General features: G+C 45.7%; 4 protein-coding genes across 4 annotated transcripts; 2 read left to right on the top strand and 2 right to left on the bottom strand.

The window, feature by feature from the left end:
• Positions 1–5151: 5151 nt before the first annotated feature.
• On the top strand, positions 5152–7588 carry LOC133930246 (pentatricopeptide repeat-containing protein At2g03380, mitochondrial). The gene is made up of 2 exons (XM_062376898.1): positions 5152–5176; positions 5296–7588. Exons 1-2 carry the CDS (start codon positions 5152–5154, stop codon positions 7362–7364), a joined length of 2094 nt encoding a protein of 697 aa, XP_062232882.1. The 3' UTR covers positions 7365–7588.
• Positions 7589–14455: 6867 nt separating this feature from the next.
• Positions 14456–18700, top strand: LOC133930728 (putative glutathione peroxidase 7, chloroplastic). The gene is made up of 6 exons (XM_062377449.1): positions 14456–14881; positions 16283–16359; positions 16455–16516; positions 17516–17634; positions 17760–17927; positions 18477–18700. The coding sequence occupies exons 1-6, from the start codon at positions 14678–14680 to the stop codon at positions 18504–18506; spliced, it is 660 nt and encodes a 219-aa protein (XP_062233433.1). The 5' UTR covers positions 14456–14677; the 3' UTR covers positions 18507–18700.
• A 7320-nt stretch (positions 18701–26020) lies between these two features.
• LOC133931226 (putative leucine-rich repeat receptor-like serine/threonine-protein kinase At2g24130) lies at positions 26021–29882 on the bottom strand. The gene is made up of 2 exons (XM_062378064.1): positions 27010–29882; positions 26021–26897 (listed from the first exon to the last, which is right to left on the bottom strand). Exons 1-2 carry the CDS (start codon positions 29696–29698, stop codon positions 26455–26457), a joined length of 3132 nt encoding a protein of 1043 aa, XP_062234048.1. The 5' UTR covers positions 29699–29882; the 3' UTR covers positions 26021–26454.
• A 15877-nt stretch (positions 29883–45759) lies between these two features.
• On the bottom strand, positions 45760–49683 carry LOC133931391 (putative leucine-rich repeat receptor-like serine/threonine-protein kinase At2g24130). The gene is made up of 2 exons (XM_062378264.1): positions 46793–49683; positions 45760–46584 (listed from the first exon to the last, which is right to left on the bottom strand). The coding sequence occupies exons 1-2, from the start codon at positions 49356–49358 to the stop codon at positions 46199–46201; spliced, it is 2952 nt and encodes a 983-aa protein (XP_062234248.1). The 5' UTR covers positions 49359–49683; the 3' UTR covers positions 45760–46198.
• Positions 49684–53636: the final 3953 nt, after the last annotated feature.

Below are 53636 nucleotides of genomic sequence, written 5' to 3'. Positions count from 1 at the left end.
TAAGTCCGTCATATGCCCGTCTCTGTCACAACCCACACACCATGGCCAGATCTAGATCCACCGACCACCGCCTTTAGCTGGCCTCCTCCTTGTGACCCCGCTGCCCCGAGCCATGCTCGCCTGCTCCGTTGTCCTGAGCCGGCCTCCTCCCCACCTCCCCGAGCCGCGTTCGGCCAGTTAGGGCCGAACCTCCCTCTACCGGATCTGCTCCACCCTCGCCGCCGTCTTTGGATCCACGCTAAGGCGACAAGCAAGGCTGAGGCGAGCAGTGGGCGCTAGAGGGCGAGGTTGAGGCGGGCAGGTGGCGCTGGAGGGTGAAGCGAGGCTAAGGCGTGCGGGCGACGCCAGAGAGCGAGGACAAGGCAGAGCCAGTGTTGCAGTGAAGGACCTAGGCCGTGAAGGAGTTGGGTTTTGGGCCCTATCAGCGAAATGGGATCGGGGGGTCCCCGAGTCCCGGGGTCAGGACAGCGCAGGTGCCACATGGCACCTTTCCTCAAGGCCCACTTCCCCGAGGGCCTGAGGGAAGCCAGGTCCGGGAGGGGGTGCTCGGGGCCAAGAACAGTTGGCCCCCGAGTACCCTGAGGACCCGAGAAGAGCCAGATCCGGGAGTGGATGCTCATGGCCAAGAACAGTCGGTCCCCGAGTACCCAGAGTACCCCGAGGACCCGAGAAGAGCCAGATCCGGGAGTGGGCGCTCGGGGCCATGAGCAGTTGGTCCCCGAGTACCCAGAGTTCCCCGAGGACCCGAGAAGAGCCAGGTCCGGGAGGGGGTGCTCGGGGCCATGAACAGTTGGTCCCCGAGTACCCAGAGTTCCCTGAGGACCCGAGAAGCCCCTTGCCGGTGGACCCCGCAAGGACTCCACGACGAGGTGTCGATCGGTGGGAGACCCGATGCTGCATTTAAGGGGGAGCGTGGCCGGTCACATCCAACCACTCCCCCCACGCCTATCGTACTAAGTACGTTAGTCCCTGCCACTGCCTAGCAGGAAGGTGTGGGGACAATTAATGTGGCGAGTCCCATCGCATGTCCCTTCGCGGGGTCCATGGAGACAGACGGCTTGAAGACATCTTCGATGGGCTTGAGGCTTATCGCCTATTGTCCTGTTGCCTCAGACCATGTCAGATCTACTCTGACTAGACGAGCATGAGAGGGTACTCAGAGGCTGGCCAGTGGGCCCCCCTGCACCTGCTAAAGTTGGGACGTGAAGACCGACGGGACTGTCCAAGGGGCGCATTTTCAACCTCCTGTAACATCAACTGTAGATCCATGATGGTTGCTTTCCATTTATTATTTACAGAAATTTATGCCCCCCGTTCTAGACACTCCCTGGAGGGCCTCCCCCCGTTTGATAAAAGGGGGGAGCACTTCGTAGAAATCTCCGGAAGGAAAAAGGCGAAAAGCCCGACGGAAAAGCCGATGAGAGAAGAGAGAGGATAGGCACTTGATAGATTTAGACGACCGAAGAACACAGCTGATAGAACAGCAACACCTTGTAACACATATAGCTAGAGATCCAGAGAAAGGCATTTGAAGAGCCTTGATAATACACTAGTCACACAGGAGTAGGGTATTACGCCTTCGTGCGGCCCGAACCTGTCTAAATCCTTGGAGCATTCTTACTACTAGCCAACGACGACCGTTCATCCCACCTAAGTCCCATACACACGCATTAAACCCACGTACGAGGTAGATCCAGAATCAGCCCCCCGGCCGAATCTCAAAAGGGGGTCTCTTAGGGGTTAATTTTGCACCGGTTGTAATTTCGGGGCCGGGTCGGGTTTGGGGATTCGGGTTTTGGGTTGGATGCATGATTACTCCACCCAGCCTTGACTTGATCCGTTGCCACCTCTAATGATGCCGCCACCCTTGCCGGATTCCAATGAAATCAAAGAACACAAGAGCACCGACAGAAAAGATACTTAAATACATCTCTAACAATATATTCCCTCCGTTCAAGAATGTAAGGCATATTTTATTTCACAAAAGCCAAACTTCATAAATTTCTACCGATAATTAGTTAAATTATATACATGTTTAGTATGCAAAATTTGTTTCAATAGAATTTTTTCAAAGTAATTTTAATATGACGTTGATTTTATAGCAATTCACAACATATTATAAGAGAAGTTAAAGATAAAAGTTTACTTTTGATGACTTTTTTCAAAATAAAATACGCTTTACATTCTTAAACATTGGGATAGTCAACTACTACCTATAAGAAATATCCATATCTATAGATAGCACAAAGATAAGCCGTCCAATGGACTAGCTATTGTTAGAATATATGGGCTTGACCCTTATATTGTGTAAATCCAAATAAATCTCAAAGGCTTAACTATGTAAAGGCTGGAGTGTATCTTTTAGTCCCACATTGCTAGTGAAGGTGGAGGGAGACCAATTTAAAAGAGATTCTTTCATTCCGTCACTTAACATGTATGGATGAAAGGACTAGAAGAACACACATACGCGCTCGCTCACCTCGATGGGCTATGGCTAGGGCGCAAGCGCGACACTTGCATGAATGATCCACCGAAATCGGGTCCAGTTGCGGTTTTTTTTTGTAATTTTATTCTTTTTGCTGCGTGGGCAAACAGATAAAATATATGAAAATCATGTTGGTTAAAAGTCCAATTGTGATACGTAACAGAGTTCGATTGTGGTGCATCTCAAACGCACTATTCTTTCCCTATATATATTTGTCAGTCGCCGTCACAAAGCATATACACAATTATGGTTTTACCATCTCTCTGTTGTGCCGTCGCACATAGTCTACTACATCCCGCTGCATCGGCGTGCACCGACGAACGGGAGAGTAGATCTCTGAAACTCGTCGCTCTTGGGATCCTGCATCGGCAGGGGGCGAATAAGGTTTTTGGAAGCGCTCGTCACGACTGCTCACGACCTGCTTCCTTTATATTATTGTGATCTACTTTGACTACTTCATCATCTTTGTCATCGTCTACTACTTCGACATCACGAGAGCCTCTGCATCTCACGTCGCCATCAGATACGCATATTGCAATCTGTATTAGATACCTAGTCAAAATCATGCTCGAGTATCTAGTTGAGCCTCTTTGTGGCTAGTCGAAATCCTACTCGAGTATATAATCGAGGCTCGTTGGAGCTAGTCGAGCCATATTCGAGTGATAGTCAAATCTAGTCAAGACTCGTCGAAACTAGTCGATACCTAGTTAATATTGATTATCTGCATCTGTTCTTGTTTATGTCATATCAAGAATTGAATTAAATTAAATAAGAAAGTGTTTTTTTTTCCAACAGCTATACCCCGCTCTCTAAATTTAATACGAGTTCATATGTAATGGAATATTAAAAGTTTGCATGCATCTTAAAGAGCTATAAACTATCTATTGATTAGTAGCTAAATTTTCTCTCTCCTTGTATTAACTCCCTCGGATATTTTTATAGCTAGCTGGCGTGTATTGTTGGAGACGTCATAACTGATCACACGTTTAGACCATCCCCAACCGATTTCCGTCAGGGTCCAGAATCTTTTCATGAAGGGATTTTCGTTCCCTTCAGTGCTCCAACGATTCCTTTACGATTCCCGTCACGAAGGAATTTCCAAAGCCATTTCCTTCAAGACAGTACTCTCTCTACTTTTTCTTCACGAATCACTTCGAAAGTAAACTGTCGCAGATGAGAGAAAATAAAAAGAATGAGAATAGGGAGAAGAATCAGAAAGAGAATGAAATGAAAAAAAATATAATTGGGATGATCTTAGAACCTAAATACAGTCAAAGATATACCGTACTCCTTTCTAGAACCTTGTTTATTTTTTCGGATTTGGATGGAGTTTCGTAATACGCTTGTGGTACCAGAACTATGGGTGAAGCCCCAACAGGCAAACGCTTGTATTCACGTCTGTCTGGCCATGGTGCTCAACCGAGAAAGATGCGCCAAATCAAAGATGCTAGACCGACCATACGTCCAAGATATCATAGAAACGGCACACTGGGTTGGCGACTTGGCGTATGGTGATCCTCTGCGAGGAGTCATGCAGTGCAGACGCCATAAGATATCATAGAAATCAGAGTTGTTGCCAGATTGATGTAACCCTAACTAGCTACGGCGAATTCTTCTTCATGCTGCATTCGATTTGTCAGCTCACCCTTTCGGTACAAAAGATGCTGGTCCAGTGCTTTTACAAAAGAGTGCACCGAGACGGAAACACGAAATTACACATCACGCATTTCATAGTGCGATCCATCTAATGCTCTGGTCATCTAATGCTCTGGTCATGATCTTATCCTCTCGAACACCGAGAGGGACGGTAGTGATTTTTGGGTCTTGGGACCCTAGTCTCCTGATTGGTTCATGTCTAACTTTATCATATTTAAAATTAGTTAAATGTGATTTGCTATATGAAGTATAGCTAATAATTTTTTAATCATAAGTGTGTCAAAAGTTACTTAAAAAATACAGTGTATAACCTGTTAGTCGGAGGACTAAGAAAATATAATTTACTATAATTGTAATAGTAAATCAAATAGTTACCTAAAAACCTATAACGTGACAAACGTTAGATATAACAAATTTAGACGCGAACTAAACATGCCTCTAATTCTTTTCAACTTTTTAGGTGTCTGTATCTTTTTATATATAATTCCATCTAGTTTCTACTAGATTGGTCAGGTTGAGTGCACTTGTTGAGTGCAGATGCCATAACTTTTCAATTGATAAATAAACACATAATTTCTGCTAGGTTGGTTAGGCTGCATATAATTGCTTAGGGTATGCTTGGTTGTCCGAATCTTCTATAGTTTGACTCGGTGGATGCGTATAATATCAGGAAAAAAATATGTTTAGTTACCAGCATCTACTGTTATATCTTGATCCGACGTATACAAATATACGATCTCATCCTAGCCCGGCGGATACAGACGGATCTACTTATCTGTGTCATAAAATTATCTTTATACAAGTAACTAATCATAATCTTTACTCTTGCATATGCTCATATGACCTCAGATTCGGTCAATAAAACATAAATCAATTTAGATTGTCCAGACATATATAATCAACCGAATACTCTTTTTTCAATAAACATAAATCCATTCAATTTATTTACTCTTAACCTACTTATACGACGCAACTTTAAAACCTTGTTCGAGAATCCAAACACAACCTTAATGCATATGCCAGAACTTTGCTTCAGTAGGTGCAATGAGCACCTTGTACCGATCAGGCGACGTCAAATGGGCCGTAGAAAAGCGACGTCAAATGGGCCGTAGAAAACGCCGCACGCTGAGTACATCTGCCGATCTGCCAAACAGGCGGCCCAAACGCGGAAAAGGGTACCCAATCCACACACCGTTTCGTCTCCTCCACCACCTCCCGACGCGCGCATTCCGTCGAACACCTGGCGCGCGCCCCCTCCTCCCTCGACCTCCTCCGTCTCCTCCCCGCATGCGGCGCCCTCCCCAACCTGCGCGCCCTCCACGCGCGCCTCCTCGCGGGAGGCCTCCTCGGAGGCCTTCGCGCCCGCACCAAGCTGCTCAGCTGCTACGCGGCGCTCGGCGACCTCGCCTCCGCGTGCAGGGTGTTCGACGGGACCCCCCGCCCGGACGCGTACTCCTACCGGGTCATGCTCGGGTGGCTCGTCGACGCGGGGAGCCACGCGTCCGCCGTCTCGGTCCACCGGGACATGCGGCGGCGGTGCCCCTGCCCCGCGGCGGCGCAGGGGGACGGGGTCGTGCTCTCGCTCGCGCTCAAGGCTTGCGTCAGGTCCGCGGACTTCGGCTACGGCAGGAGGCTGCACTGCGACGCCGTCAAGGCCGGCGGTGCCGATGACTTCGTGATGAACAGCTTGGTTGACATGTACGCGAAAGCTGGGGACTTGGAGTGCGCCCGGAAGGTGTTTGAGAGAATTCCTGGCCGAAATGTAGTGTCGTGGACGTCGATGCTGAGTGGTCACGTGCAAAATGGTTTTGCTGTAGAAGCGTTGTTGCTGTTCAATGACATGAGGAAGGAAAATGTGCATCCAAGTGAGTACACGATGACAAGCATTCTCGCTGCTTGCGCCTCACTCAGCGGTTTGCACCAAGGGAGGTGGATGCATGGATCAGTGATCAAACATGGCTTAATTTTTAATTCTTTTGTCAGTGCGGCTTTGCTGGATATGTATGTCAAGTGCGGGGAGGTAGAGAATGCTCGGCGCGTGCTTGATGAGCTCAGCTGTGTCGACCTTGTTCTGTGGACGACGATGATCATGGGGTACACACAGAATGGGAACCCTCTTGATGCATTGCGGCTGTTTCTTGACAAGAAGTTTGGAACCATTGTTCCGAATTCAATTACCATATCAACTGTTCTTTCCGCTTCTGCTCAGTTACGTAACTTATGTTTGGGAAGGTCGATTCATGGGATAGCTATTAAGTTAGGAGTAGTTCAGGATGATGTGGTGATGAATGCATTTGTCGATATGTATGCAAAGTGTCAAGCAGTTTCTGAGGCCAACAGCATATTTGGAAGAATTTTGAACAAGGATGTTGTCACATGGAATTCGATGATCTCAGGCTACGCTGAGAATGGCATGGGCAATGATGCACTGATGTTATTTAAACAGATGAGGCTACAGGGTGCTTTGCCTGATGCTGTCTCTGTGGTGAATGTTTTGTCAGCTTGTGTTTGTTTGGGGGACCTACTTATTGGTAAATGCTTTCATACTTATGCTGTTAAACATGCATTCATGTCCAATATTTATGTCAACACTGCTCTCCTGAACCTGTACAACAAGTGTGCCGATCTCCCATCTGCTCGGAGGGTGTTTGATGAGATGAGTGACCGTAATTCTGTGACTTGGTGTGCTATGATTGGCGGTTATGGAATGCAGGGCGATTCTGCTGGTTCTATTGATCTTTTCAGTGAAATGCTGAAAGATTGTATCCACCCAAATGATGTAGTGTTCACTAGCATTCTTTCCACTTGCAGCCACACTGGGATGGTTACTGCAGGGAAGAAGTACTTTGATAGCATGGCACAACATTTCAACATCACACCTTCCATGAAACATTATGCATGTATGGTTGATGTGCTGGCCCGTGCAGGAAATCTGGAGGAAGCATTGGAGTTCATAGAGAAGATGCCAATGCAAGCAGACAGTAGTGTCTGGGGAGCATTTCTGCATGGGTGCAGGCTCCATTCCAGGTTAGAGTTTGGAGAAGAAGCTATCAAGAGGATGATGGTTCTTCATCCTGAAAGACCAGATTATTACGTGATGATATCCAACTTGTATACTTCATATGGGATGTGGGATAAGTCTCTAGCTATCAGGAGATGGATGCAGAACAGAGGACTAGTCAAGGTACCTGGGTGCAGCTCCATAGGACTTGAAAATGGATGACTGAGAGGTGCTTTTGGAGCTCAGAACAGAAAAGGCCACGGGCTGTTATCTTTTTATGCTTGTTCACATTCTCTTCAAATCAAATTTTGGTGTGCAGATATGTAATGGTGATGACAAGTGAAAGCAGCCAAAGAAGCAGAGTAAGCTTAAGACATTAAAGTAGTAACACTATCTGTGGAGTGTTTTTATCCAGTTTCAGTAATCAGATGGTTCATTTTCTAGCACGATTTTTTGGGACAATGCAGCTAACAGATAAAAGCTATGCTAAGGGCGGGCTTCCAGTTGCCACAACATTTCAGTCTTCACTTTGCAAGTGTTAACACCCTACTCTACAGTAAAATATAATTTAGCCGAAAATTCAAAATTTCGGTAGCACCTCTTTGTATTTTGAGGTGTAACTGGCTCATCAACATAAACATTGTGTGATTTGGTAGGAGCTACAAAGGACACTGAAATGTCCCAGTTATATAGAATTTTTTTAATAATATTATTTTATTGAAAAATTACAAAAATAATAATCAAATTCAAAAAATTACAAGAATAGGTATCTGTCGGCACGTGAAGTGCTGACATCCTACGTGGCAGTGGGCTTGAGGACCCGTCGGCACGCATGTGGGGCCAGAAAGGCCTGTCGGCACTCCGCGTGCTGACAGGTCCTCAGGTGGACACCGATATGGCTATCGGGATAGGCAATAGCCGATTGGCTTGTCAGCAAACGGCGTGTCGACATGTGGCATTTTAGTATCGGCAAATGGCGTCCCTGACCCTTCCGCATCATCCTGCAAGACAAAGTTACCATTATGGAACAGAAAACATGATTAGTAAAACACCTGTAACAAGAAATACTTACAATACAATCGGTCGACGTTGCAGGGGAAAGTGTTGGTGATACCCGAACTACCTGTACACTCTGTTCGGGTAGTGTGGCTCAACAGTGACGTTGAAGACTAGCTACCGTCTCGTAAGCCAAAGAGCCTGGTTGTCGGAGGGTTAACTCCTGTCGCAGGGATCCTGAGGGACCCTTTTTTAGAGATTCAGCCGAGGGGGGGGGGTGATCCTGAATATGTTCGCCGGAGAAATAAATGGGTATGAATACGATGGCCGGTGGGGTGGAATGATCTAATACGGAACGGAGTAAATGCGCTGGTGTTTAGACAGGTTCGGGCCGCACGGAGGCGTAACACCCTACTCCTGTATGGATACTATAAATGTCTTGAGGATGTCCCTCAAGGATGTTGCTGGTTACAAGAATGTTTATCTATCTTAGAGCCTGGGGCTCCTTGTTCTTCGGTCTAACTTGTCGAGCTTGCTCAGAGATTTCAAAGCTTCAAGGAAAAACTTCTTCTTCTGTCCGCGCTGCCGGCGACCTTAAATACCCGCCGGCAGTAGCGTGCCCCGAACGGGAGGGGGGGCACGAGTTCCGAGACACCATAAATGGAAAGGGCATCATCATAGCCTCTGTGCGAAGTGACCGGGGGGTGGAAAATGCGTCCCACGCCCGGTCATCCGTCACCATAAATGCACTGGCAACGGGCGCCGTGGAGAGGGCCCACTGGGCAGCCGCGGAGCGACCCGGCGTGCCCGCCCTGTCTTGTTCTCCTGCCATAGCAGCGCGGCAAACGGAACGCCTTGACCCTTACGATGTTATCCTGAGACGGGCCGGATGGCACGGGATGAGACCCATGCATTCAATGACCCCATGCCCTTTCTGCTAGAATGTGGCAGGAACTGACACCGAGCGTGACGCGAGCAGTTGGGGGTGACAGGCCACGCGCGCTCTTTAAATGCGGCCTTGGGCCTTTGACTGGCTGACACCTCATCAGTGGGCCCTTCGGGGGCCACTGTTGGCGGGCTCTCTGAGTCGTCGGGGAACCGAGTGCTCGGGGGTCACTGCTCACCTCCCCGAGCACTCTCTCCAGAGAATGCCCTTTCTTGATCCTCGGGGAACCGAGTGCTCTGGGATACTGTTCACCTCCCCGAGCACTCTCTCCCGGGCACGCTTGTACGGATCCTCGGGGGACCGAGTGCTCGGGGGCTGCTGCACGCAGCCCCGAGCACTCTCTCCCGGAACTTCCTTCAGTGGGTCTTCGGGATACTTGGGTGCCCAGGGGGCCACCACTCGTGGCCCCGGGCATATTTCTCCCGATACTTAGCTTTCCTGATCGTCGGGGGACTCGGGTGCTCGGGGGCCACCGTACACCTTCCCGAGCACTTTCTTCCTGGCACTTAGACTTCGTAGATCATCGGGGAACTTGGGTACTCGGGGACCACTGATTGTGGCCCCGAGCTCCCTCTCCTGAGATTTAATATTTTTTACCTCGCGGAGGAGACTCCGCGGGATGGCGCCACGTGGCGGATTGCTGGCCTGGCCTCGGGATTTGGGGACCCCCGGTTCCTGATTCACCGACACTGATCCTTGTGGCATAAGTCAGAGAGGCCAAGAGGAGCGTAAGTCGTGACTACCTCATGGTCGTACAATGTCCACTGCACCCTGTCTGTCTGTAGCTGGTCGAATACGGCAACAAACTGAGGGTACGAAGCTCGTGTTGTCGCCGTCGCCCACCTCAGCTGCATGAAAAAGTAAAGTGTTAGGCATATAAACGTAATGAAAGAACGTTACTTAAAGAAATATGTTAATTTATATTACTTATGTCACGCTTGCACAAGAGCGAACCCATCATAGGGCCGTCCACTACATCCTGCAGGTCAAACTCGTCGAGGAAGTAGAAAGAACCATCATACTTGTCATACGACCTCAGCTATGGACGCCCTATGTTGAAGTGCTCGTACGACTACTAGTTCAGGAGCAACAGACAACCTGTGATCGATGCGGAGACATTGCTCCTACAACAGGCCTCGCACAATGCCCGGTACATCTATGCTGTTAGTACAAACACTGGACCATTCAGTGTGTACAACATCAGGAGCTAGCTGTTAGAACCCACTCAAAACCACTTCTGAACACCATATTGTCCAATATATACCTCATCTCTATCATCGGTCTATCCAATATGTATACTTAAGGCTGATTGAGCCAACTTCTTCACTGTTCAACTGTCCGGTGTATTGATCTTCTGATCACCAGACCTTCCGGTGTGTATAGCTTCATCTTCTCAGGATTTTTCACACACTCTGTTAAATGCTCCAGTGTGAGTCTCCGGTGCTCACAACATTGATCACTAGACCATCCGGTGAGGTATTCTTTGATCTTCAACTCTTGAAAATGCTTATGTAGGAAATACTCCGGTGTGAAGCATCCGGTGTGTTCAACATAGGCACCGGATCTTCCGGTGAATTGATCTTCATTCTTCTGTACTTGGATTGTTCTCCGCAAGAGTTAGTCTGGCGTGATCCTCCGGTGATCAATAGACTATCCGATGAAGCCATCTACATTCTCCCCTTTGTCAACAATGCTCCGCTACTTCTGCCCATTTGACATCGGATCATCCAGTGAGGTAAAGCTACCTCTGGACACAAAGCTCCGATGCGTCCAATTCTTCTAGCACTGGACCATCCGATGAGTACATTATTCTTAGGACTTCTCTAATTCAACCAAACTTTATCCTAGCTACGGTGGCTTCTTGATGTATTGCATCCATGAGATCTACTAACATATATTCTTGACAAACATGTTAGTCCTAATAACTATGTTATCATTAATCGACAAAATCATAATCATGACCTAATAGGGTTATTTTCGCTACAGGATGGACCTTGTCATGAAATATCTAGCATTTGTCACCACGATGGAATCATATTGCCATGATGACTCGTGTCCAATGTGCGGAAATTCATCAATTCCTCCAGAATTCCAGCACCTGAGTCCATTCCTTTCGGAATTACAGCACCTGAGTCCACAAATGTGCAGAACTCATCGTCATCTGCCTCCATCTGGTCCACAAGTGCCTCGTCCTGCTCCCTCTGATCAGCAAGCATCGTTGCCTGATTATCATCGATGTGGTTACATTCTTCTTTTGTTGCCTCTTCCTCACCTAGTGCACTAGTTCTTAGGGGAACCTCTGGAACCACACTCTCCTGCTCCTCCTCATCGATAGCATTATTGCCAATAGCTTATATGGTAATAGGCCTGGCTTTTGTTGAACCCAAATCACTCGCTTCTACAAGGATGCAGTAGTAGAAACCCCTTCTCAACCCCAATAACACAAATTGCTGACATTGCTTCGAACATGTAAGCTCTTAGAGCTCCCACATCTACCCGATTTTGTGGCGTCTAGAAATAAGAACCTTCACCGTCAGTCGCTGATGTGATGGACTAACTTGCATTATTTTATGTAGCCAACCTAACACGTGGGCCCACCTCATCTCTCCCAAAGTATTCAATTCTGTGTCCACATACTAGAAGTTATTCAAATCCACCGTACTATCACAATACATGACATATCCAGGGCCATAAAAAACCTTGAACCCTAATATGGTCGACATCCCTAATTCAACAATCATACTATACCCTATCAATTTAAATAATGATAATCACCATACAACATCTACGACAACAAAATCTATTCAACCTCAATATTTGTATTCTACGTAACCATCAAATGTCACCACTACTATAACATTTTTGTTGACATTATACCATTCTAAATGTAATATTGCCAAGAAAACTACTCCATTTCTATTCCAAATATCCTACGAAATATTTCTACTACATATTCATAACAATTCAACTTCAAACTATGATAGATTGTCTAACTATTATAAATATTTTTTTAACTACATACATTGTCCAAATATTCTTGATTCAAAATATACCTTAAACTATTATAATCAAAATTGTCTACCTACCTATACTACTTTTCTGACTATTGAAAAATTCCGAACTAGATATACTCTATGCTAAATTATCTATTCTACTCTGATTTAAATTTTTCTGCTCAAAATTCCTAATGAATGTAATTACCCCCTACCATTCTAAATACAATACTGCAAAAATCCATAACAATTCAATTGTACAATTCCAACATCGACAAAAAAATGTGTACATCTAATAATATCAAAATTTTTAAGAACATTAAATAACCTATTTTAACTATAAATTACCAAAATATTTGAACTTTTCCAACTATTCTACATTTTCTAACTAACTATACAATATTTTCTACATATAGCTAATTTTCGAACCATACCTACTCTATTCTAAATTTCATATCCTTATTTTTCTAAATTATCTACTCTACTCTAATTTCTCTAATGTTCTCTAACTATTTTCCTAACTATTCCTATTTTCTTAGTAATTTCCAACTCTTTTTCTAAGTATTTCTATTTTTTTCTAACTATTCCTAATTTCTAATTATCTCTTACTATTTTTCTAAGTATATCTATTTTTTTTTAACAATTCCTAATTTCTAACTATTTCCTACTATTTTCCTAAGTATTTCTATTTTTCCCTAAATATTCCTATTTTCTAACTACTCCTAAATTTATAACTATTCCTAATTTCTAACTATTTCTAAAAAAAAAGAAGGAAAAAACTCAACGGTGTCGCCGCCGCCCCGGTGGTCGCCGCCCCACTACTGGTCGTCGGCCCACAGCGCCTCACCACCCGTCGCTTCTCGCCCGCGCGTCGTCTACCTCTATGTTGCAACAGTCGCACGTGGAAGAGTAATCAACGACCGGAGAATAAATAAGGTCATGTCCATACGCAGAGTGCCGATAGACCTAACATATCACCTATCGGCACTCTGCGTGCCAACATGCCTAACATGGCACCTGTTAGCACGTGGAGTACCAACAGGTCCCTTCGGTCCACCAACATGCTATGTGGCAGCCCTGTTTCGCCGGACCCACTGTCACGTAGTATGTCAGCACGTGGCGTACCGACAGATCCCTAGTTGGCATTCCGTTCGATGATAGTACCTATTCTTGCAATTTTATAAATTTACCTATTATGTTAACAATTTTCTAATAAAATAATATTATTAAAAAAAATTCGTTATATGTTGAAGGGCAGTTAGCAGCCATACATTGTGTGCTTAGGTAGGAGCAACTGGGCATGTGGTTCAAATTTATTTCTCTTGTCTACTTAACAAGTTACCATTTTTGTCACACATTTCTCTTAATGCTTCATCACAAAGTATCATAGGTCGGTGGAGCTTTGTGTGAATTAGTGAGAAGGTGGAAGTCCGAGCGCCCAAGGGTGTGGCCGGCGTCAGCGGCAGGGGCAGGGCGAGGTGAGGGGCAGACATGCATGTCGGTGCCATGCGGCGGCGTGGGTGGCCGTATTTGGCCGTGTGGTTCAAACGGCTGATGGACTACCGTCTGATTGAAGTTGGACGGTCGATATGAATGCTGGAGAACGGTCTCACGGTGTGGCGTCGATCATTCTGGGCTTTGATATATGAGAACTTTGGCAAATATTTGGGCCTCGATTGCACTAAGCCGTAGAATAACTTAGCCCATTGGGCTAGACGTAGGCTGAGATTAAATCGTTCTTTTGACCCAACCCATGCCAAAACTTCCTATTCATGGGCAACTCCTCACGTGGCAAAAATTACCATAAAATTTATGGTGAAGACAAAAGAAATTATAGATGATAAAAATAAAATAAAATAAATTACCACGTGATATGCTATGAATTAGGTCTAGGCCTCAAATATATAAGACCAGGTCTCATCACCCTTCACCACATTCCTGTTTTTTATTTTCTTATTTCTATTTTCCAAATTTAACAAAAATACGCACTCATTTGAAAAATTGCAAAACTAGGAGCAGACACAAAATTTTGTAATTTTTTTAAACGAACCACTATTTTTGCTAAATTTAAAAATAGAAATAAAAAAAATCCCACATTCCCATCCATAGACCAGCAAAGCAAAACAGTAGCGCTAGTATCAGTACCTAGAGATACCAGAGTTCTCCGTCACTATTTAATTTATTATTTTTAATTTAATTGAGTAGGAGTGAATCGTAGTTGATTTTTTAAATTTTGTATGGATCAATGACCTAGAAAATAGAGAAATTACATCCCTACCGGGACCATCCGCTTCCACTGCCCCAATAAATGTGCGACTCCGTACACTGCAACGAAGCGGATAAAGATTCTGACAATTGCCTGGTCCAGCTTCCTCTGCTCGCCATTGAAAATGACCAACACCCGTCCGGCGCGAAACATTTCACGTGTCCGCTCCGCCGCCATCACCAGCCAGCCAGGGACGAGCATCCACCAGAATCGCCGCGACCAATCCGACCCCGCCAGCACCACCGGTCTTTGTTGATTCGCCACCGCACCGCACCACCCCTGGTCCCGCGATTCCCCATTCCTCTCCCTCTCTGCTCCAACCCCCGCGAGCCACATGGCTCCCGCCACGGCCGCCGCCGCCGCGCTCACTGGCCTCCTCCCAGCCGCAGCCTCGCGGCTCCCCTCGGCCGCCGCCTTCGTGCGGCTCCCGCATCACTCGGCGGCCTGGGGGACGGTCTCCGTCGCCGCGCCGCGGGCGCCCGGCGTCGCCACCGCCACCGCCGCCACCGAGAAGAGCATCTACGGCTTCACCGTCAAGGTGACCGTTTTGTTCCGTTGGGATCTTCGATCGCCGTGGCCTCGTAACTTATTTTCGCGATAGTTTGCCGTGGTGGATGCGTTGCGTGTGGCGTGCGAGATGCCTGTAATCGTTTGCGCGGGAGTAATGGAAGGACGCGTGGAATTCGTCAGAAATTTGGACGGTTTTTGTCTTGCTGCTTGTTGCGGTACGATATTACTACCTTGTTAGGTATTGAGGTGGCGTTGTTGGGGTATGTGGGGAGCGCTGCAACTATAGATGGATTGGTGGTATTCTAAATGTTTTGTGGTGTTGTCGACCATGTTTGAAGTTTTATTTTCGAAGTTAAAGGAGTACACCATTAGCTATCCGGGTTGCAATATGTTGGAAGTTGTAGGATGTGCCAAGTTTTTATAGAATTAGATGTTTTGAGGTACTGCTGTTGAGGTTGTAATGTTTTTCAACTTGATTGAAATTGGCCAAATCAGGTAACTGCAGTAAAAGGTTAGTATTGCAAATCAGAGTCAAACATAAGGTATCAAGGCTGCAGTGTGTTGGAAGTTGAACAATAGGCTGAATACTCGCTGAATTTTCCGATTTTGGAAGATGAAAAGTACGTTTTGCTTGTTCTTCCACAACCATTCCACATAATTTTTTTTGGATATTATCGTTTGTTGGGATGGAATCGTAAAAAGTTAGTAGATCTGCAAGAACTTGTACAAAACATACCTTTTCTTATCAGATACACATGTTTTATGGAAATAAGTACTGCATCTGAGTTAAGCTTTAAGATGACAATGCATCCGTTTGAAAATACGTATGTTTATCCACGTGTATGTTCCAATTGTTGTGAGCTGGTAACATATTTCAGTTTTTCTTGGAACTTGTTTAAGCATTTTAGTCTTTTTTGGTGTTATTTTGGTGCACGTGAAATTCTAAGGCAACTATTTGAAGCTTATATTTTGGATGTAGAAAATTTATGTAGTCCTACACTTGTTGGACCTATTTACCATCTATGTGCTAGTACAAATGTAAAAATAGTAGACTGGTTAGTTGCAGACCTAATCAGATTGCACATGCAGGATCACATTGAGAACAAGTAAAATGGAGAGGGAATATGTAAATTTGTATGGTATACTATTTGTTTAGTGGCTAAATATGAACTTCTGTAAAATTAGCAGTGGGGCATTATTAACTCATTAGTTTTGATGTGTTCATCTTTGTTCTAAGCAATACAGAGTTGGGTCTTTTCGGCTGTTTTGTTATATCTGAATTTTGTATTTTCCACTGCTTTTCTTCCACACTCTTTAATTTGTTTTCATCTTTCATATTGATGCATGAAAGAATAAATGCACCTTAAGAAAATGAAATATGTCTGCGTATTTTAAGCTTTTGTACCTGAAATAACTCTCCATTGTGCAGGACATTGATGGAAAAGATAGTCCTCTTAGCAAGTTCAAGGGAAAGGCCCTGCTGATTGTTAATGTTGCTTCTCAGTGGTAATTTCCTTTACAAATTGTTCACCAACTACCTAGTATGATAACTTATTCAGTATCTTTTGGGATTTAACTTGGCATTCATCTGTTAATCCCAGTGGGCTGACAACATCGAACTACACTGAACTATCTCATCTCTATGAGAAGTACAAGACTCAAGGTATGATATATCCACATTGAACAATAGCTTCCTTATCTATCACTTTAGGAAATTTAAATCAGCCATTATTATTTTGAAAAAGAAACAACGAGGCACTACAATTATGTTAAGTTGCTGTACCCTTTCATTAATGTGTGTGATCCTAACTATATCATCAAAGCATTCATCCAAAGGCAATAGTTTAACTCTGTTATTAATATTTTGATGTTTCTTTATACATGCCCATCTATAGGATCACTCAATTATTTTTGACCTTTCCATATTGCATTAGTGACCTCATTTCGTCAATCACATATAGTTAGTGCTCTTATTCTAGAGGTCGCCTCAACGCAATTGCAGATTCTCTGTATTACATGTGGAGCTGACCTATGTCTGAGAAGTTAAGGTTCCCATAGCCTTTCACTAGGTCTTGAATTATCATCATAGTTCTCGCCTGATATATCTCCCAACAGTCATTACAAATATCATTGTTGTGAGGAGGATCCTCCCTTAGTTAGCACTCAGCACTTAGTTTAGAATGTCAAACTGTTTGATGTGCATTCTCCTCTCTCAAGAAAAAAAAAACTGTTGATGTTTATTGAGTCATGGTATTACGATTGTTGCACAACCTAATGCCATATGCAGAATACCATTTTTGTTCTTTTGTTCGAGTCCTTTAAAGCATGCTTCTTGTTTCATATCATTTTGATGTTATTGCTGTTTTCTTTTTCCTTCCAGTTATGTTTAAGCATGACATATATCTGTATATATTTTTCCGGAATGCTAGGATTAGTAGCAGTGAAATTAGTTCCCAATTACTGGTCAACTTGCCTGATCATGGCCTCTTTAAATTATGTGGCTACATAAAAAAATCATATGTGATTCCCTTCTGTTATGCTCCCACCCATCTCAACGTGCCAATTGACCTGACCTTGATTGGGGATTTGGGATGCTTCTGATTGGATCAAAAACTGCCTAAAGTCTGAGGAAGTGGCCAATAACTGTTGGATTGACATGCAGGGTTTGAGATTCTGGCATTTCCATGCAACCAATTTGGTGCACAAGAACCTGGATCAAATCCACAGATAAAGCAGTTTGCATGTACAAGGTTTAAAGCTGAATTCCCTATTTTTGACAAGGTATGTTAATTGCAGGCAGCTCTGTCAGTAATTCATTCTATAGTTTCCCCCAATAACTACTGCCAAACTTTACAATAGGAGATGAATGCAAGATGACATTTTTGCGCTTCTTTGTACAATATCAGGTTGATGTCAATGGACCTAATACAGCTCCTATTTATAAGTTTCTGAAGTCTAGTGCTGGAGGATTTTTGGGTGATTTAGTCAAGTGGAATTTTGAGAAGTTCTTAGTGGACAAAAATGGCAAAGTTGTGGAGAGATATCCGCCTACAACTTCACCATTCCAGATTGAGGTACGTGAGCTTTGTCTGTAACGCATTCTAACACACCTGATTTTTACATTCAGTTGATTTGGAAACTTGAGCCCTCTTTGCCAAAAGAAGCCGTACGGTGCTGGTTTTGGTATAAAATATTCTCAATTTGCAGTAATAGATCAGTTTTCACCTTTAGTTGTGTTTTGGGTTGTCATTTTGAAGTGGAAAGCCAAATCCCATCAGTTACAAGTCCATTTGTCTTGATATAGAATTGATTCACTTCCTGCTTTCGACCCATTCTTTTATCATATTTCAGTGCCATTAAGACTGCTTTGCTAAATACACTCATTACCTTTGAAATCTTTCGGCTGGTGTCAATATTAGAAATTTCAACTTTTGTATTCACTTGAGTTGCACGTTCCTTAGTCCTCTTCCGGTTATAATATATCAAACCACTTGCTTCCAAAGCAAAAGAAAAGAACAGAAAACGCCAAACCTCTTATTCTGTCTCCCCTGCAGTTTTTCTCTTCTGCCATGTTTTGCCTTTCCAGACTGCTCACAGCCTCCTTGATATGAATTTTCTTGCAGAAGGACATCCAGAAACTCCTTGCGGCATAAGTATTTCCAAGTCTCTCTTGAGTATGTGTATATAGGCCTCGTCTTAAAGCTAGAGTTTTACATAATTATACTTTTTTCCTTAATATAATTCTTTCTTATTTTGTATAATAATTCACTGATTATGTATACATGCATATAGATGTATCATGAGACTATATTAGTCGTTAGACTGTCAAATCTGGACTTTATCTGCCCCTGAAGGCCTAAAACTCTGCCTGATGAAGTAACTTCTAGGGTTGTCGCTTTGAGCATCCTGAATTCAGAATTCTTAGTTCACCTGTAGCTTCATAGAGTTGCGTCATGGGCGTGCTGTTTCCGAGTCCTGAGGGAGTCTCGTGCCGCACCGTGCGTGCGGGTGGCATTGCTAGTCTTGTCACCGTGCTATCCACTTAGCATCACCCAATGTGATACTTTCTGTTAATTAATCGACATTTGACCATCATCTGGGCTAATCCATGACTTAATCCTCACCGAAACTGATTAGGTCCCTCCACATTTATCTCGTCCACTCGTCGCTGATGCCTTCACACAAAAATGCGGATTGTTCCTACAGGGTAGCGTCCTCCATAGCCCTCTGATCATGATCCCTGGAGCGATCAGATGATCGTGAAGGCTTCTTCGTGTGGGATTAAAGCTGTGTTTGGTTGGACCGAGGTTTTTGGTTTTTGGGCTGAAAAGCTGGTTTCTGCTTGATGACTGATGATTTTTTGCTATTGGCTTTTACAATAATATTTTGGTTTCTAAGCACGCCAAAAGTAAAAAAGCTCATTTCAACTAGCTTATCAACTTTTAGTTAATTTTCTCAGAAACTAGTTTTTCAGCTTTTCAAAAGTCATCTTCTCAGAAACTAGTGTTGATGAAGGGTGGAAAAAGATATTTTATGACTTTAATCGATGATGCATCTAGACTTTGTTATGTGTATTTATTGAAATCAAAAGATGAGGCTCTAAACTACTTTAAGATCTATAAGGTAGAAGTTGAAAATCGATTAGAAAGGAAAATAAAAAAAATTAGGTTGGATCGTGGTGGAGAGTACTTCTGAAGTGATTTCAACTTATTCTGTAAGGAACATGAAATTATTCATGAGAGAACGTCTTCCTATTCACCCTAATCAAACGGGATAGCCGAGAGAAAGAACTGCACCCTGACTGACCTAGTTAATACCATGTTAGACACTGCGAGTCTATCTAAGGTATGGTTTGAGAGGCCTTGTTGATTTCGTGTCATGTTCTAAATAGAGTTACTACTAAGAATAAGGAGAAAATATCATATGAAGAATGAGAAGGAAGAAAGGTCATCACTTCCTTATTTGCGCATTTGAAGATGCTTGACGAAAGTCAATGTACCAATAACTAAAAAACGCAAGTTGGGACCTAAGACAATGAATTATGTCTTTCTGGGATATGCTTATCAGAGCATTGCCTATAGGTTTTTAGTAGTTAAATCTGAGCTATCCAACATGCTAGTCGATACAATTATGGATTCTAGAGATGTCACTTTCTTTGAGAGCATATTTCCTATGAAGGTTATATATAACACTTCTAGTCAAATCTCTGTGATAATTCTTGAACCTATCACACCACTCGAGTATTTTGAACAATCACTTGAGCTAGTTATTGAGGAGGAGGATAGTGAAGCTCCGAGAAGGAGTAAGAGACAAAGGATAATAAAATTATTTGGTGATGATTTCACTATTTACGTTGTGGATGACACTCCAAAGTTGATTTTAGAAGTTTATGCATCTTCAGATGTAGACTACTAGAAGGAGGTTGTTTATAGCGAGATATATTACATTCTCGTCAATTGGACTTGGGAAGTCACAGATCGACTTTTTGTTTGTAAACCTGTAGGTTGTATGTGAGTATTAAAAAAGAAGCTTAGGACTGATGATACTATCGAAAAGTATGAGGCTCGGCTTGTGGTCAAAGGTTATACCCAAAAAGAATGCAAATATTTCTTTGATACTTATTCACCTATCGCTAGACTAACCACGATAAGAGTACTACTCTCTTTGGCTGTCTCACATGGTCTTCTTGTTTATTAGATGAACGTTAAGACAAATTTCCTTAATGTAGATTTAGATGAGGAAATCTATTTGGATCAGTCTGATAGGTTTGTAGTAGAAAGTCAGGAGGACAAGATATGTAAGTTGTTGAAATCTTTATATGACTTCAAACAAGCTCCTAAGAAATAACATGAAAAGTTTGATAGAACGTTAACATTTGCGAGCTTTGTTGTTAATGAAGCCGATAGATGTGTGTATTATCACCATGATGGGGTGAGGGAGTTATTATGTGCTTGTATGTTGGTGACATCTTGATTTTTGGGACAAATCTTGATGTGATTAATGAGATCAAATCATACCTGTCTAGGAATTTTGATATGAAATATTTGGGAGAAGTTTATGTGATCTTAAACATTAAGTTGATCAGAGGTGAGAATAGAATTACACTTTCGCAATCTCATTATATGGAAAAGATCTTGAGCCGCTTTGGCTCTATGGACATGAAGATCGCTCCAACACCTTCTGATCCTAGCTTAATACTTCAAAGAATAAAAGAATTTCTAGGGATCAATTGAGATACTCCCAGATAATCAGATCAATCATGTACCTATCTAGTGCTACAAGCCCTAACATCTCATTTGTTGTGAGCAAATTGAGCCGCTTTACTTCTAACTTGAGTGATGATCATTGACATGCGCTTGATCGCGTCATGCACTACTTTCTAGGTACTATGAATTTTAGACTTCACTATATTAGGTATCCATCAGTACTGGAGGGTTATAGTGACTTAAATTGGATATTCGATATTGATAAGATCAAGATCACAAGTGGATATGTATTCACTCTTCGCGGTGCTGCTGTTTCATGGAGGTCTTGTAAATAGACCGTATTGACGAGGTCAACCATGGAAGCAGAACTCACAGTATTAGACACAGCTACTGTTGAGATAGAATGGCTGTGTGAGCTCTTGATGGATTTGCCAATGGTTGAAAAACTGATACCGGCTATCCTTATAAACCGTGATAATTAAACGGTTATTGTCAAAGTGAATAGTTCTAAGGACAACATAAAATCCTCAAGACATGTAAAGAGAAGATTGAAAATCTGTTAGAAAATTGAGAAACTCTAGAGTGATAGCGTTGAATTATATCCAAACGGCTAAAAACCTGATATATCAATTTACAAAGGGACTATCACGAAATGTGATAGTTAATGCATCAAAGGAGATGGATATGAGACATATGTGAGTTATACAATAGTGGTAACCCAACATATATGATCAAAGATCCCGTGAATTAGGACCTGGTGTCAAATCCCTAATTCCCCCCCTTTTCCTCTCTCCTTTCTCTCTCTCTCTCTCTCCCCGTGACTCGTCGTCCCGTCATCGCGCGCCGCGCCTGCCGCCCCGTCCCGTCGCCGCGCGCCGCGTCTGCCGTCCCGTCGCCGCGCCGCGCCGTGCCTCGCGCCCCGCGCCGTCTTGCGCCCCGAGTCGCCTCGCCCCGCGCGCCGCTCCTCGCCCCGCTGGCCGCTATAAAGCGGTGAACAGTGCGACATCACCTCACCCCCACCCTCTCTCTCTCCCCGAGTGCTCCGCCACCCCGCCGCCCTCGCTCCGAGAGCCCCGCCGCCGGTGAGTTTTCCTCCCGGTCCTCTCCTCTCTCTTCCCTTCCCCGTAGACGCACCTGGCCCTTCTCGTCTCCGGCGTTGTCGCTCTCCGGTTGCCGGTGCACCGTCTCCGCTCTCCGCGTCGAGCCGCTCTCCCTCTGGCTGGCGCCGCCCCCGACCGGTGCCCTACCGCCGCTCTCCGCCGGCACGGCCCGCCGGCGCCGGCGCCCCGTCGCCGGCCTCCGCCGGCCCGCCGCCGCGCCGCCGTCGCTCCTCTCTCTCCCTCCCGTTCCCTCTCTGTGCCCGAGCCGGCCGCCCTCTCTGCTCTCCTCTCTCTCTCTCTCTCTCTGTCTCTTATATTCCTCCCCCCTGTGCAACTGATATGTGGGTCCCTTTGAAGCCGAGCCGCGAGCCGCCGAGCCCACCGACAGTGAGCCGAGCCGATCCCAGAGCCGAGCCGCGAGCCCGAGCCAAGCTGTGAGCTGAGTCCAAGTCCGAGCCGACTCAGCCGAATATTCCGGGAATATTCTCCCCTTTTCTTTTTCTGAATTTTTCTCCCGATAAAACTTCCGAAGCCCGTTTCTCCTCCGTCCTAACTCCGTTTTCGTTGATTCTTCCACCGATATTCATCTAAATTCGAGATCTATCCAACCATATCAATTTCATAATTTTTGTAAATTGTTTGGTCATTGTTTTAATTGTTTGATTGATTGTGCCTTTGTCGTTATTGCGATTATTAGAGGAAGGAGCATTCGAGGACGACCCCGAGGACCCGGAGTTTGAAGAAGGAGCAGACGAGGACTTCAACGAAGGCAAGTCCTACAACCGTTGATCATGTTGATCCTATATTTTTAAATACAACCCGTAGAGCCGTTGTTTCAAACAATAGGAGTATGCATGATTAGATTAATAGTTGTGATTTTAAAGAAATGCTAGAATAGTTATGACCCAGCTTGTTTATCCCATGCCTTGTCATTGTTACCTTTATTCCGTTGAAACCTTAGAAGAATCCCAACATCAACTATAATGACTGTTCGGATGAATGCTTGTTTACTAGTATGCTTAGGATTGCTTTGCTCAAAAGAAAGAACTAGTTTATTTACATATGATAATCATGCTTTACAATGTGAAGTGATGTGTGCTTGGTGCGTGTGCGTGTAAAACTTGTGTTCTTGGGAAAACTCTAGAGTAGTGTTGACGAGGGTGAGTAATGTGCCCCACGAAGGTGGGAACTACCTTGGAGCAAGGTTCGCCTTTGTGATGTTCTTGCTGGGAGACTCGTACCTCGGTCATATAAGGACTGGTTCGCTGTGACATTTCACCTAGTATCCCCTCGTACAACCACATGGCCTGTATGGGCAGGACTTGACCTAACCCCTCTGACTTAGTGCGGTACCCACCCGGAGGCCGGTAGTGGCAATGGGGACCAGGAGAAGACTTGGGTAGTGTGTAGCCCAAGGTCCGGCTGGTGATATTGTTGAGGCTAAGTCAAGCCTTGGGATTGCTAAGTGATCTTTCCCGTGTTTCTTCTAAAGCTCCTGGTATCTTAGTGCCCCATGGGTGGATATTGTGGCTTCGTTGTGAGGTCGTTACGTCTTGTTATGACGGCTTCACCAGTTGCTAAGGTGGGAGCCTGTGCATATCTTGTGCGTAAAGTGTACAACCTCTGCAGAGTGTTAAACCTATCCGGATAGCCGTGTCCTCGGTCAAGGACATGCTATGGTTTGGTCACAATGATTAGTTTTTCGGCGTGAGTATCTCCTTGGCGTGTGAGTGGGCTGTGTGCCCGTGTTTTCTAAAAGAATGGTTTTGGCTTTGTGCCCTAAGCCTCCTGGACTGTGTGTCCGCGGGCAAAAGACTTGTGGGAACTGGCGGGACGGATGTATCTCCCCCAGGGCCGTCAACCCCCATAAGCTCAACTTATGTATTTCTCTTGGAAGTGTTTTTATTAAAAGTTAGTCTTTGCAAAATGAACCCTGCATCAATAAAACTAGCTTTCCGCAAAATCTAAAAGACTCTACAGCCTTATCCTTGATCTACCCTTAAGCATCTAATTTTTCCCCTTAAGGTAGGACTTGCTGAGTACCTTATGTACTCACACTTGCTAATTGTGGATCCAGATGATCCAGAGGTTGACTTCGTCGGAAGAGAAGATGATGATTAGAGAAGCCGGTTTCGTCTGCACTCAAGTTGCCTGTAGGGCTTGGGTCGCTTTGTGTGTTTCCGCTGTATTTTGAGGGTTTGTAAATTATGCCTTTGGGCTTCTATTGGAATGAACTTTGTAATGTACTTTATTATCGTATTTATTCAATGTATGACTATGATGTCTACTTCTGTTGGAGTTTGTGCGTACCAGCTACTGATCCAGGGACTGGTATGAGCTACACGAGGTGACCCCAAAGGAGGGGTCCGACACCTGGAAAGAATAAGCTATTGGTTAACTAAAGTAGAGTACCATACAACCCACTCGAGTAAAAATAAAAGACTCGAGAAATCTGTAAGGCAGGTTTGTTATTGTCTTAATGTGTTTTGTTGGTTTTAATTAGCGAAGATGCTAACTTGTAGGCCATTTTTGAACGAACACACCTATATGAGCATGACTGTTTGTCGCAGTCTATGAGACTTTGGTGATCTCTAATAAACTCACGAAGAGATCATAGAGTATGACTTATATGCTCCTCCAATGGGGTAACCTACTAGCAGTTAAGTATCAATTATGACTTCAAGTGAAACCTGTTGAACAAGACTTGCAATTCAAGGCTTAATCCATTGTCCAAGTTGTGAATAAGTATAGCTTAATATTCTAGGTGGATGTTCAACTTAACAATCTCTATTGAAACACTGGTATATCAAACAATATTGAGAAAAGGCGAATCTTCATGATACTTTGAGATCTAGTAGGGGATTGTTAGAATATATAGGCTTAGCTCATTATATTTGTATAATTCCAAATAAATCTCAAAGGCTCAACCATGTGAGTGAGGTGTATTTTTTTAGTCACACCTTGCTAGTGGATGTGGATGGAGACCAACTTAAAAGGATTTCTATCCTCCACCCACTTAGTATGTGTGGATGAGAGGACTAGAAGAACATACACGCACTTGCTCGCCTCGTCAGGCCGGGCCGTGGCCGGGGCAGAGGCGGAGGGTGTGGTCGCATGACACCTGCGTGAATGGTCCACCGAAATCAGATCCAGTTGCTTGTACAAGTTTGACTTTCTTTTGCAGTTTTTATTCTTTTTTCTACGTGGGCAAACAGATAAATATATGAAAATCGTGTCGGTCAAGACTCCGATCGTGATGTGCCTCAATCGCGCTACTCTCCCTCTATATATATCTGCTAGCCACTATACAAAAGAGAAACGTAAGTTGCATATTCGTAATTAGGGTTTTACCAATTTCTCTTTGCTGCGCCGTCACACGTAGAATACTCTATCCCGCTGTGCCGGCGTACACCGACGAACGGGAGAGCAGGTCTCCGGAACCCGTCGCTCTTGGGATCCTGCACCGGGAGAGGGCGAATAAGATTTTTGGGAGGCGCTCGTTGTGACTACTCATGATCTGCTTCCTCTACATCATCGTGTGTTACTTCATCTACATTGTCACTGTTGTCACCATTTGCTACATCGAGATCAACTTCGACTACTTCATCTTCGTCATCGTCTACTGCATTGACACCACAGGGGCTTCTGTATCCCACGTCACCATTAGGTACGACACTACAATCTTACTCGAGTGTTTAATCGAGTGAACTAGTCAATATGCTACTCAAGTGTTTTAATCAATATATTTCTTGATTGAGCTAGTTAAGATACTTCTCAAGTATTTAGTCGAGGCTGATTGAGGTTGGTCGAATTTTAGTCGATTCTATTTGAATCTTGTCGAGACTCATTCGATCTAGTCGATAATTGATTAGCTGAATCTATTTATATTCATGTTATATTAAGAATTGAGTTAAAGTAAATCTAAAAATACTATTATTTCTAACATTGATGCCTTCCTCCTTGGCGACCACGATGGTCTTCTCGGGCTTCGGCTCCGTGGCGGCTAGCGTAAAAGTCAGACGAGGGTCCAGCGAAAATTACGCAACTAATCATATTCACCTTGTACATGTCTCTAGTTCCCTATCTTGCCCCTAAGAGAAATCTACTCTCATGTAAAACAACAAGAGTAGATTGTAATCTTTACTAATCTAAACCATTAGATCGAAACAGACAAAGGGCACATTTTCATTTGAGGGTACTGTAAAAGAGCTTCTTTACTAAAGTTGATATGTGTAACGACAAAATGTGCAGTGCATGCAACTTGTATCCCGAATTTTTTCAAGCGCGATTAAACGTCAGAAAGACGAATCCGAGGTAGAGCATGATCGCTCGCTAGCCGTCATCGTCACCGATGCCGCCGCCCTTGCCGTAAAGACTGCCGCGCCCCGGTTCTTGGCAAGGTCCTCCTTGAGGAGGGTGATCTGGTAGCACACCTCCACCATGGTCGGCCGCGCCGTCGGCGAGTGCTGCGTGCACACGAGCCCGAGGTCGATCAGCTCGACCATGATGTCCGCCATGAGCCTCTCGTCCGCCACCGCCGACGCCGCGTCCGTCAGCCACGACCGCGCGACGATCGCGCCGACGTCGTGTGGGTAGTGCCGCTTGATCCAGTCGTGCAGCGTGAGCCCCTCATGGAAGATCACGTCGGTTGGCCTCTTCCCGGTGATCAGCTCGAGAAGCATCACGCCGAAGCTGTACACGTCGCCTTGCGTCGAAGGGTGGCCTCCTAGTCCGTACTCTGAACCATGCAAGAACAGACCACAAGAAAAATGTTAAGCAAAGTTGGAACGGTTTAAATTATTAAACTTAGCTGAGTGTAAAATGATGTGCAGATCGATGAAACTTCCTACCTGGTGCGATGTAGCCGACTGAACCTTGTAACAGTCCGGTTATGGAGTTGCACCGATCATCTGAGCCGAAGTCACTGTCGCCGACGTCCTTGAGCAGCTGCGCGATGCCAAAGTCCGCCACGACGGCCGTCATGTCGTCGTCGAGGAGGACGTTGCTTGGCTTCAGGTCACAGTGCACGACGCGGACCGGCGCGTAGTGGTGCAGGTAGGCGAGCCCCTCGGCGACGTCGCCGGCGATGGACACCAGCTGTGCTAAGTCGAGGCCGCGGCCAGGACGGCCGTCGTGCGGGTAGAGACGGCTCTCGAGGCTGCCGTTGGGCATCAGCGGGAGCACGAGCGCGTGGAAGTCCGGCTGGCTGCACGCGGTGACCACGCGCACCAGGTTCCGGTGGCGCGTCCGCCGCAGCACCTGACACTCCCGCTTGAAGCTCCGAGAGACCTCTCCGCCGCTCTTCGGGTCGAGGACCTTGACGGCGACACGCGTGCCATCACGAAGCGTCCCCTCGTAGACGCGCCCGAAACGCCCCGCGCCGATGAGGCTCGACTGCTCGAAGCCGCGCGTCGCCTCGGAGAGCTCCCGGTGCGACACTCTCGGGTGGTCCCTCTCCGTCGCCTCATCGGCGTCGGTCAGCAGCATCGAGCGGCGCGCGTCTCGCCTCACGTCCGCTCTCGCCTCCGTACGGCACGCGACGACGCCGACAATAGCCAACGTGAAACCGATGACCGTGATCACCACGGGCAACACCACGCGCCGTTCACGAAGTACGCTATGCCTTGCGCCGCCGCACCGAGCCAAGCCGGCCACGGACCCACAAAGGCCAGTGTCGCCGAGGAACGCGTCCGCCGGGAAGCTCGCGAAGGCACCGGTACCCGGCACCTCCCCAGAGAAGCTGTTGTAGGAGAAGTTGACACGCCGCAACGACGCCGCCGTCTCCAAGGACACCGGCAACGCCCCCGTCAGACTATTGTACGACACGTCAAGAACTTGCAAGAACGGCAGGGCTCCGATGGTTTCTGGCAGGCCACCTTCCAGCGCGTTGCCTGAGACGTTGAGGTACTCGAGCGCGACGCAGCTGCCGAGCTGCGACGGGATCGTACCGGACAAACTGTTCGATGACAAGTTGAGCACCTGCAGCATCACCATCTTGCTTATGGTCGCCGGGATCGGCCCTTCCAGTTGGTTGCCGGAGAGGTTCAGGTAGAGCAAGCTACTCAGCTCCGACAACTCTGCCGGAATCTTGCCCTGTAACGCATTGTGTGAGAGATCAAAATTTTGCAGGTTCACGCAGTGGACAAGGCTTGGAGGTATGGCGCCTGAGAGACGGTTGTGACGCAGCACAAGCACGCGCAGCTGCGTGAGGTTGGAGAGCGTGGCCGGGATTGCGCCGGTGAGCCGGTTGTGCGAGAGGTCGATGAGTCCCAGCTGTGGCATCGCACCGAGGGATGGAGGGACCTCGCCGGAGAGCAAGTTGTTGGAAAGGTACACCTGCTCGAGCCGCTGCATACCGGCGATTCCCGGCGGGATGGAGCCGTTGAATAGGTTGTGGGACAGGTTCAGGACGGTTAGATTAGCAAGGTCCGAGAGATTCGCCGGGATCGGACCGAAGATTTTGTTGTACTCCAGGTGGAGCTGCTTGAGGCCAGCGGAGAGGCGACCTACAAGCGGCGGGATCGTCCCGGCTATCTCGTTTCCGGCGATCCCGAGCTCCCTCAAATTGGTGCAGTTTGCTAGGGAGGCAAAGAAAGGCTCAAGGTTGGTGTTGTTCTTGGGACTTTTTAGGTAGTTGTATGAAAGGTACAGAAGCTCTAGGCCCCTCATGTTGCCGAACATGTCGGACGGCAGCTCACCGGTGAAGAAATTTGACTCCAACAGCAGCCATTTGAGCTTAGTCGAGTTGGATATCGAGTGGGGGATGCCGCCGCCGAGGTTGTTCGACCACAAGACCAAGAACATCAGGTCGGGCAGCATACAATCTCCTCGGATGGGGATCTTGCCATTGAGTGAATTTGAGGAGAGGTCAATGTACTGCAAGCTGGAGAAGTTGCAAAAGATGGCCTCTGGGATGTGCCCGGACAAGTTGTTTTCGCCGAGGTTGAGGTAAATAAGGTTCCGAATGCGTGTGAGCTCGACAGGAATTGGCCCTTCCAAACGGTTGTTAGCAATGCTCAATTGCTTTAGGCGAGAGAGGTTGCCGAGCTCCGGCGGCACTTCTCCAGTGAACAAGTTTCCAGAGAGGTCAAGGAAATTGAGGCTAGAGAGGTTCCCAAGCTCCAGCGGGACTTTCCCGGCAAATGAATTCGCCGATATGTCTAGTAATTTGAGGCGAAAGAGGTTCCCGAGCTCCAATGGAACCCTCCCGGTGAAGAGGTTTTCCGAGAGATTGAGTATGTTGAGGCGAGAGAGGTTGCCGAGTGCAGGAGAGATCTCACCTGAGAGCTTTTGATCTCTTAGAATCAGCTTCACGACACGCCTAGTTGCCATGTCGCAAGCAACACCGGTCCAGTTGCACACATTAGGCGAACCCCAGCTAGCGAGCGCTCCTTTGGGGTCGCTAGACACACCGGACTTGAAGGACAGAAGCGCAGAGCGGTCATCCGACCAGCCAGCTGAAAGGGTTGGGCCCGGGCCGTGGGGGAGGAAGAAGAGAAGGAAGGTGAAGACGATGGCGGAGATTGGTGCAAACTCCATGAAAGCATGAGGTGCTGGATGAGCTCAAAGCTCAAGTCTCAAGGCACTGGAGGAAATGCAGGAATGCTTGGAGATAGCAACGTTTGCTACACCGCTGGGGCTCTTAAAGGAGTGAAAAGAGGCATTCCTGCCTAACTGCCGTTTGGCTGCAGCCGTTACGCATTGGCGCCAAATTTTTGACTTTGCACCCTGCGACATGTGGCGGAACATGACTGGTCCCGCACCCAGTGTTTCACTGAAATGTGGGGCCCTGTGGTATGGATACGATCTTCTGTGGAATCTAATCAGAGGGGATTAGGATGTACATGGCTAATCAAGGTCCCATTTTTTTTTTTGTTTTGGATTGTCATGATTTAAATTGTGAAGAAGCTCATCCTTATCAGATTATGGATAGTAAGATTTTATATATAACTTGGTTTGTAGATTGTGAGAATTAGTTTTTAAATATAACTATTTCTTTTTGTTTTTTACTTTTAGGCTAGAATCTATAATCAAAATGAAAAATAAACAGGCCCTAGTATGTGGATAGGGATGACGGTGGATTAGATAGGGTGATTAGTGGGTGAAATCACGTGTCGTGTGCGTGCAAACAAAAATCACAGTGCGTGCTCGGATGTGGGACCACCGAAGATTTGCACGCGTCCACGCTGGAACTATTCTAGGTTTGTGATTTGATCCATATTTGATACTGATAAATTAACTAATAACGGTTCAAAAATAAACTAGCAGCTGTGTTGGCTAGATGTAGCCTTGTAGACCTATGTAAGGTGTGGTAATTAGGTGGCTGAGATGCGTGTTGTGGTGTGGACCGTCATCGTTCCGAAAGCTGGGCCTATAGATTATCTTTGGGGATCAGATATAGTAGGGATTTTCTAGCGTTGTTTTCCAAAAGGAAACAATGTTCAAATGTGGCACAAATTCTTCCCCTACAGAGAGAACAATTTTAATTGTTCACTCCAGATTGTTGCAATCTAGAAAACTGCTTATATAGAGGTAGGTCAAACCTCCTCTGATAATTAAGGTTGCGTAGGCTAAAGTGCATTCATACAGGTTCTTGATGCCGATTAGTTTGGGCAACTTCAACGCTACAGGTTAGCTTGTGGTCCTTAAATTTTGGCACAGCTTCTCTTTGTGTTCTCTCATAAAAAACACTATATTTCTACCATCACAACATTGCCTTCTACCACTATATGTCACATGTGTATCACTACACAGAAAACCCAAAGGACGACTGGCTATCAGAACCGGCATTCATGCATGTGCCATTAATTGATTTTGCAGAAGACAAAATGATCTGAGCATAAATTAGATGGATCACACTGGGAAGATAAGTTTATGTGCTTGTCCGTATTTTTTTTAATAAATGAAGTTTTATTGACTTTTAGTTTTATATCAAGATGGTACAAACACATTAGAGTTTACTCTCAGTTTCTGTATAGCTTTGGATGCATACAACCCAAAATAAGGAGAGAAGCAAAAACCAAATGTAGTAATAAGAAACATAAGGTAGGTACAGAAAACTATGGAAACCGTGAACTATGGTGGAGCATCCATCCGAATTCTAGAATGACATCTAAACCAGGTAAAGATATCCTTGACTACCCGCTCCAGAAGAGTGCATGCCGATGCCACCATATGCTGATGCTCCTTTTGTTGCAGTACAACCCACGAATAGAGTTGTCGCATACATGTATAGATATCCTATAAAGAAGAGTTAATTTTTCTCTTATTAAAGACAAATTATTTTTACATAGCTATAGTAACTAACAAAAAACTTACGTTTCTACCATTATTTTGATTTTTTATTATTTACTAAGATCACAAGGCCAGTTTCTAAATATATTTGAAATGCTACGCGGTGGGTCAAGGCTCGAAGCTATTTGAATGATAAACCATATAGATCTTGCAAAATGACAATCAGAAGAGATACTTAATCATCTAATTATTGTAAAAAAATAACATTTATGACTACATTGTCATTGTCTTTTAATTAGATTATATTCTATTTGTAGCATGCCTTTACCTAGGTACCATAGGGACACTTTTATTTTTTAAAGGTACTTTTAGTTTCCAAAGTTGACCGTCCTTCTATGTGCATCACTATGAATAAGTGCCCTATAAAGTGAATTAATTGAGAATTTATCTAATTTGTTTGAATTCCAATAAAATTTGTTGGATTCTTGTGTTAGATTGATGTTGACAAGATAAATTGATAGCATATAACATGTTGGCAATCAGATCCCGCAAGAGTGAGATATTCGGTAGGTAAGATCCTAACATGTTGGCAATTATATCAGATATTTATTGCTCAAAGATGAATTTCTCAGCCAGATATCGTTCCATAATCTTATTTGGTCGATCGTCTCTTGCCACCATGAATTAGTTTATTGAATGCATGGTTGGGAGTCGCCTACTAAGAACTAACTAGTGTTAATTCTTTGAGTTGTTAATTCTGCTTTGGAGAAGGCACTCGATTAATCTGTGTTGCAAACATGTCGGACTCCAATAGCCGTAAGAAGAGAAAATGCTCTTGAGTTAGGTTTGCTCACGATCAAAGACGAATATTTTTCCTGAAACTGGGGCAGGAGCTCTGCCATTCACTAACGCAGTCGGCACTGTTCGATGCATCTGATGACCGTGCGTGCTCTCTTCACCACTAACATTGTACTAGTTTAATGTTGTTCGAGATTTGGCAGGAACTTCCGTGTTCTTGTCATGGAGATCAATTAGGCTTTTTAATTTGCACGCCTACTTGATTTAGTTTTTTGTCAACTTGGCTATATCAGAATTCAGAAAGCGATCGACATATTGGCAATGCAGTTGCGATCAAGAAAGACTGCTGCCTTATGAATTTTATTATCCTTGTGGGGTTTTAACTTGAGACCATGCTTGAGCGCTGGACTACTATACATGTTCTAGTCAGAAAGCAAAAGGCTTCAAGATATTAGTATAAGATGGACCTTATGATTATAACTAGTCTTTTGTATTGGACAACGTACGTGCTACTATTATGTTGTTACTGTGTTTCATTTCAGATTGAAACTATGTTGTGTGCTAGTTGAAACTCGAGTCATTTGCTTTGTTGTAACTACACTGCCTTGCATATTGTAACTGCTTTGCCTTTGCATATTGTAACTACCCTGCCTTGCATGTTTCAAAATTCCGAATGTTTTGATGTAACCGGTGTACTATCCCGGTAGTAACTGGTCTCACTCTGCACAGCAATTGGGTAATGCTTCAAAGTCGGCTATTTGAACGTAACTAGTATACTGTGTTGGTAGCAACTGATTTAACTCTTAATAGCAACTTAGCAGTATAACACATGATCGTAATGCGCATGCCCCCACAATGGTAATTGAAGTAGTCATGCAATGGTAACTCCCAGTACTATGTACCAGTTATAATTCTACAAGTTATGTTGCAACTGAAACATGAAAGAATAAATAGAACCAATAATCCATAAATTATGATGATAGTAACTAACATAATGCTTTTGTCGCAACAGTGTATAACTTACGATCTGACTTTTTTTCACTAAGCTCCTAATCATCTTGGCTTATGGCTTTCGTCCTATGACATTTCATCTTCTTCCTCGTTCTCACTAGCATTTTCAAACTTATCTTTGAGCTCTCAGTTTACTCTTGACCTTCCTCACTTTCTTGTGTCACGGCGAGCTTTTTGCCTTCACTGCCAATGCGACAAACATCTTCGTCCTCGTTCTCACTAGCATTTCAAAACTAATCTTCGAGCTCTCGATTTACACTTGGCCTTCCTCTCTTCCTTGTGCCGCCACGAGCTTTGCCTCCCCTCCCAATGCGCTAATTTTCTACAGCTCAACTTCGATTTGGATTTAATTCACATGTAGTTTGGTAGTGCCCTTGCAATCCACAATGGTGACACATTACAACTCTAGTTGATTGTGATTCATCTGTGGATTTCCTTTTATATGTGCTTGTACGATGCTGCAAAGGTTCTTGGCTTGCCTTGCCTTGCTTGCCAAGGTTTCTTCCTTTAGTTTTCTACACTAGTGGTGCAGTTGCAGACATTGCTATTTCTGCTGCAGGGAACAAGTCTACACATTGCTCATCCTCTGCAGTTGGTTGTGCTTCGTCATGTGGTATAGTCTCGACGATCGTCCTGAGCCTTTTAACTCCTTTCATTATCTCTTCAAATGTGTATTCAGACTTGCTCCCTAACCTAGCAAAAACCCATAACCACCGGTATCAGCTTTGTCAACCGCATTTTGTCTGTATTACCTTTAGGGCCAACCTGGACCACATCATGCCTATCCCATTCAACTTTGACCTTGCATCCCTAGTGTACCTCTTCAGTATGTATTTAGCAGGTATCTCTTTGAGCTAGAGCTGTGTGAAGACCTTTAGTATATGCATGCAGAATAGACAAGCATTGCAAGTAGTAACCAGTATGTGTATTCAGTAGTAACTGAAAATACTATCTGGCAGGTAACTATGGGTATTAACAAGTGTAATTGCATAATAGTAACTGAGCACTATCTCTTAAGCAATTGTTGATAGTAACCAGTATGACTGCAGAGTAATAACTGAGATTATATCTGGTAAGTAACTAACTTGCATACTAATGCTAACTTGTGTACTAATGCGTGAGAAAATATGATTAGTAAGCTCACCTGTGTGTTCCCACTGTTTGCACTCATACCTGAGTTCGCCTACTCTCACATCTGCGTGCACCTTGAACACGTGATGTGACCAAGAGAAGTCACATTTCCCTTTTGCATGCTTGATGAGGTACTCGTTCTCCTTTTCAGGATCAACATCCATATGGGATGTTGTGTTTTTATCTATGTTCTCCTGTACTCTTGGTATACCTTCCTAGTGTACACCTAGTTTAATTGCTCATCATACGGCGCTAGGCAAGGCCTGATATTTTCTGCCTATTTTTTTCAAAAAAAAAAAGTTAGATTGCGATCAGATGTTACACTAGTGGAAAATTTGTTGTAGATGATATCACAACAAACATTTGAATATGAGAAGTAACTACCCTACATGTTGAGAAGTAACTAGTATACATAAAACACTAGTGGAAACCCACTAGTGGAAACCCACTAGTGACTCGGGCACTAGTGGAGTAGTAATCCATATGTGTTAGCAGTAACATGTAAAAGAACTTATTTTTATTACCTGTGAGTAGTGGGTCTCCCCTGCTTCCATGTGGTCCACAAGTTGAATGGCTTCAGGCATCTTTTTGGCAAACATGTGCAGCAATATTGTTTTGTTCACAAATCTATCCTTTAGTACTCTGTTGGTGCTTTCGCTCCTTTGTGTGGACGTCATTCTCTCGCAGTAGAGACCCTTGAAGTATATTGTAATCCACATCTTCCTCTTCTCCCACAATGATTTGATTGCTGGGTATTCAGTTATGGCGTACTCCTGCATTGTTTCTACCATGCTGGTTCAAATTCAGTTGGTGATAGCGGGAAGTTGAATAGACCTTCAACCTTCTCTCTTAGACCTTTGTGCACAATGTATAGCTTGTCGAGGTCATTTTGCCAAGGCCTTAGCACATGAAACCTGCAATACCTATGTTGTGTCTTGTCAAAAACCTTTGGTATTGATAATTTCATCGTAGGATCCTCATCTACAAAATAGCATTTTGTTGTAATCAGAGTTGCAACTCTGGCATGAGGAATCTTAATCACATAGTAGGGGGGAGATGGGAATGCACCTGTTAGCAACACATGGGGTTGATGTCCATGCATGCAGTTCCTGAATGTTGTGAAGAACCAAACAAAAGAATCTGATGACTCATCATGTATGAGCGCTTGACCGAAGATAATATTTTGTAGCTGATGGTTTGATCCGACAAACAATGTCAGCGGCATGTTTTTGTTGTTTGTTCTGTGCGTCGTGTCAAATGTGATGGCATCCCCAAAATCTTTGCATTCTCCCTTTGGCTTGCGTGGCTCCAGAAGATGTTCTGAATGACTTCAGTCTTGGGGTGAATCATTACATCCCAATAGAAATACTCATTATTTGTTTTGCATTCGTTGAAGAAGGCAATGAGCTTTGGGATATCGTCTTCTCTTTCTTGCCCGAGTGTAGGACCGAGGAGGCCGACTAGAAGGGGGTGAATAGGTGGTTCTAAAAACTATCTATCAATTTAACCGATAAAGATGCGGAATTAAAATGATCAGTTACAATACATATAAAACCTCCAAACTCTATATCTCAACAAAGTGACAAATTCTATGTCTATATCAATGTTTATAACATAGAGTGACATGTAAGCAATTATGATTCTAGGAATATAAATTGCATAAGGTAAATTGAATGGAAGTATATATCACAACATAGAAGTAAATAGCACGGGAGATGACACCCGAAGTTTATCTCGTGGTATCGGTAATTTGCCGATCACCCCTAATCCATATTGAGGTGGGTTGAATCCTTTAACCGCTCCTCTATTAAGTATGCAATTCTCACCACGAGAAGAGGCACTCCACAAGCAATTTGATCTTGAGCCGATTAATCCAATGAACCACTCACTACCTCGATTTCACTAGAGTTACATTTTACCTCTCCGGCAAGACATGCACAAAGCCTCTCACAATCACCATCGTGGCTCCTTCACAAGGTTCTTTGAATGGCTCAACAGCGCAACCACCTCCAAGCCGTCTAGGAGGTGGCAACCTCCAAGAGTGACAAGCCAAGACGAACCCAAGTCTCACCAAATTCCTAAAGCTCAATCACTAATGCAAATGCACTTGATTCTTGCCTCACAACCCTCTCTATGGGCAACACATGCACAAATGTGTGGGGAGAACTTTTCTTAGCTCAAGTATGCTAAATGGGGGCAGCAGCTCTTTCCCAAGCCATTGGACACGGGGTATTTATAGGTCACAACCCGAAATGTAGCCGTTACCCAAAGTCTAACTTCTCTGCGCATCTAGTGATCAGACCGCAATACAACTGGCAGTCAGACCGCCACTAGACAAACGGCTCTAAAACTAGCCGTTACTGACTTTTTAGGCCTCTACCGATCAGATCAGCCCTCTTAGTAGTCAGGCCGCGAGCCTCGAACAGAGGTCCAAAACACTATGTTCTCTAGTGGTCAAATTGGCAACATCTAGCTGTCAGACTGGCCACCTTGGCAGTCAAACCGCCACCCATTCCAGAGAGATGAAAGTTCTCTGCAAGTTCCAGGAGTCTGACTGCCCACCTTGGCGGTCAGACCATCACCCTAGCGGTTAGACCAGTTTTTTCCGGTCAGACCGCCACTCCTTGACCAGCACAACAAACACTCTACGAAAAGCTTATTCACAGGACTACACATCCCAACTGATTTCTTAATCTCAAACACATTAGATCAAATCTAAAACATAGTCCAAAGATCCACCATAATGAAAACTACATGAACCTTAAACTTTTGCAAAACAAATTTGCAACCTAAAGGTTCCATGCGACTAAGGGTTAATGCATTCACTATATCAACTTGCAAACCACCTTTGCAAACTATAGCATCCTACCAAAGAGAGTATTCACATGCAAGATTGAGCTTATCAACACATGGTAAAACTCAAGCAATTGTCAAGACCCCTCTTAATAGTATGACATTTATCCTATCAATCCGATCATTTTTTCTCTAATCATCATTGACTGGCAAAAGAAAATGCCCTACATTTTATAACTTTGCCTTGATCTAGCCATCCTGCCAGACTTGATGAACACATCATCCGAGTCTCGATGCTTCTTCTAGGCTTGTCATCAACTCTTCCCATCTCAATCCTCTCTTGATCAAGCTTGATGAAGTTCACTTGATTGCTTCCATACGTCAAGTTTGGAAGATTTGTCTTTTCACATCATCTTCATCCGGTTCACCACCAAGGCATGAACTACAAGCATCAAGCACACAAGTTGTTCACTAAGCTTGTCTCGATCTTTCTCTTCCAACTCGGCACATTGAATATCTCAATTCAATATTTGCCTTCATATGGAACATAACCCCAACTTACTCTCAAGCAAATAGCACATGGGTTAGTCCATAAAACTCAATTGATAATTTCATAACTTCAGTTACTTGCTCCTTCAATTACTTTATCTTCACAAATAACTTTGATCTTCATGCTTATTGTCAATATTCTTAAGACCATCCTCAAACTTCGAGATCTCTTCCTCTCTAGCTTCTTCTTCTTCACATGAGCATCACTTAAAGCCCATTGAACTCCATGCATATCTTTTAATCTCATGGTATTCCTCAACTAATTCATACTTTATCACTTATGCATCTCCTATGGAATATCTGATGAGGACATCACTCTTTCGGATACACACACACCGAGTATTCCTCCAACAATAGGTCCATTAACACGAGCTCGTGCACGTCAACTAAATCATGAGGTGAGCTCGTTCCTTAGTGTTCCTTTATATTTTGATGAGGATGGGATGCTACTGAATAATTGTGATGTATTGTTACTTAGGAACACGGGAGAAGAACAGCAAGGACGCCCAAGCCAAGGTGGAGGTCCAATCAAGTTCGAGTCCGTTTCGGAGTCCAGGACCAGCCTGCACTAAAATCGTCGCCCAGGACGCATACGGACTCCGTTTTCGACGTTCTACACATGGTTGGAAAGCTAAGGAGATAAGCTTTCCAACGGGACTGGTCCCATGTCCAAATTCTTTCTGAGTCAACGGGAATCGTCGAAACAAGTGGACGTCCAGAATCTGTCAGGGTGCTGCGCCACCATCTTTTGGGCCGTTGTGCCGTGTATCGTGTTGGAGTCCATTAGGGACGCGTCCAGGGGTCCTTGGCCGACCCTAGTCTTTTATATACAGTAGCCGCCGCCCTAATTAGAGTTAGGTTTTGCTTAGATATTGATCTACACACAGTTGTGAGATTTTCGCTCTTGTTCCGAACCGACTAGGCCGCCGTAAGTGTTTGTGGAACCCCGACTTCAAGTGCTTGAATTCAATTTGCAATATTTCAGATTGCATCTTCTACGTTCTTGCTTGTGTTCTCGGTATGCTTGCAGGGATTGAGCCTTCTTGGCGAGGTCAACCGCGTGACACGGTTGATAACCATCGGAGCTGTGGTGTAGTGATTGCAAGGGAGACGATCTGTTCGGGTCGAAGCCTTTGGATCATCAACGTCGAGTTCTTCACCCACCGACTTATCGCTACCTATCGGAAGATCAAGCCAACATTGCTCATCAATATCCTACAAATAATTCTCAACATAATTGTTAGTCCATAGGTATTATCACAACTTACCCGCGCATTACCTAAAGCTCATTCATCTTGATGCATTTCTCTTGATCACATTACATTCCTCAATGAATCCATGCTCAATCCATCATGCATTACCTATGGAAATAACCTACTAACAATTCTCAACACAATTGTTGGTCCGTAGGTATTATCATTAATTATCAAAACTACACTCATAGGTTAGATGCACCTTCACCGAGGAACTCTACTTTGTTGTTGGTTGCAAAAAGTCAAGTGTTAGCACTGCAAATACATCATAGTTGTAACTGGTGTTCAGATGAAATTGCAACTACAATGATAATCATGGTTTTTCATATCAATAATCAAAACAGTAATATGACAATAACTTGTAATCAGTTAATCAGAATAGTAATATGACATTAACATGTAATCAGTTGTAATGGTAACTATTAAACAAGAAATCTCAAATATGATGACAAGCATATGTCCAGGACAGTAACCACATATATGATGCAGGAGTAATTTGTAGCAAACTACCTGTTCTTTAGATCCCTCTCAGTAAATAGCTAGTTTTGACGACCTCACTATAATTCTGACATCACATTCATTGTTGTCTGGTGCTGCACTTAGTTCCGCACCATGATATTCATTAGGTTCAATAGTGCAGGGTCTTTCCTCTTATGTGCATGCATATAGCGTGTCATCCACAACGAGAGGAATAGTGGATGGTTGTGTTCCAGCACAACATGGTTTGTATACCAGAATTGTTCCTTTTTGTTCAGCTTCACTTTTACCTCAGCTTTGCAACCACATTGCATTGATGTCTTTTCAGTTTGACGGTCCTCATCTTTTTCATAATCTTCACTTTCTTGGGTACCATAATGTCCTTGCCTGCTACATACATAAAAGCATACTTGAGCCTGTGTCTGATACTTACAGACATTAAACCCAGCCAGGATTGCATAGTCATAGTAGAAGTTGTATGCTTCTTTTGGATCATCAAATCTTAGTCCCTCTTTCGGCACGAATCATCCAACACCAATGAGTCCTAGATTCACACAAGGCTTAGTAATCAAGAGTCATAACCAGATAATAGGATTTAGCGTAATTCATATAGAAACACAATTATAGTTCATTTTCATGGTCTAGATAGAAAAAACTGACATACTCCCCTAATCGTAACTGGGTGAAATAGTAGATCATAACTTGGGTGTAATCAACATGCATTGTTCATGTTATAGCAATCGCAACCAGGGTGTGTTCGAAACAGCAACCAGCAAGTACAGTAATCGCAATTGATCAAAATTTGTAGGCAACAAGAGTAATAAATCGAAACTACCATATGCACGCAATCTTAACACACCACGGGGGACCTTGTAATCAATTGCAACTAGTGAGTATAGCAATAGTAACTACAAAGCATAAGAGATCGCAACCGGGGACTTGCATGGACGTATCTCTTATCCACTTTAGGTGTCACCATGGCGCTTGGAGAAATTACAATTGGGGGCGTCATTAGCGATTTTTGAAACAAAGGATCCAAGACTGGGAGGCAAGGACATGGAGGCGGTACCGATGTGATAAGAATAGAGGAAGTTGTTGTTGATCTTGCTGGATACGTGGTCGTCGTTGTTGTAGTAGTTGCGATAGGTGATGGATTTGGCGCAAAGCCCCCGAAATCGATCAAATCATGCAGACTTGATAGTGTTGGCGCAGACAGAGTCATGAAACCCACCACGGTTCAAGGTCATGGCACCATAGTTGTGACGGGATGGCGTCGAATTCGGTGGATTCTGGTGGCCACCGGGGTGAAGTCGCCACTCTGCGACGAACCTGTCTGGAGGACCACGGGCAGGTTTGTTGGGGGATCAGGATCAAGGCATCTGGTCCATGATTTTTGTAGGGAGCTACGAGGAGGAAGCTAGATCAGGAGTCGGTCACTGGCTCTGCGCGCGGGAGCAAGGTGGGGTTGGGTCAGGGATGGCGCGCGAAATCGAAGGGACATGGTAGGGGATGGTGCGGTCGGGGAGGGCTCGATCGGGTGCCTCGGCGCACTGGCAGCTCTATCTATGCCTAGGTGCAAAATAGACTTACCGTATATATATATACACACACACACACTACACCTAAGGTGTATAATACTATTCTACACCTAAACCGAACCCAACCAACCATGCACCCCCATCCCCACCCAACCGGACCGAACCAACCCACTTGCATCCCAATCGAACCTCCCCCGTGGAGCCCATAGCCTGACGCGCCCCGCCAAACCGTCCCCAACTAATTAAACCCGCACCCAAGAGGCTCAACCGCTTCATGCATGCGACCACGCTCCCTATCCTGGTCACCTTCATGTGCTTCTGCTTTGATGTAGGTTCCCCATTCTGGACCACACGCCACCGGCACGCCTCTACTTCCAAGTAGGACAACAAGCTCGTCGCACCTTCCCTCTACTCCCAAGAAGGCCAGCAACCCCCTATTCTCTTCGTTCTTACGCCCTAGATATGCCCTGCGGATCACCCCCACCATCATGATCTATTGTTGTCATAGGATCTTTATGGCATGGGCACTGGTTAAAGTTTGATGAAGTTGTCTTTAAGTCATTATTAATAGGAGTCTCCTTCACTACCACCACCTCGATCCACCCCTTGGGTGCCCATATAGCATGCCTCCTTTGGCTCGACGGCTACAAATCATCGGCAATCTTGGACATCGATGTCGATTTTGCCTCTATGCAAGCCTTGTGTTTTCAATTCAAGGCTTCCATCTGCTACACTTCTTGCACCACATGTCACCATTCCGCTGCTACTATGCTCCATGGATTCGTCTCTAAAAATCATAGAGTATTTGATTATTGAACTAGAAAATGGGAAGTATTGAACCCGGGTAGAGGCTTTTACTGAAGCTCAAAATTTGATGTCACAATACTCTTGAGAAAATCAGTAAAAATGATGAAATAATGAATTATGAATACTGGAAGAAGGAAGTATTTAGTTGTATACTGAAATAGACACCATTGACACTTAATGAAAGGATGAAATAATGGATCGTTCGAGAAAAGATGAACTACTGGACACTTAATGAAAGGATGAACTATGAATGCGAAGGTCATGGCAGCTTGCTTGAATTCCTAACTCGACTATTGAATCATGAAATGTTGAACTACTGAAGCTGAAGGATTAACTACTCATATCTAAAAGCATGTAACTACCGGTACAAATTGCTATGATTTGGATGTGACTGCCGGTATAAATTGCTACAACTCAAATCTACTGAACCTTTGGACGTAGTACTACTGAACAAGTTAACTATGACTTGGATGCTCAAAATTTATACTAAGTGTAGAAAATTGCTATGACTCGAAACTACTGAACAATGAAAAAATGAACTACTAACATGGCACAAAGAAGAATGATGCCTACCAAAACATGACCTAGAATATACTGAATGAATTTGCTATGGCTTGGATGCTAGACATTTTATCTAATTTTCAAAAATTGCTATGATTTGGAACAATTGACGATTACTGATGAATTATTGAAACCTAGACAAATGGACTACTAATGAATTACTGAACTACTTAACCACAAAAGCATGAACTACTGATGCAATTTTTCTATGAATTGGATGTTGCAACACTACTGAAGTAGATGTCTTAGGTATCCAAATCATAGTGAATTCCTTCAGTAGTATAATTTTTATCATTTAGTAGTTTTGTGTAATATATTTCAGTTGCATCTATTTGTGTGAGAATCATGTGTAACATGGGGTCTTCTTCGGTAAACAAACATGGTTCTCATTAACTGGATCCTTTTCCAATACTATGAAGTAGCCAGTACACTAGTTTGGTTACTTTACAATATGGAGCTAAAACATTCAACATATCAAAACAGTGCTACAAGAGCCCTTCAATTTGCACCGGCCTGTTCTCCTAGAAATTAGCCAACATCCTCATGTCAATTTCTTCTTTTGTGCACCATATTCTCTTAGAAGTTAGAACTATGCCGAAATAGCACTACAATCCTGCACTCCTGCTGCATGGTCGGGTCGCCCATGTATCATTGAATGGCTAAGTCACTGGTTATCCCTGAATCATTGTCGACAGGTGAGTTGCAAGTAGATTTTATTGATTGATCGCGAAAAACACAGTTAAAATTTAGAGCAAAATCGGAATTGAACCATTAGAAACATGAATCCACAAAAATGGCAAACCCTCAATAACACAAGATTGGGGATACCTTTGATTGGCCTTCAATAGTGCGATGTCTCTGGGAAGGAGATCCACTGTCCTGCACCACCTTCAGGAAGGAAGTCTGCCACCGGGATCCCATCCTGCACATCAGTCGAGAAGGAAATATGCAACGGGGCTCCCATCCTACATAGCCACTGGGAAGGAGATCCACCATCGGGCACCCATCCAGCACCGCCGCCGAGCTCGTCAGAGTTGGGATCGGGGTCCGGAGGCAACTGCGGCCGGGAAGGGGAGGGATCTCACCGGAGATGGCATTAGGTTCACTAAAGGAAGCTGCGGCTAGGAAAGGGTGCAACTGGGTTAGACACGGGGGGAGTTGGTTGGGTCAAACCTAATTAAATTGGTTCGTTGGTTGGGTTGGGCACACAGGGGAGGGAGTGGGCATGTTGTCTTGTTGGTGGGTTCGGTTGGATCTAGATGGTTGGGTTATATATACTATAGTGCACCTAGGGGTACTATAGTTCACTCTTGCGTCACCTCCAGTTACACTAAAAAACTGTCAGTTACGACTAAGAAAATAATCAGTTACAACTAAGATAATAGTCAGTTACAATGGCACAGATAGTTGAGTTACGATCACATGACAAAAGGTATATAATTACAACTAGAGAAGGTATTCGAGTTACGACCATATATATTTGTAGTAACTTACCTATCCCGTGGATCGCAACTATACTATTTTTAGGATCGTAACTGGGGGTTGTACGCAGAGGTGAACAAGTTACGATCACATGACAAAAAATACATAATTATGACTAGAGAAGGTATTCGAGTTATGACCATATATATTTGTAGTAACTGACATATCTTGTGGATCGCAACTATACTGCTTGTATGATTGTAACTAGGGGTATACACAGAGGTGAACTATGTTGCTCCTAGGCATATATATATGCGCATACACGGTAGTGCTATTCTACACCTAGGAATCCCTCCCGACCCAGCCCACCCGCGCCACACAGCCCACCGTCCTAGCCCGCCCACTCGCAACCAGGCGCACCACATTATTTTGTTCAGTGACTCACGGCCACTGAACAAACTACCGATACTACTAGTAATTACTGACAACTACTAACACTACTGACACAAACTACTGAACAATTTTACTATGACCTGAAACTACTAAATATTGAACTGTTGATGACTATTGAATAACTATAAATAACTTTTCTATGATTTAAAACTACTAAACAACTACTGACATAACTACTGAACAAAACTACTGAAGCATCCAAACCATATAAAATTTTACTACTAAGCACTACTGAACTACTAAACTATTGAGTGCTACTGGACTAATAACTATTGAATACTATTGTGCAATTACAAGGATGCTACTGAACTACTGTATACTACTAGACTACTAAAATTACTGGACATATGCGGGCGCGGACAAGCGGGCATGAGACACGTGGCACGTGGGCATGCGGGCGCTTGAGGAGAGCGGGCGCCGCTGGCGCGCGATACATAAGGCCCAACAGGTGTAGAACAGCACAACAGAGCCTCCACAACCGGCTCACCCTAGCCGGCCCAACCGTGCCTCGCGCCTGCTCACCTCACGCCCACGCGCCACATGTCCCATGCCCGTCTAGTAGTTTTAGTAGTTCTGTAGCAGCAATATAGTTTCTTAGTCGTGTTCAATAGTTAGTAGTCTAGTAGCACTGAGTAGTTTAGTGGTCTAGTAGTGCTCAGTAGAGAAATTTACTACGATTTGGATGCTTCAATAGTTTTATTCAGTAGTTATGTCAATTGTTGTTCAGTAGTTTTAAATCATAGAAAAATTATTCACTAGTGGTTCAGTAGTCGTCAGTAGTTTAATATTCAGTAGTTCTAAGTTATAATAAAATTATTTAATAGTTTATGTGAGTAGTGTCAGTAGTTATCAGTAGTTACCAGTAGTATCAATAGTTTGTTCAGTGATGTGACTTAGAACTATTGGACAACTACTTATAACTACTAATATTACTGAATAACTACTAAACAAAAAACTATTGTGACTTGAAACTACTGAACAATTACTGACACTATTGAATAATAATTACTAAAAAACTACTAAAGCTATTGTACAACTATTGAACAACTACTGAACTACTAAACACTACTTAATAACTACTGGACAACTACTGAACTACTGAGCGACAACTACTAGACAACTAGCGACACCTACTAGGAGGGCACATGGTGCGGGGCAGGTGCGGCTGGCGCGCCACATGGCGCACGATGGCGTGCTTTGGTTGCGAGCGGGCGGGTTGTTGTGGCGCGGGTGGGCTGGAACGGACAGGGTCACTAGGTGTAGAATAGTACTATCATGTGTATATACGTAAATATTATATACACACATATAATATCATACTAATTCACACCTGATCGTACTGATACATCTTATACTAATATCATGAAGCCTTTTGCTTTCTGACTAAGAACATGTATAGTAGTCCAGTGCTCAAGCATGGTCTCAGGTCAAAACCCCACAAGGATAATAAAATTCATAAGGCAGCAATCTTTCTTGATCGCAACTGCATTACCAATATGTCGATCGCTTTCTGAATTCTGATATAGCCAAGCTGACAAAAAAAAACAAGTAGGCGTGCAAATTAAAAGGCCTAACTGATCTCCATGACAAGAACATGGAAGTTCCTATCAAATCACGAACAACATTAAACTAGTACAATGTTCGTGGTGAAGAGAGCACGCACCGTCATCAGATGCTTCGAACAGTGCCGACTTCGTTAGTGAATGGCAGAGCTCCAACTTAACTCAAGAGCATTTTCTCTTCCTACGGCTATTGGAGTCCGACATGTTTGCAACACAGATTAATCGAGTGCCTTCTCCAATGCAGAATTAACAACTCAAAGAATTAGCACTAGCTAGTTCTTAGTAGGCGACTCCCAACCATGCATCCAATAACCTAATTCATGGTGGCAAGAGACGATCGATCAAATCCACCACCAAGAAAACAGCAGCACCAAATCGATGATGCTTCCTGGTGTGTGTGTGTGTGTGTGTGCACTAATGAAATATAATCCTAATAAATTCGATGTTTATTCAATTCGAGAACAGCGAGTCCTTGGTCGAGAGCGACCGGCGGCCGCAGTGCCTGGCGAGGTCCTCCTTGAGCAATGTGATCTCGTGGCAGACGTCGGCCATGGCGGGCCGCAGCGCCGGCGAGTGCTGCGTGCACACCAGCCCGAGCTCGATCAGCTCGACGACCGCCACGTCGGCTGCCGCCTGCAGCTCGCGCTCCCTCCACGGCGCGTGCGCGACGATGGCCGCGACGTCGTGCGGGTAGTGCCGCCTGACCCAGTCGTGCAGCGTGAGCCCCTCGTGGAAGATCACGTCCGTTGGCCTCTTCCCTGTGATCAGTTCAAGAAGCATCACGCCGAAGCTGTACACGTCGCCCTGCGTCGATGGATGCCCTCCTAATCCATACTCTAATCAAAACAAAACAATTAATAGCAATCAGTCATATAGGATTAATACATAATAATACATCATCATGTGAAAGATTAGAAGTGACATAAGTCTACTATATGCTAATTTTGTGCAGAGCCTAGCTAGGAGTAATTAAGCATGCAAATGCATGTATATATATATGCATATGTTACCGGTATCATCGTATACACGTGTGGGCGTACGTACCAGGTGCGATGTACCCAACTGAGCCTTGCAATAGTCCGGTGATGGAGTTGCACGGCGCAGACTCGTCGCTCGTTCTGCTGGCTTCCCCGACGCCGCAGGCGAGGAGCCGCGCGATGCCGAAGTCCGATATCACGGCGCGCATCCCCTCGTCGAGGAGGACATTGCTCGGCTTGAGGTCGCAGTGCACGACACTGACCGGCGCGTAGTGGTGCAAGTAGGCCATCCCCTCGGCGACGTCGCTCACGATGCCCATGATCTGGCCGAAGTCCAGGCCGCCGCCGAGCTCACCGTCATTGTCGCCGTGCGGGTAGAGGTGGTCCTCGAGGCTGCCGTTTGGCATCAGCGGCAGCACGAGCGCGTTGAAGCTGGCCGTGCTGCAGGTGGTGATCACCCTGACGAGGTTCTTGTGCCGTGTCTGCCTGAGCACCTCGCACTCCCTCTTGAAGCTGCCGGAGACCTCGCCGCCGCCCTTCGGGTCGAGCACCTTCACGGCAATGCGCGTGCCGTCTCGGAGCGTTCCCTCGTAGACGCGCCCGAAGCTGCCGGCGCCGATCAGGCACGCCTGGACGAAACCGCCGGTTGCCTCGGAGAGCTCCCGGTACGATATCCTTGGGTGCTCCCTCTCCGCCTGGTCGTCGACGTCGACGAGGCGCATGGACTGGCGCCCTGACCGCTTCGCCCTCGCGGTCACCATGGACCGGCACCCGACCGCGCATAGCAGGAGGGACACCGCAACGACGATGCCAACGACGGCAGGGAAAAGTGTGCGACGGCGGCGCGCGCGCTTCGGTTCGCAGATGGCAATGCCGGGAACATGGCCGCAAAGGTTGGGGTTGCCTCGGAACGCCTCCACCGAGAGGTTTGCGAGCACACCGGCGTCCGGCACCATACCAGAGAAGTTGTTGTACGAGAAGTTAGCCTCCCGGAGCGAGGTGGACACCTGCAGGGACTCGGGCAGGGGTCCGGAGAGCACATTGCGCGACACGTCGAGCACCTGCAGGAACGGCAGCGCCGTGACGGACGCCGGGAGCGCGCCCCCCAGCGCGTTGACGGAGAAGTTGAGGTACTCGAGCGCGACGCAGCTACCGAGCTGCGACGGGATCGTACCGGCAAGCTTGTTCGCCGACAGGTCGAGCGCCAGGATCATGTTCATCTTGCTGAGCTCGAGAGGGAGAGGCCCCTCTAGGTGATTGTTCGAGAGGTTCAGGTACAGCTTGAGGCTGCTCAGGGAGGCGACATACGCAGGGATCGGGCCTTGCAGGCCATTATAGGATAGGTCCAAGATTTCCAAGTTCAGGCAGTCTCCGAGGCTGGGAGGAATGGCACCGGAGAGCTGGTTGTGGTGCAGCATTAGCCGCCTGAGCTGCGTGAGGTTGGAGAACGTGTCCGGGATCGCTCCGGCGAGCCGGTTGCTGGACAGGTCGACGAGGCCGAGGTGCGGGATGTCGCCGATGGATCGGGGGATCTCGCCCGAGAGGAGGTTGTTCGAGAGGTACAGCCGCTCAAGCCGCCGCATGCGCGACATGTCGGGCGGGATGGAGCCGTTGAGCAGGTTGTTGGAGAGGTTGAGGTAGGTGAGGTTGACGAGGCCGGAAATGTTGGGCGGGATGGAGCCTGAGATGGCGTTGCCCTCGAGGTGGAGTTGCCGGAGGCCACGCGGGAGCTCGCCGACGAACAGCGGAAGCTGCCCGCCGAGGTCGTTCCCGGCGAGCTCGAGCTCCTGCATGCGAGTGCAGTTCCTCAGGGAACGGAAGAAAGGGCCCAGGTCGGTGTTGCCGCCATGGCTGGAGAGGTTGTTGTACGAGAGGTAGAGGTACTGGAGCCGCGGCAACCTGTCGAACATCTGCGACGGCAGCTCGCCGGCGAGGTAATTCGACTCGAAGTCTATCCATTCAAGCATGGAGGAGTTGGCCAGCGCCGGCGGGATCGCACCGGACAGATCGTTCGACCAGAGGAGGATGTACCGGAGGCTGGGAAGGCGACACTCGTCGGCGTAGGGGATGTCGCTGGCGAGGGAGTTGTTGGCGAGGTCCAGGTACTGCAACGCGGAGCAGTTGCAGAAGAGCGTTTCCGGGATGCCGCCAGAGAGCCGGTTGCCGCTGAGGTCAAGGAAGTAGAGCTTCTGGAGGAGCCCGAGGCCGGCGGGGATCGCGCCCTCGAGGAGGTTGTTCGTCAAGCTCAGCTGCGTCAGCATTGACAGTGCGCTCAACTCCGGTGGGATAGCGCCGGCGAAAGCATTGCTCGACAGATCAAGCACGTTGACGAAAGCCAACCGCCCCAGGGCCGGCGAGATCACGCCACAGATCCCCTTTCCACTAAGCACCAGCTGCGTGACACGCCGTCTGCCAGGGCCGCCACACATGACACCCGTCCAATTGCAAAACTCCGGCGAGCGGCCCCAGTCCGCGAGGGCGCCGCCGGGGTCTGCCGAGACGTTGGAGAGGAACGTGAGGAGTGCGGACCGGTCATCGTCGATCACTGGTGGTGGTGCGGTAGCTGCTGCCGCGACAACGATCGGCACGAGGCCGACATGAAAGATGATGATTGGGATGAGCAATTTGGCCATTAGGGCCGAAAGGGCTGTGGCAACCAGGTGGATGTGGTGATCATTGATAGTAACGTCTGCTACAATGCCGTGGTTTTATGGGGAGAAGGAGAAGGAGAAGGGAAAGGAGTAGTAGCTGGAGAAGATACGAGGAAGCGAAAGGCGGGAAGGTGGCTGCCTAACTGCAGTTGAAACTTGAAAGGTTGTGGCAGCTTTGGCGCCAAATGTTTGACTTTGGATAAGAGGTGTGTGCATGCGCATGGTTTGGTGATTGATCATTTGATAGCTCACCTGGAGAATTCACAGATGTCCCATGAATGTCAAATACAGATTAGTTTTGTTTATCATTGAACCCACGTGTCCGATTATTGCAAGCCTAGTTCTCCCCGCAACTCCATGGATATTACAGGAGTAAACGTCCAGACTAAAGTCTTTATTCATGTTACGTTACGTATATGGACTCATGGTTATGATCAGGAGCAGACCCAACCCAAAAAAACCTTTGCAACTTCACAAAAAAGACCAAGTCTATTGAAGTATGTTGAAAAACAAGAATTTAAGCGGGGTATGTGCCCTGCTGGGTCTGTCTATGGTTATAATACCATCAGATTCACATGGCTACGAGCGACTAACGTCGTTTAGGTTACTGAAACCGAAAGATAAGAGATATGTTTACCATAAAACCTATCGCAACGAACTTTGAGCTTTCTTAATAAAGTTGGGCGATAGCCTTTTATCTAAAGGGAACTATCACAATATTACCTCAATTGACTCATGGCGCCCACCTCCCTTTCAAACAAACCCCTAATCAAGTTGACGCTTATGAATCTTTGTCTATTTCAGTGTGAAACCATATTAGCCCATTCAACCGCATGCGCAATCTTACACAAACCAATAGTCGACCTGACGGCTTCAAGGAGTCCCGCACGAGTGTTAAAGTGTGTGCATGATCATCATCTGTGGATGAGGAGTCGGATTTGGGTGGGATTAAACCTTAACACGCGTGCCACTAGAAGCGATAAAACTATGGTTTTCAGCCAGGAGAAAGTCAGTCATATCCTGCTAGTGTACGGTGCGTTTCCATCTCCATTTATGCTTTGCTACGTCATGTGTGGCAAGTGATGTGTGTATTGCGGTGTGATGTGGCGGCCCGTTGCCATGAGCTGCATGCATGCATGCTGGTGCGGTTGGGGAGGCTTGCCTGCCCCGACGGTGACTTGGACGCGACATGCAAAGAGGCTACCGACCATGAGATCAGAGGATCAGAAGCCGAAAGCTACGAGCCACTTCAACTCTGCAGCGAAGTCGCATGCATGCCGTGATCCCTCGAAGCACCCACAGCAAGGTGACAAGGGAAGCTGTCACGTGTAAGGAAGGCCTTTGCACGTGTCGGACCGTCGAGGAAATGGCCAGCATGCCAAAGCGTGGTGAAAGGGGCCTAATGAGTGGTTATAGGTCAAGGTACAATCACACATTCACACCACAAATCTACTAACCTGAGGGCATCCAACGCCGTCCATACCGCTCTTCATGGATCATCCAGCTTGATGATTGAGCCTCACCCGTTCCACAGTTTCACATTCGCATTCACAAATCTGCACCAATTCCTTCCAATGCGTTAAGTGGCAAAGCACATGTTAAGTCTATAGGAGGGATTGGTGTTGAGTCCACAAGGTGAACGATATTTACAGAGGCCAGAAAACGATCGAGGAAAAGTTACTTAGTGGAAGGTGAATTGGTCACGGAGATGTGAAGATGAAACTTGCATTCCATTGCTTGTTAGAATGACAGCAACAAGCATAGGGAAATATCTTAGCTTGTAGCAAAATGCAGTCAGAAAATGGACAGCCAAGACTCAATAGAAGAAATTACAACTACCGTGTTAGCTGTCACAATGCTGAAAGCATAGCGACTGTAGAGAAGCCGCAAAAGAGGCAGCGTCTCGGGTAACCTACCTCAAGGAGGGAGACGTGGGTACTGGTTTCTTCCATCTAAAAATGAATGGGTGGAGGCGAAAGAATTTCATTCACTCGCTACACACTCAACATAAATCGCCTCTTCCTATGAAGACAAAGCTATAGCGAAAATGGTCATATTAGGTTATGATTGTGATTTTGGTGATTAATGATAATATAGTCATTGGAACTAACATGTTTGTCAAGAATATATGTTAGTAGGTCTCATGGATACAATACATAAAGAAGCCACCGAAACCGAGACAAAGTTTGGTTAAATTAGAAAAAGTTATAGGAGAAATGATTTCACCGGATGGTCCGGTGTTTATATGGTTGAACACACCGGAGCATTGTGTCCAGAGGTATTTGACCTCACCAGATGATCCGGTGCTCAGAGGATGATACACACCAGAGCATTTCCACCAGAGAAGGTTGCAGCTATTGAAGATCAAATGTCAACACGCCGGAAGGTCCGGTGATGAAGAGAAGTGCACCGGACAATACACCGGATAATAAACAGTGCAAAGACGAAGAAGAAGAAGACCCCCATTGTCGGAGGGTGAACTCCTAAAGCAGGGATCCGGAGGGACCCCCTTTGAGATTTGGCCGAGGGGATGATTCTGAATCTGTTTTGCAGGTGAAATAAATGGGCGTAAATGTGATGGCAGGTGGAATGGAATGATCGGATGCCGAGTGCAGTAAATGCACTGGAGGGATTTTTAGACAGGTTCGAGCCGCACTGAGCGTAATACCCTACTCTTGTGTGTATGCTATAAATACCCTGAGAATGTCTCTAAGAGAAGTTACTGGTTACAAGAATATTTGTCTATCCTAGAGCTTCGGGCTCCTTATTCTTCGGTGATCTCAGCTTCTGTGCTTGTACTAGACCTCTGTCTTCTTCCTCGGCTTCCTTTCCTCCAATTTCTGTTCCTTTTTTTTTTCTCCAGGGAGCCCAACCTGCCTTAAATAAGGGAGGGCACGAGTTCCAAGGCACCATAAATGGAAAGCACCCATCATGGGCTGCTGCGCGAAGTGACGGGGAGGGTTGAAAACGCGCCCCCGTCTGATCTCGTTCGTCATGATGCCGTTCTGCAATGGGCGCCGCGAAGAGGGCCCACCGGGTAGCCACTGAGCAGCCCACCGTGCCCGTTCGGTCAGAGCGGGTCTGACACAGCAGGGCGGCAGGCGGGGCGTTTTGGGCTTCGCGATGTTATCCCGAGGCGCGCCGAATGACGCGGGATGGGACCCGTGCATTAAATGTCCCCACGCCTCCCTGTCAAGCCGTGGCAGGGACTGACAGCAAGCGTGACAGGGGCAGTTGGAAATGACAGGCCACGCGCCCTCTTAAATGCAGCATCGGGCCTTTCACTGGTTGACACCTCACCGCTGGACCTCTGTGGGGGCCACCGGCGAAGGACTTCTGAGGCTGTCGGGGACCCGAGTGCTCGGGGGTCACTGCTCACAGCCCCGAGCACTCTCTCCCGGATATGCCCTTTCTTGGTCCTCGGGGAACCGAGTGCTCAGGAGCCACTGTTCACGGCCCCGAGCACTCTCTCCTGGAATTGACTGTTCGGGTCCTCGGGGAACCGAGTGCTCGGGGGCCAATGTTCACGGCCCCAAGCACTCTCTCCCGGAACTAACTTCCTTGGGTCCTCGGGGTACTCAGGTGCTCGGGGGTCACTGTTCGCAGCCCCGAGGACACCCTTCTCGGTACTCGGTTTTTCTGGTCTTCGGGGGACTTGGGTGCTCGGGGGCCACTGTTCACGGCCCCGAGCACTCTCTTCTCGGCACTTGGTCTTCTCGGATCATCGGGGAACTCGGGTACTCGGGGACCACTGTTCATGGCGCCGAGCACCCTCTCCCGGGACTTAGTCTTCTCGTACCTCGCGGAGATGATCCCCGCGGGAGGGCGCCACGTGGCAAACTGCTGATCTGGCCTCGGGACTCGGGGACCCCTGGTTCCTGTGTCACCGACACCCATCAAATAGTCCGGTGATTGATTTGAACATACCGGAGGAATGCACCAGAGTATTGTTGACAAATGGGAGAGTGCAGTGACCTCACCGGAAGGTCCGGTGCTATGAAGTCCGGAGCATATTTTTCAGAGAGGGTTGCATTGCCTCGGCTGGCTAAGGATAACGCACTGGATGGTCCGTGATGAAGTGATATGCACCGGAGAATACACTGGAGCAATTTACACAGAGAAAATGTTAGCTCGGATGACTAAGGTATACTCACCGAAAATTCTGGTGATGAAGATGGAGTATACACAGGAGTATCCGGTGTTCACAGAGGTTTGAGTGGTGTTTCAATGGCTAGTTTATGAGAGTGTACTCACCGAATG

Source organism: Phragmites australis, chromosome 10, assembly GCF_958298935.1.
Source record: "Phragmites australis chromosome 10, lpPhrAust1.1, whole genome shotgun sequence".
In the NCBI taxonomy this organism is placed as follows: domain Eukaryota; kingdom Viridiplantae; phylum Streptophyta; class Magnoliopsida; order Poales; family Poaceae; genus Phragmites; species Phragmites australis.
This window is presented reverse-complemented; position numbering and strand designations above follow the sequence as displayed.

Excerpts from the sequence above, each read along its gene's own strand:
- LOC133931391 (XM_062378264.1), bottom strand. The coding sequence starts at position 49,358 with ATGGCCAAATTGCTCATCCCAATCATCATCTTTCATGTCGGCCTCGTG. Across the intron at positions 46,585-46,792 it reads AGTTGGGTACATCGCACCTG|AGTATGGATTAGGAGGGCAT; the intron begins GTACGTACGCCC and ends TGTTTTGATTAG.
- LOC133931226 (XM_062378064.1), bottom strand. The coding sequence starts at position 29,698 with ATGGAGTTTGCACCAATCTCCGCCATCGTCTTCACCTTCCTTCTCTTC. Across the intron at positions 26,898-27,009 it reads AGTCGGCTACATCGCACCAG|AGTACGGACTAGGAGGCCAC; the intron begins GTAGGAAGTTTC and ends TGCATGGTTCAG.
- LOC133930246 (XM_062376898.1), top strand. The coding sequence starts at position 5,152 with ATGCATATGCCAGAACTTTGCTTCA. Across the intron at positions 5,177-5,295 it reads TATGCCAGAACTTTGCTTCA|GCGGCCCAAACGCGGAAAAG; the intron begins GTAGGTGCAATG and ends TCTGCCAAACAG.
- LOC133930728 (XM_062377449.1), top strand. The coding sequence starts at position 14,678 with ATGGCTCCCGCCACGGCCGCCGCCGCCGCGCTCACTGGCCTCCTCCCA. Across the intron at positions 17,635-17,759 it reads AATTCCCTATTTTTGACAAG|GTTGATGTCAATGGACCTAA; the intron begins GTATGTTAATTG and ends GTACAATATCAG. Across the intron at positions 17,928-18,476 it reads CTTCACCATTCCAGATTGAG|AAGGACATCCAGAAACTCCT; the intron begins GTACGTGAGCTT and ends ATTTTCTTGCAG.